At 44.2% G+C, this 72,089-nt stretch overlaps 3 long non-coding RNA genes across 4 annotated transcripts; 1 reads left to right on the top strand and 2 right to left on the bottom strand.

Annotated features, from left to right (window-relative positions):
* Window positions 1–25,771: 25,771 nt before the first annotated feature.
* LOC144587981 (uncharacterized) lies at window positions 25,772–39,292 on the bottom strand. The gene is made up of 2 exons (XR_013543251.1): window positions 37,384–39,292; window positions 25,772–37,007 (listed from the first exon to the last, which is right to left on the bottom strand). It is a non-coding gene; the product is annotated as an uncharacterized LOC144587981 (long non-coding RNA).
* Window positions 39,293–42,251: 2,959 nt separating this feature from the next.
* On the bottom strand, window positions 42,252–56,276 carry LOC144587980 (uncharacterized). The gene is made up of 2 exons (XR_013543250.1): window positions 56,141–56,276; window positions 42,252–47,662 (listed from the first exon to the last, which is right to left on the bottom strand). It is a non-coding gene; the product is annotated as an uncharacterized LOC144587980 (long non-coding RNA).
* On the top strand, window positions 51,173–54,167 carry LOC110088347 (uncharacterized). 2 transcript variants are annotated; one of them, XR_002302078.3, is made up of 3 exons: window positions 51,173–51,925; window positions 53,136–53,285; window positions 53,975–54,167. It is a non-coding gene; the product is annotated as an uncharacterized LOC110088347 (long non-coding RNA). The 2 variants fall into 2 exon arrangements; XR_012085814.2 differs by having other exon boundaries at window positions 51,181–51,925; window positions 53,133–53,285.
* Window positions 56,277–72,089: the final 15,813 nt, after the last annotated feature.

Raw genomic sequence — 72,089 nt, 5'->3', positions numbered from 1 at the left:
ACACGATTTTGACCCAACTCCGGGAGGCAGTGGAAGACAGGAGGGCCTGCGTGCGCTGGTCCATGGGGTCACAAAGAGTCGGACATGACTTAACAACTAAGCAACAACAACAAAATGATGCGAAACTGATGATTCTAGTATCCTTCTGAATACAGGAAACAGTGAGACACACAGATGTCCTGTATCATAGTATTTATTGAAACCTCCTGCAATACCGCAGAGCACCCAGTTTTAAAGAAACATAAATTGAAACAGGCTCACAATTGTCCAGACCTCTGAAGAGGTGATGGAAGCCAAGTGCTTCTACTGGCTCCTACCCCAATCATGGGAACATTTCCTTCCATTTATCCTGCAAGATCTCCTAGCACTGAAACCATATGAAACAATCCAGGCACAGGGATTTGCAAACTAAGTTCTCAAAAAACAGGCTTAAATGTCCGGTGCATATATGGACTTGCAATTGCTGAACTGGGGCTGCCAAATCTTTTTTTTTTTTCCAGAGAGGCCCCTTATCTTTAATACCTATAGGGCACTCAAGCACAAGACGGTACTCACCATGTTCAGAACTTCCATCCCTATGGAGTGGGTGTCATGCAAATGGGTAAACCTTTTGGTTCAGTTTAATTTTATTTAATTGCTGACCTTTCTGCCTTTTTGCATAGCTGGAACTTGGGATGGAAAGAACCTGGCCTTTTAAGAAATCTTAAAATGGGAGGAAATGAAACCAATCTATTTCTCTAGCCCTAATTCTCATAAAACATTGGCTGAAATCCAGCGGTATAACTTTCCCCCCGTAAGGCTGATGAAATTATCTGCCCCGGTGTTTTCAGAAATTAAAAAAGTGCCCTGTTCCTCCCTCTCTGAAGATGCTGAGAGAGTGGATCCTTTTCATTGTGGGGAAGTCACTGAGCACCATGGGATAGAGGGGGGGGGGGAGAGTATCTTTAATTTGCAAAAAATCACTGCTGATGATTTTACTCGTACCATTAGTTGTAAGTTTTGGTAATTAAATTCTTCCTGCCATCCTGTGGTCCTTTATAGGTTTCCCCACAAGGATAGGGATCTAAAGGGAGCATCGGGACCTTGTGTGTAGTGTGGGTGGGGGCAGTTGGAGATGTTTAATTAAAAAAAAACACACAAAACACACTGTGGTTGATGACATCGGTGCTGGATTTCAGCCAATGTCTTCCTTTTTCACTTAAGGCAGTCTTAGTTGATCCTCAGGAATTCTTTGGGGTTCGGGTCTAGGATTTTATCAGCAGCTGTGACCTCATTTGCAAAGCACTCCACATGACCAAAAGTCATCATCCCCCCCCCCAATTCCTGACATCACTGCCAGGACTGACAGCTGCTCCAGACATCTAGAAGGAGCCTTCTTCTATTGCCTCTCTCTGACCAGTAGTACTGATATTATCCAGCTCCTTGTGCAATTTGTTTAGAAGTCACGGGGACCTTTCTTTCCATGAAATGGGCGTCAGACTGCACAACCAACCAGTAAGTGGAGAGTATATGTCTGTGAAGAGGAAGCACACAGAGACTGTTTTGGGGGATGGCTGAGGTTTTTTTTTTTTAAAACCTCACGAATGGCAACAACTTTGGTCTCATTATCGACAAGGATGAATGAACCTGTCTATTCCAGTTTCTCTCTTGTTTCTCTTTCTTAAATTCATTCTGGGCTCTTTCTTCCCAAGCTGAAGAGCAGTCCCAACTTTTGCATGAATTCCTGCACACATTTTTCCTAACGTAGACATTAGCATACAGATTCACCGTATGATTTTAAAACCATTTAGTATCATTTTCTTAGGTGTCTTTATGTACTAAGAAACAAGTTTTTGCATGCACTGTATGTCAATACACACTTCTAAACATTTTTTGCATGACTACCTCTTTAATGGCTAGATGGCTCAGTGGTTTAGGTATATGGCTGTGGAGCCAGAGGTTGGGAGTTTGATTCCCCTTTGTGCATTGTTAACAGGGGCTGAACTGTATGATCCATATCTATCTATCTATCTATCTATCTATCTATCTATCTATCTATCTATCTATCTATCTATCTATCTATCTATCTATCTATCTATCTATCTATCTATCTATCTATCTATCTATCTATCTATCTATCTATCTATCTATCTATCTGCCTGCCTGCCTGCCTGCCTGCCTGCCTGTCTGCCTGCCTGCCTGCCTGCCTGCCTGCCTGCCTGCCTGGTTTGATTCAGAACTTGCAAGCTTGGTACAGTACATCTTCCTGGAGTGCAACGTGAATCAAGTTCTCCCACATGCCTGCTTATCAAATGGAAGACTCATTTCAGGATGTGGGAAAGACGGGATCTGCTTTGCTTCTGAAATGTCTTGGAGAGGAATTCAGACAAATTGCTGCACTTTGTTGGGATGTCTGCTATTACACTCTGTTGCTGAATTCTGCGGAACAGTCCAGTGCATGCTTAACTACTTTACTGGTTACCATGCCAGAGAAGTACAGCCTCTCCTTCCCCCCGCCCGAAACAAAACTAGAATAAACATGAGAGTGGGATCTCATTAATAGGCTGTGTGGAGCAGGAGGCTCTGGGAACCCAATGCAAATGGGGCCTTGTTGAGTTTTCTCCAAGATTATCACAACTTTTTTTTTGGGGGGGGTGATGATATAGCCACCTGCCCTCAACCTAGGATGGAAGGAGAGACCGCCATGTTGAGGCTACTGAATGAGCTTGCTTTTGCTTCCAATATCCAGAGAATTGGGATTCTGTTTTTCGGGGAACCATGGATACCCATGAAGATTGAGTTTTGGGAGAGTGAGAACAGACAAAAGAAAACATTTCTTGGCCCAGCGTGTTGTTAGTCTGTGGAACTTCTTGCCACAGGATGTGTTGACGGCATCTAGCCTAGCTGCCTTTAAAAGGGGATTGGACAGATTTCTGGAGGAAAAGTCCATCGCTGGTGACAAGCCAGGATGGGAATGTATATAATCTCCAGGCTTAGAAGGAAGGTACCTCAAAATGCCAGATGCAAGGGAAGGGGCATCAATGAGGAGGCAGGGATCTTGTGGTCCTGTGTGCTCCCAGAGGCATCTGGTGGGGGACGCTGTGAGATACAGGAAGGTGGACTAGATGGGTCCTTGGCTTGATCCAGTAGGGCTCTTCTTATGTTCTTATGATCCTACCTATTCACTGGAAGGACAGATCCTGAAGCTGAGGCTCCAATACTTTGGCCATCTCATGAGAAGAGAAGACTCCCTGGAAAAGACCCTGATGTTGGGAAAGTGTGAAGGAAGGAGGAGAAGGGGACGACAGAGGACAAAGTCATCGAAGCTGACTTTGACCCAACTCTGGGAGGCAGTGGAAGACAGGAGGGCCTGGTGTGCTCTGGTCCATGGGGTCATGAAGAGTCGGACATGACTAAACAACTAAACAACAACAAGAATTACATGTGTTCAGTTTTAGACCAAGATATTCTGAACGAGGCAGCAGAACCAGGATGGGAAGCCCACAGAAGATAGGCCATGTTTCTAGCTCCAGTTTGCCTCACAGAAATCCACAGCTTGGAAATACCTCTACTCCATTCCCTGTTAACATGTTCCTTGTTGGGGTAATGAGGTTATAATGATGTTATTTTTATGAAGTCATGTAACAAACTGTAACGCGGCATTTTTAGTAATGTAATATTTAAAAATATGTACTTAATATCTACTTCTAAAATGTTTCACCAGGTTATTGGGGGGGAGAGAGATTTTTGCCATATTTGTAAGAGAAAAATAGCCGTATTTTTATATATAATAACATGACAGACTAATAATCCTTCATGAACACATTACTGTTAGAATAACCGTTCCAAAAGTAACAACTGAGGCCACAGTATTGCTTTGAAAAGTGAGGTTCAAAGCTTGGCAGAAATCAAACGGCAGTGATCAACTGTCTGAATGCCTGTACTTGAATTTTTGCAAATCACCAATGCGCTATACGTCAGATACAGGCAGAAGTTAAGCTGAGAGATCTACTTTGTTTTTCGCTAGAACCCAGAGATCCACCAACCGAATCCTGGTATCACTAGAGTGGCTCGGGAAAGTAATACCGTACCTATTTTCGAACTGAGATCCATGTGCTCAGCCCAGATGCTTCTTTAATGTGCTAGAACTAAAACTCATCGACAAATCTTTTGATATCTACATTTTATTTCCTATTCTGCTGCAATTTTTCTTGCCAGACTTTGGAGGAAGACAACATATTTTTGATCAAGGTATACCACAAGGACCGCCTTAGAGGTGGGAATTCTTTAAGTGCTGAAATATGTCTCAGAGTCACGGCGTAAGCTTTTCATAACTTCAATAACAAGCAAATTAGCTTGCTTTGTTTTGTGGTTGGTGGCTGGAAAGTAATCACAGGGCTTGGTTTACAGATATGATTGCTCTGGCATGAGGATGTGCCACAATCCTTGCTAGCTGTAACTTGTAGTTTGACCCTCTGTTATCGACATTTTTTTTTAAATTGGGGAGAGTCAGAATCCTTGCTGATGGACCTGGAGAGCTACCAGTGGGTCACTTATTACCTTCTGCTCACCTCTCGCACCAAGGAGCTTCCCATGCACCACCCATCATCACACTGGCCTGATGCTACAGCCATGGCAGTGAGTCATTGTGGTGTTTCAGAAGCCTCAGCTGACTTCTAAAACATGTGGTTTGTCCCTGTGGGACATTCCAATGTCTGGGAGCCATACTGGCTGAGGCTGGATGCCGGAGGAGATTGTGGGTCTGTGCGAGTGATTCCAGAAGCTTAGAGAACTAGAGACAAGCTTCTAACCAGGGCAGAGGGACCCATCAGCAGAGAGAAACCCAGCTGAACCATTCCAACGGTTCCACTTTTCTCTCTAAATCAAGTTTGGGGTTTTCTTAAAATGCTCTCTGGAAATCTTTGGGGCCATGGGACAAAAGAACAGAGTATCATATTGCAGCAGATTTTTCAGTTCAGAGGTACTAAAACCATCTCTTCACAGTTAAGTTCCCCCATCCTAGAGCAAGGAGGACTTGAGGGTCGTTTTTTTGAAGGATGTGTTTCCTTCATATGGGAGAACGCACCAGAGCCATGGGGCAAAATATACATCACATGTCAGGCCCTAAAGATAATCTCTTGGCTGACTCCTCTTTCTTTTAAAGAGTTCCCTAGGAGAACCTAAGAAGAGGCCTGCCGGATCAGGCCAAGGGCCCCTCTCGTCCAGCTCCCTGGATCTCACCATGGCCCCACCAGATGCCTCTGGAAGCCCACGAGACCACTGGATACCTGTCTCCTGATCCCCTCCCTGCATCTGGCATTTTGAGGACATCTGTTGCACCAGAGGAGGGGTAAAAGATGTTTCACCTTTCCTCATATTCTCCCACACTTATGGCCCTGCCAGAAGTCAGGAATTCACCAGCAGAAATCTTAAGCGGTGCAGAATAAAAAGAGTCTTGTTGGTCGTGGAGCGGTTACACAAGGGCTTGGAGAATTTCAGGGAAGCATTTGCTGGCAGATGAAGGGTTAAGTGCACCCCAGGTGACTGAAAGTGCACACACTGGACAATTCTTTGAAAGGAAGAAAGAAAGGCACATTCAACCTTACATCAACAGGACCCACGTCAGTTATTAGCTTTTCTGCCCTTTTAACTGTTTCATGCATTTTATAACATATTTTAAAATGCATTGTCCTTTTATTTTGTGACGATTTTGAAGTCCTAGCTTTGTGGTTGATTTTGTCTCATGATGTTGATTGTTGTTTTTACATGCTGTGAACTGCTCAGAATGCACTTCGGCCAGACAGGAGGCATGCAAAATAAATAAATAAATAAATAAATAAATAAATAAATAAATAAATAAATAAATAAATAAATAAATAGCACATATATTGGGTCAACTGTCATGTGTAATTTGGCTCATTCTTAAATAACAATTGTATAATTTATTGCAAACTAAAAACCAGGATTTTCTTTTAAGTAACTTTTGTGTTCTGTGCAATCAAGTTCAGAACTGACTTATAGGGCTTTCAAGGCAAATGAGATATTTAGGGAATGGCTTTACCAATTCCACTTTGCCAGTGAGTTTCCATGGCTGAGAGGGGATTCGAACCCCGCTCTCCAGCGTCCTACTCTGTCACTCTATCCACACCACCACATTGAGAATCAAGAAACATTTATGTAGGCTGATTTTCATTTTTAAAGAGGGGGGGGACTAACAAATACTCCTGAATAAAGGGAGGATGTCTGGGGCATGTCATTCCCCGCTTCCGCCCCCCACAACCTATGTTTTTGCTTATGGGTCAGTTTATGAGTAACGTGGTGAGAAAGGTCAGCTTATGCATAAACATGTTTGAACTTGCTTATGGGCTCAAATGTAAGTTGCAGAAAAAATGTGAAATGCCATGGAAATCCTCTCCCTACTCATGACCTCCGAAGGTACACACACACATTTTTTTATGCATGCCTACATATTGCTTTGGGATTCCCAGTATGGTATAATGGATAGAGTGATGGACTAGGACTCTGGAGAACAGGGTTCGAATCCCCACTTGGCCTTGGAAACTTGTAAAATCACTCCTTAAATATCTCACTTACCTTGAAAACCCTAATAGGGTTACTATGAGTTGTTCCAACTTCACAGCACAAATCACACACATACTGTATATTGCCTTGTGTTATTTATCTTCTCTCTCTTCAAGAGCGTCTGTAACACCTCTCAGTTTAATGTCATCAGAACCTTTAATTAATGTGCTGTTTGCTGTCTCCTCTGGATAATTAATTGGAGGCGTGAGATAAAAACTGGACCCAGCACAGCCCCGCAGCGTTCCTGGCTGGTGTTTTTCTCCCCCCCTCCTTACATTAGTCTTGCCGGTGGTTTATAGCCCTTCCACTGGTTTCCAATCTGTATGACAAGGCTCTCGGCCAAACCAATTTGGATTCATTTTTCAAGCGGAGATATCAGAAGACAGACACGCACCCATAACAACTTTACAAGAAAATCAGGGTGATTATGAGGCATTTTACCACGCTCTATTAATCTATTAATCCTGCCTCCTTTCTCCCTCCAAGTGATCTGTTTGTCTGGCATTAACTCCATCCCTATAAATCAAAAAATGCTGTGTGGGGACTATAGGCAACAAACAGCTCTTTACAAGAGGCATGAAGAGCTGAAGGACAGAAGAAGACCTCCATGGAACCAGACCAAGCGACCATCAAATCCAGTATACTTTTGACTGGTGAATGATAGGCTCCTGCATCTCCTTCCGAATGGGATGCATTGATTGAAGGGTTGTCCTTAAGCACACAATTAATGTGGAAGATATCTAACGGACATAAGGGACCTGAGTTGCAGGACTTGTTGTCAAGTCGGACTTAACTCCCACTGGCGACTTGATTCAAACTCCACTCAGTTTTGGTTTTATCCCCAATGACTCAGACTCAACGTGCAACTCAGAACCCACCTACCTCTCCCTTTATTCTGGGCGGGGAGGGGGAGAGGGAAGCTTGGTTTTAATAGGAACTTGGATTTAGGACTTGGTAGTCAAAGCTATGGTTTTCCCTGTAGTGATGTACGGAAGTAAGAGCTGGACCATAAAGAAGGCTGACTGCCAAAGAATGGATGCTTTTGAATTGTGGTGCTGGAGGAGGCTCTTGAGAGTCCCTCTGGACTGCAAGGGGAACAAATCTATCCATTCTGAAGGAAATCAACCGTGAGTGCTCACTGGAAGGACAGATCCTGAAGCTGATGCTCCAATACTTTGGCCATCTCATGAGAAGAGAAGACTCCCTGGAAAAGACCCTGATGTTGGGAAAGTGTGAGGGGAAGAGGAGAAGGGGACGACAGAGGACGAGATGGTTGGATAGTGTCACCGAAGTGACCAACATGAATGTGACCCAACTCCAGGAGACAGTGGAAGACAGGAGGGCCTGGTGCGTTCTGGTCCATGGGGTCACGAAGAGTCAGACATGACTAAACAACAACAACTAAAGACTTGGACTTGGGACTCAAACCCAAAGACGACAACATCCCTGCATAATTCCCCCCCACTCCTTAACTAAGAGTCCCCCCCCCCTTGGATTCACATGTGGGAGTTTTCACTAGGGGTTCTGAGAGCAATAGGATCAGGAGACAGGACTCCATTATGACTCCAGAATCCAAACAGGGTCACACAAGGTGACGTGGTAAAAGCCGAGATGTCCAACTGAGATATAGCCATCCTCTTCAGAAATTATGTCACATCAGCAAAAGAGAATTAGTACTTCTAGTGGTAATGGGAGCAGAGAAAGCATTAGAGGGCATCTGCAAGGAAGCAGCAGTCTTAAAAGGTGACAATGATGGACAATCTTTCATAGAGAACAGAAGTGACACCTAAACCAACTCTTGATAGCACCAGGCAGAAGAAGGCAATGGTAAGCAATTTCAAAATATGTATGTCTTCAAAGCTGTAATGAAGAGACAATCCAAGACAAAACAAGAGATAGTGCTAGAAGAAGAGACTCACGGGTCAGAAGCCATGCAATTCGCAAAGAATGTTTCTTTGCTAAGAGAATAAGTAGCACGAATGAAGCAATGGGCTTAAACCGAAAGGACATCTAGTTGCAAATGTGCACAGAAGAAAAGAAAAATATGAAACTGCACAACATATATAATTTGAACACTGAATGTGAGTAATATGAATGAAACCGAAGCATATCAGATGAGAAAGAAAACAATAAAATAAAATAAAAATTAAAAGGAGGTAAAAACATTGTGAGGGACAGCCGAGGAAGAGTCTGAGGAAGTGGACTTGATCCACAAAAGCTCACATTAAAATATCACAGTTAGTCTTTAAGGTGCCACCAGGTTATTGTCTCCTTTTTAAAAAGTATATTGTTTTGTTTTGTTTCTTGTTGGAATGTTCTGAGATACTTAATTGTGTTAAGAGTTACTATGCCGGCTGGGGACAATGGGATGTGTAGTCCATCCTGTCCAGAATATGTCAGTTTGGGCAAGACTTTCTGAAAACATGCAGACGCTTGAACTGTGCCTTGACCTCAGTAAGACTTTGAGTGGAAAACCTTTGGGATGTAAGGTTTTGGATACCTCTTTAGCTTGAAAAGGCGTTCCAAAGCAAAGTCAAAATAAATATGCTCAGATAGAAAGATTTCCCTCTGTCTTTCTGTCTGTTTCTCTCATACGCACACAATTCAGGAGCACATGGGCATTAAAGATGCATATGTTAATGGTGAACATTTTCTGTGCATAGGAAGATAAACGCTCATTACTTCATGCATGCAGATGCTGCGGGAGGCGGCAGCTGATTCAGCTGAGCAATTAACTGTCTCCTTCCCTACGTTGCATCTAAGGCTGTCGGTGAACCCTGATGCACTGCGTAGGTAAATTAGTTTTGTAATTAACTCCCTCATCATCAAAACCGTACCTAAAGAAGAAGCCACCAGGCTCCTGGCTTGTGAAGTGAATAGCTAACACTGAAATACAATGAAAACCAGATATGCCCAGAGGACAGGCATTATTAACTAAGATGCAGAAACCACTGGGGAGAATCGGAATAGAGGCAGGAATGGAGTTGAACACTCCAGGGGGTGGGGTGGGGAGTGAGAGGAGGGTTCTGCCTTGCTTGTGCTGAAACGATAGCTGATCAAGCTTTCTCTTTCACATCTCAAATTAACTCAGAATTACTGCCGCGTCATCTACTTTCACTGGTTTTGGAAGCTAAGCAGGGTCACGTCTGGTCAGTACTTGGGTGGGAGACCCCAAGGAAATAACTAGAGACCTCCAGGTAGGGTTGAAAACTTATGTTTTTAATATCGTTCTTATTATGCTTCATTGTTTGATGCTTTTTAAAATATTGTTATAATTAGAGGGGAGCACGAATTTCAGTTCGGGGGTTCGTGCTGGTTTCGTACACGTGACACCACAGGTGCCGCACATTATTTTCCCCCACCTCCCCAGTCCATGACGCACTCCCCAGTCAGAATGTGATTTTTTTCCTCCTCCTCTTCGGCTGTTCAGCCGGTCCCCGGCAGGAGCACAGGTTTGCCTGTCCTGCCTCCTTGTCTGAGTGGCCAATCAGCCAAGGAGGCGGGGCAGGGAAGCCTGAGCTCCTGCCAGAGACTGGTTGAACAGCCGAAAAGGAGGAGGAGAGGAGCCTGCGCTGGCTGGTGAGTGGGGGAAACACCCGGAGAGGAGGGACAAGGGAACACGCATCACCTGCGGTGCCGTGCGTACGAACTGACACGAACCTCCGAACCGAGGTTCCTCCCCATCTCTAGTCATAATTTATCATTTGGCTTTTAACTTTGTTTCTTTTAAATGTTGTAAGCTGCCTTGGATCCTTTGGGACAAAGGTGGCATATAAATATTTTGAACCAACTGCTGAGCTGCCCATGCTTGTTTTGCAGATCTGACTCAGGACAAGTCAGCTTTTGACGTTCCTATGTTCACTGCAAATCCCAGAGAGATAGAACCCTCCTTTGCATGCAGATAATAATAAATCTGAGGTCTGATTCTTTTTGGTGCCAAGTGGGGCTATGTAAGAATCGTGCAAGAAACCGTGGTGAACTGCTTTCCTTCAGAGCTGGAAGTCCTGGGTTAGATGAACCACTGGTCTGTGTCAGTGTAAGGCAGGTTCCTCCTGGCAAATAGAAGGGGAAGATATGGAGGCAGTGACAGATTTTACTTTTTTGGCCTCCATGATCACTGCAGATGGTGACAGCAGCCACGAAATTAAAAGACACCTGCTTCTTGGGAGGAAAGTGATGACAAACCTAGACAGCATCTTAAAAAGCAGAGACCTCACCTTGCCAACAAAGGTCCGCATAGTCAAAGCTATGGTTTTTCCAATAGCGATGTATGGAAGTGAGAGCTGGACCATAAAGAAGGCTGACTGCTGAAGAATGGATGCTTTTGAATTGTGGTGCTGGAGAAGACTCTTGAGAGTTCCCTGGACTGCAAGGAGAACAAACCTCTCCGTTCTGAAAGAAATCAACCCTGAGTGTTCATTGGAAGGACAGATCCTGAAGCTGAGGCTCCAATCCTTTGGCCATCTCATGAGAAGAGAAGACTCCCCGGAAAAGACCCTGATGTTGGAAAAGTGTGATGGCAAGAGGAGAAGGGGACAACAGAGGATGAGATGGCTGGACAGTGTCTGCGAAGCAACCAACATGACTTTGACCCAACTCTGGGAGGCAGTGGAAGACAGGCGGGCCTGGCGTGCTCTGGTCTATGGGGTCACAAAGAGTCGGACACGACTTAACGACTAAACAACAACAACAACAGGGCAGGTCCCTACACTCTCAATGACCTGAGATCTTCTAGGATGACTGCCACAACTCCTTGTGTTGTGCCTGTTTGCATAGGTGGGGTTATCTTCTTCTGTTACACAATAACTAGGAGAGGTATGGTGGGATAAATGTGAGCAAGCAGCCAAATGTCAGCCAGTGAGCTTCATGGATAAATATGGATGTGAAAACTCGGGTCTCCCCAGTCCTTACGAAGTCCAAGACTTTTGTCCATATATTCTACAACTGCTTATTTTGTTTGGCAGCAGACTGTGAAGTACATCACACCCATCCGAGTCTCAGTGTCTTTTAATACATCAAAACAAACATTTTGCTTCACATATTGTCACAAATGGGAAGCGGAGGTGTGTGTGGGTGTGTGGGTGCTCCCAAATGTCCAAAGTAAGAATGGGCAAATTATGGCCATCTAGATGTTGTTGGACCAGTAAAAAACGAGTCGATTGGGAATTGGAGGTGCTCCTTACAGTAATCCTGTAGCCAGGCCCATCCCATTCAATCTAAAGATGCAAACAGCCTTATTGATCCATATCAAGAAATGACATCCAGCCATTTCTGATTCCATTGGGATCATGTCTTTTCCAAAGCTAATGGCTCTTAATGGCTCATTCCAGAGCCAACCGTGCTCAAACACAGGGATTGGCTTGGAATACCGGATTTTCCTTGGGGGCAAGCCATTTCCTGGGAATATCCATTTCTCTCCCAGTTACTGCGAGGATCGCAGGTAAAATTAGATGGAACAGGGGAGCCATGGACTGGGTTGAGAATTGATGCCTTAGTTCCTGCATTTCAGAACGTCCTGGGGTTTCCACTTGCCTGCCATGATGCCATTGTGTCGGATTGCATTTTCCAACAATGCAGTTGTTCACCATTAGGAATGCTGGCTAGGGTGGCAGCCGACGAAACCTGCCGTTATGCCATCCAGCCACGTTTTGCCCACCACAGATCAAAGGCTTTCTTTAAAAGGAGGATGATCCGCCACCATCCAGATCATTCCGCCTGCCCTATTAAATCTGTGGATTAGCACTCTGTATGTCTTTATTAGTCTCTTTTCGCCCTGGGCCTAAGGCTAGTGCTTATTCCCTTCTTCGTTTCATTTGTGTCTGAACTCACATTTTCTAGTTTGACTCATTTCCCCCGCCCGCCAGGTCTTTTCCGCCAAAGAAGCCCAGCGTATTCATCTTCCTCCCTCAGGCACCTTTCATACCCGTTTATAATTTACTACATTTATAAGTTTATTAAATGAGCTTCCAACCATGGTGAGTCTAATCAGCACACCACAGGGCCAGAAGCCTGCGCTGTAGCATCCCGTTTCACACGGCCGGCACAGCCAACGGATCATTTTTAACTTTAGTTAAGGATGCCTGTATAGAAATGAGAAAGAAGGAAGGGAAAAAAAGATAGTTGGTGAAAAGGGTGAGATTCTGGGAGCTATAAATCAAAGCAAGAATTTGTCCCTGTTCTAGGAGCCGGTTCATCTAAAGGGAGAGCCCGCTGCCGCCTGAAACCAATTATCAGAGGAAGGGAGGGAGTGAAAAACTGTAGCCCTTTTCCTCTTTTGTCATTCTAGAACTTGGGTCACCCTTTGAAAAGGGGTTAAGAATGACAAAGGATGGCCAAAGGAGCAGATTTAAGTCCAGAGGGAAAGAACAGATGAATGGGAATGAGGAGAGGGTCAGAGTCCATGGACATCATTTTGTCCAAAGCATTCCCAAACCTTGAACCAGGTACCATCTCTTCTGTTCTTACAAATCTCCTCCTCCTCCTCCATCTTCATCATCATCATCATCATCATCATCGTCATCATCATCATCATCATCATCATCAGTAGCATTGCTACTACTACTACTACCACCACTATGATGATGATGATGATGATGATGATGATGACTATTATTATTATTATTATTATTATTATTATTATTATTATTATTATTACTACTACTACTACTACTACTACTACTACTACTATTTATTTTATTTATTTTTTATTTATTTTATTTATATCCCGCCTATCTAGTCGATAGACCCTACTACAGTGGTGCCTCGTTTAACGAGTGCCCCAGTTAACGATGAATTCGCATAGCGATGGCAAAAAAGCAATCTCTTTTGCCATCGCTTTGCGATGTTGCCTATGGGGAAAAATCGCTTTGCGATGTTTTCCCCATGGGCCCCATTTTCCCCCAGCTGAGTGGCGGGAGCCTCCAAAGGACCGCTCCCGCTGCTCAGCTGGGGGAAAATGCCGGTGGTAGCCTCGGAAGGACCCTTCCGAAGGGTCGTTCCAAGGCCACCGCCGGGATTCCCCTTCGGAGGGGGCATTTTCCCCTAGCTGAGCGGGAGCCCCGCTGCTCAGCTGGGGGAAAATGCCGGCGGTAGCCTCGGAAGGACCCTTCCGAAGGGTCGTTCCAAGGCCACCGCTGGGATTCCCCTTCGGAGGGGGCATTTTCCCCTAGCTGAGCGGGAGCCCCGCTGCTCAGCTGGGGGAAAATGCCGGCGGTAGCCTCGGAAGGACCCTTCCGAAGGGTCCTTCCGAGGCCACCGCCGGGATTCCCCTTCGGATGCCTAAAAGGCATCCGGACCCCCACCGCCGCTGCCGCTTGTATCCGCCCCGCGGCCAGCTACCCCCGCCATGGTCGGACTCTCAGGAGTCCGACCATGGATGGGGTAGCCGGCCGCAATGCGGATCCAAGCCACGGCGGCAGGGGTCCGGATGCCTATCAGGCATCCGGGGCTAGGATCTGCCCCCCGGCCGGTTCCCCTTCCATGGTCGGACTCTCAGGAGTCCGGCCATGAATGGGGTAAATGGCCGGGAGGCAGATCAAAGCCCCTACCGCCGCCGCCGCTTGGATTCGCCCCCCGGCCAGTTCCCCTTGCATGGTCAGATCAGACCAAGCAAGGGGAACCGGCCGGGGGCCGGATCAAAGCCCCTACCGCCGCCGCCACTTGGATTCGCCCCCCGGCCAGTTCCCCTTGCATGGTCAGATCAGACCAAGCAAGGGGAACCGGCCGGGGGCCGGATCCAAGTGGCGGCAGCGGCGGTAGGAGCTTAGATCCGGCCCCCAGCTTGTTCCCCTTGCATGGTCGGATCAGACCATGCAAGGGGAACCGGCCGGGGGCTGGATCCAAGCGGCGGCGGGGGCAGGGGGGTTCCGAATGGCTTCCAGTGCTTCGCCTGGAAGCCATTCGGACACCCCCTACCCTGTCCCCGCTGCCGCTGAGAGCCTTCCGAGCTCTCAAAGGGCTTTCTCCAATGTGTGGTGGGGAAGCCCTTTGAGAGCTCGGAAGGCAAATGTCGGTGGTCGGCGGTGGCTTTGGGATCCATCCAAAGCCACCGCCGACTGCCGATATTTTCCCCCAGCTGAGCGGCGGGGCTTTGAAGCTCCCGCCACTCAGCTGGGGGAAAATGCCTGCGGTGGCCTCGGAAGGACCCTTCTAAAGGGTCCTTCCGAGGCCACCACTGGGATTCCCCTTCCCCGCGGCCGGCTTCCCCGGCCATGGTCGGACTCTCAGGAGTCCGACCATGCATGGGGTAGCCTGCCGCGGGTCGGATCCAAGCCGCGGGGAGAGGGTGGGGGGATCCGGATGGATCCCACCACCCTCCCCCCGCGGCCTGAGGAGGGTGGGAGGCATGGCCGGACTCCTCGGCAGGCACCACGGCTCCGATCCGATCTGAGCCGCGGTGCCTGCCAAGGAGTCCGGCTATGCCTCCCACCCCCCCCACCTCCTGCGGCTTGAGAAGGGTGGGAGGCATGGCCGGACTCCTCGGCAGGCACCGCGGCTCCGATCCGATCCGAGCTGCGGTGCCTGCCAAGGAGTCTGGCCATGCCTCCCACCCCCACCCCACCTCCTGCGGCTTGAGAAGGGTGGGAGGCATGGCCGGACTCCTCGGCAGGCACCGCGGCTCCGATCCGATCCGAGCCGCGGTGCCTGCCAAGGAGTCTGGCCATGCCTCCCACCCCCACCCCACCTCCTGCGGCTTGAGAAGGGTGGGAGGCATGGCCGGACTCCTCGGCAGGCACCGCGGCTCCGATCCGATCCGAGCCGCGGTGCCTGCCGAGGAGTCCGGCTATGCCTCCCACCCACCACCCACCTCCTGCAGCTTGAGAAGGGTGGGAGGCATGGCCGACTGTGCTTGCAGCAGCGGAAGAGGTGCCCGGTGGAGGAGAAGGCAGGAGCTGATCTGTCATTTCTCCTCCACCGGGCACCTCTTCCGCTGCTGCAAGCAACTTCGGGGCAGTCCTTTGGGGGAAGCCGGGCTGTGGAGAAGAAAGGCAGAAGCCCATCCGATCTCCTCCCCTCCACACCGGGCAGCTTCTCCCGCTGCTCCCGATGGTTGGGAGGGGAGATCGGATGGGCTTCTCCCTTTCTTCTCCACAGCCCGGCTCCTCCCAAAGGGCTGCCCCGAAGTTGCTTGCAGCAGCGGAGGAGGTGCCCGCTGGAGGAGAAATGACAGATTGGCTCCTACCTTCTCCTCCATCGGGCACCTCTTCCGCTGCTGCAAGCACAGTCAGGGCAGCCCTTTGGGAGAAGCCAGGTGGTGAGGGAGAAGGCAGGAGCCGATGCCGTCTTCCCCCCCTCCCCCGAGGCTTCTCTCAAAGGGCTGCGCCCGATAGTGGGGGAGAAAACCGGATAATCCGTTCCTATTGGAACGGATTATCCGGTTTTCAATGCATCTCTATGGGAAAACACGTTTCACTTAACGATGTTTTCCCATAGCGATGTTTTTTTTGGAACCAATTAACCTCGCTATGCGAGGCACCACTGTACTACTACTACTACTACTACTACTACTACTACTACTACTACTACTACTACTACTACTACTACTACTACAGACATACCAGATTCACTTGGTTTAGAATCTTAATTCCTTTCCATGCTTCCTCTTCTTCCTTTTCCTCTTTTCCTTTTTCCTCCCACTCTTTTTTCTTTCTCACTGGTTTTTCCTCTCCTTTCAATCCCCAGTCCTTATTCAACGGGCACTTCTTTCCTTAATCCCTCCCCTTTTCTACCAAGCAGGAATTCTTTCTTTCTCTCTCCCTTCTTGGTAGTTTAGGGTCTTCGGGAGGGAAGCAGCCCCTGGAGTCGTAGGGAGCCTTCTAAAGATACAAATCTTCCAGGTTCGCCTATCACTTTGTTTTTAGGGACAGTTGAGGTGGCTGCCATCTAGTGACTAAGGTTGGTATTGCAGGTCAGACCTCCCACTCTGTGAGCCTCTTTGTATTAACATCCCATTAGTTAGTTAACACCAACTTTCAGGTAGCTGGGGTTCACAGCCTTCGAGCTAAGCTGGACACAGAGAGAAGACCTCTGAAATGGTGCACATGTGCACCTTTTAAAAATTTGTATAGATCTGTGGTTCCCAACCTTAAGTAACTCAGGTGTTCTTGGACTGCAATGCCCAGGAGCTTTCACCCCCCGGATGTGCTCACCAGGGTTTCTGGGAGTTGTGGTTCAAAAACCACCTGGGTTTATTTATTTTATTTATTTATTAGATTTTTATCCTGCCCATCTAGACCAAGGGTCTATTTGGGTTAGGAACCAATGGTATAGATTATATTGAAAAAGAAGAAGGCTACCAGACCTATAGAGTTTCTCTGAAAACGTTCTCACCCTTCAGCTCAGTAAATATTTGTGAAGAGTAGCAAACCAGAAATAATATTTATTCCTACCTAAAAGAAGCACAGAAGGATTGTTTTGAAGCAAGCTGTTTCACTTGCATGAAATCTAAGGTTTGGCGTGGCTGGTTTTCCAGCCCTCAAAAAGACAGCCAGTAAAGGAGGGTTGCTTTAAATGGTTGCGTTTGGAAGGACAGATCTTTAGATGGATAATTAATTGGAGTTTCATACAGAGAAACATTCTTTGCCCAAGTCACCCGCGTCTCATCGGGGCTGGTCCACTGGCATTTTCACAGATTGTTGAGGAAGACAGATGGTGCCTGAATGGGTACAATCCCTGTCGCTTGTCTCTTTCTAGTGAGACACAATTTATAACACGCCAAGCCAGTGCTTGACTGCTTCTTTGCTAAAGAAGGAGGCAGCTGATGCAAAGAATGCTAAGAGCCGATCATGCGGTAAGAGCTGTCCTTGGACTTCCATCGCTTCAGACTGCTGGTTGGGGACTTGTATGGTTGACAGGCATCTCATGCTGAAAAGAGAATTCCTGTATTAAAAAAACAGATGTCAGGAAGAAGGATTCTCCTACAGCCTTTCTCTTGACTGGCTAGATTTCTTTGTGTAGGTATTAATGGGGAGAGGGTCAGGTATGACAAGAGCATCATCTTATGACATATCCTACCAACTCTCTAAGAGGTATCGTGTAGTACAATTCTATTAGGAATGGAAGACTCTGTCAATTTCTGATCTGTGTCCCTTTTCCGTATTTTCTTTCCCATAGTGCTGTTCTATATCCATATTGAGGCAGGATTTCAAAACAAGGACTTCATCTCAGAATGCTTCAGATACTGGCTGAAGTCCTCCTGCAAATTTGCACAAACGGCATAACTTCTAGATGCAAACTGCCACAAGTTCATAAATCTCTGAAGACATTCTCTCTTGCTCGCTGAGTTGCCTTAGTTGAGGGAATATTTTGATTTGGTATCAGTCGATTGGTCTGTTTCCAGCATCCTGTTTCCATACCAAGTTGAGAATTTAGAAGCAGTAATAGTGTGGGAAATTCACATTATTTATTGAGACTCTGTGTTTATAAAACAGTCCTTATTGTGAGGCCCCAAATATACATCCCTGTCTCCATACTTCATTTAAATACATGAGGAGAGGGGATGAAAGTTCAACTACCATCAGTGGAGAGCTGCAGCTTCTATGTTCGTAGGGCACTGAATGTGCCCTGGATTTAATCCGAACTTTAGTCCAAAGACTGGGCTGTCCCTTCTCTGATGTCCTTTCACTGGCAGGTAAAATGTTTGTTTCTTTGTTTTAATTCAGGCAGGCTTTGGGGGCAATTGAATGGTTGCCTCAGAAAAAAAAGATTCCCTTCTAGCTCTGCAGTTCTAAGATGATGATGATGATAATGATAATGATGAGTATTGCCATCTGATTTATGTACGTTCTTAAAGATGGGTTTTCAAATTGCACTTTAATGGCCGGACTTCCTTTCTGTTGGGACTCCACCCTCGTGTTTATGTCACATACGTTTCAGTTCTCATCTTAGTCTGGGATGGTTGGATCAGGGCATTTCTGAGGAACATTTGCCGTGTGCCCTGGATTTAATCCGAACTTTAATCCAAAAACGGGGCTGTTCCCCTCCCTGATGTCCTTTCACTGGCGGGTACATTGTTTGTTTGTAAGCACCCTTTACACTGTTTTGCTTGTCTCCCCACACAACAGGAGTGGGCAGTGACAAGACTCTGCATTTTCCACCCTGAGAACCCCATGGAGGACACCTACTCCTTTTTTACAAACCTAAAATGGAAAAGAAAGGATCTGGGAAAGGTTCCTTATAGGAGACTCTCATCCCTCCGGAGCAGTGTTTCCCAACCATTGGGTCCCCAGATGTTCTTGGACTAAACCTCTCAGAAGCCTTCATCACTAGCTCTGCTGGCCAGGATTTCTGAATAAGCTAAAGTGTACAGCCTGAAGAAGATGAATTATCATCAAAAGCTAGCTGTTTTTTTAAGGGTTTTTTTCCCATTGGTCCAATAAAGGTATCACCTGTTCCTGCATTTGTATTGTGTTGGGGACCACACACTGTGTGTGTGTGTGTGTGTGTGTGTGTGTGTGTGTGTGTGAGAGAGAGAGAGAGAGAGAGAGAGAGAGAGAGAGAGGGCAAGGGCAAAAAAGAGGAACCTGGGAACTAAAGCTAGTCAGCCTGACATCCACCCCAGGCAAAATTCTGGAACACATCATAAAGAAATCGTTGTGCACGCACCTAGAAACCAATGCAATAATAGCTAGAAGCCAACACAGATTTGTCAAGAACAAATCCTGCCAAACTAATTTGATCTCGGTTTTTTGATCAGGTCACCTCCCCGATAGACAGAGGGAATGCTGTAGACGTAGTATATCTTGACTTCAGCAAAGCTTTTGACAAAGTGCCCCATGATATCCTGATTAGCAAACTAACTAGGTGTGGGTTGGATAGATCAAGTGTCAGGTGGATGCACGATTGGCTACAGAATTGTACTCAGAGGGTGAGGATTAATGGGGTCCTTCTCAGACTGGGAGGAGGTAACAGGTGGGGTACCCCAAGGCTCAGGTGGGGTACTCCTGGGCCTGGTGTTCTTCAATATTTTTATTAATAACCTGGATGAAGGAGTACAGGGAATGCTTGTCAGATTTGCAGATGATACCAAATTGGGTGGAATAGCTAATACCCTAGGACTGAAACAATATTCAAAATGACCTTGATAGGATGGAGCACTGGGCTGAAAGCAACAGAATGAAATAAGTGCAAGTCCTGCACCTCAGAAAAAGAAACCAATTGCACAGTTACATGATGGGGGATACCTGGCTCAGCAAAACTATGATCGAGAAGGATCTTGGAATTTTCGTAGATCGCAAGCTTAACATGAGCCAACAGTGTGATGGGGCTACAAAAAAGGCAAATGCTATTTTAGGCTGCATTAACAGAAGCATAGATTCCAGATCCTGCAAGGTGCTATTCAGGACTGGTTAGGCCTCACCTTGAGTCTTGTGTCAAGTTCTGGGCACCACATTTCAGGAAGGATGCTAACAAATTGGAACAAGTTCAGAAGAGGGTGACAAGGATGATCAGGGGGCTGGAAACCAAGCCTTATGAGGAAAGGCTGAAAGAATTGGGCATGTTTAGCCTTAAGAAAAGAAGACTGAGGGGCTTTGAAAGGCTGTCATACAGAGGAGGGGCAAGATCTTTTCTCGATCGCACCAGAGTATAGGACACGCAACAATGGGCTCAAGATAAAGGAAGCCAGATTTCGGTTGAATATCAGGAAAAACTTTCTAACTGTTAGAGCAGTACGACACTGGAACCAGTTACCTCAGGAGTTGGTGAGTGCTCCAGCACTGGAGGCATTCAAGAAAAACTTAGATAATCACCTGGCAGATATGCTCTGATTGTATTCCTTCCTTGAGCAGGGGGTTGGACTTGAGGGCCTTGTAGGGCCCTTCCAACTTTACTTTTCTATGATTCTAAGTGGTGCCCCAAGAAGTCTTTGCTCTTGACAATCACTGTGGATTAGGAAAGACCAAGTATTTGCACTGACATGCCATTTCTTTTCTTTTTTTCATCTCTTCTAAAAAACAAAATACGCCATTTTGTTACAGAATATCCATCAAGGGAACGCTACAGAAAAGCCCTTCTCTGGTGTAATTTGGCTGTCCTCTCAGACTCTCCTCGCAATGAACGGACGGCAGCCAAGATTTGCGCACTGCCCCCACCCCCACCCCCTTGCCATGTCTACCTGATCCCAGCTTAATGCTGAGGTGACACTGGCGGCATGTTCTTTTTCTGGCACGGCGGTGCGCTTTTCCACTTCCCCAAGACCACATTTACAACAGCACTCCTTTTCCATCTCCATAACAAGGGCCCCACACGGCTTTGCTTATTGTCTATTAACTCGAGAGGTGCGCACATCAGCCTGTGAAATCAGAAACATTTACCATGAAAGAAGCTAGCTGGGGGAAAAGGCGGGAGGGAGGGAGCAAAAGAGGCTGAAATCCCATTTTCTCCCTGCTGCTTGACAGAAAATGGTCTCTCCGTGCCAACTATGGCTCTTTCCTGGAGCAGTGGCTGAATTCATTAAGGAAACCAAGCGTTATAGGCAGCATTTCAGAAAAGCGAAGTCTTCGAGAAGCAGAAAGGGTCAAGGCCTCCCAAGCTTGTGGACTCAGGAGGTTCTTGTCTCTCCTCCTTCCTCCATTCCTCCATCTCCCCGTTACTTAGATCCGTTTTCTGTGTTCAAAGCCCACCGGCCGCCGGCGGTCATCCCCTCTGCTCCTTTCACAGAAGCCCTTTGGAGAAGCCAGCAGCTGGGATGGCGGAGGACCCTTGGAAAGACCACACACGAGCCTTGCGCTCTCTCTTCCCTCCCTCCCTTCTCACTCCCAAACATGCCACTTTCGTTCTGGGGATTTGAGTTTCCATTAGTGTTCCTTTGGTGGCCCCCGTCTTCTTTACACTGGCATTATCATGGCTGCTTAGCCGGACTGCCTTTCATTCATTCCAAGGCTCCCCTTGATATTAGCAAGCATCTGTTATCGCCCAAAGGACACACACGTGTGCAATAGACTGTGTAGGCCTGCATGTTTGTCATGTTCTCCCAACCTAACCCATCCACAAGGCAGGAAGTCTTGGGGGGGGTTCCATTGCCCCATGTCTTCTCCCATTAAATCATGATACACAATGGACCAGGTTCTTTCCAGGCCTCCATTTCACTCTAGTTCTCAACAAGCATGTTTTGATGTTCTAACATCATCCTCATGTTAGAACTGCAGAGCTGGAAAGGACCCTCTGGATCACTCAGTCCAGCTGCTGTCAAGGAGGCACAGGGGGGAACTGAACTTCCAACCTCTGGCTCCACAGCCACATACACAAACCATTGAGTTATTTTGTCTTAGTCACAGCTATGAAAGAATCGCCTTTTTGGACGACACATCCCAAAGTCCACGGTGAGCATGGCCATGGTCTGTAGCACATCCCCCCCCAAAAAAGGAACATTTCTCAGCTCTTGATTCTTTGACAAATCAGGATCCCCCTATAAGTCTCCGTTAATTGGACTTACAGTCTTTAATGCTTATTTTGCTTTTCAGCAGTTTTTGGTGCTCACTGCAAATACTTTGAATACCGTTCTGGGCTCAAATGTCCCCCTCTTATTTCCCATCTCAGCAATTCTCCTCATTTCCCATTGTTACTGTTTCGTCCTACTGGTTGAGGTGACCCACATCATATGATCTTGCCCTTCTCCCTACTCCTGCCCGGAGAAAACCTCAAACAACTTTTGGCTTAGGGCTTGGGGAATTTTGCACAGTGCTTGGAAAAGTTACTCTTGAGAGGAGTAGTCTAAAAAAATATCCCGGCCACCATGATCGACGACCCAACTAATTTACAAATTCTGAGAGCTGTCTCCCAAAAGTGCAGAGTTTTCTTCCTAGGCTCTGCTTTCTTGCATCAATAAAGACAAAGGGGAGTTAGCATGTTAAGTTCATTAATTTCGTTTTAACTTAAAATTCAGTTTGTTGTATTGTTCTGTACCACTTACCCCACTGGAAGATACTTCCAACAAAAGGATGGACGTAGGATTTTTACCATTTTTTAAAATCATGTTGAGGTAAAGCATGGAGATCTGTATCCCGCAGGCACCCCCCATCACTAAAACCCGCAGCCACCACACCTCCAAGTAATCCCCTTACACAATAAAGGCAGATCCACCCTCTTTAATGAAGTTGCAGGCATCTTAGGAAAAGCTCACCCCACTGTAACACCACACTTTATGTGACAGTTTCGTTGATGCCCATGAGAAAGTATTGTGTGGGCTGCTAACTTGGGTAAAGTGAGAGTAAAGGTCAGTGACGGCAAAGAAGAAAAAAGAGATTCCCACCAGATATTCCTCCTAAGAAAGGTATGCCATTCTTCCTGGTTTTCTTATTGGCAATGAACATCGCAACAGCTTATAAGCATCCTCAGCCTTCACGATTTTGGTAGACACGTGAACACATGAATCCATCTCCTGAAAGTCTTTAATCCTTCTTTACTTCTCTTAAAGCAGCCTCTTGGTGCAGTAGATAAACTGCAGTATGGCAGTGAAGACTCTACTCTCGTCCTGGGTTCAATCCCAGGCAGCTGGCTCAAGGTCCACCACTCAGTCTTCCATCCTTCTGCGGTTGGTAAATTGAATACCCAGCCTGATGGAGGGGAGGCGCAATGTGGTACATTGGTGGTCCCCAACCTTTCCCCAACCGTGGGCTATTTGGTGGTGTGTGGCACATTCACGCGCGGGGAGAGACACGCTTGCGGGAGTGTGGTGCATTTCTGCGCATGCGCATGGGGCGCTCATGGGGTCAGGAGATCCGTGTCCGTGGCCCAGTCCTGCCTAGGCCATGGACCACTGCCAGGTCACGGACCAGGGGTTGGGGAGCCCTGTGTTACGGAATTAAATTGTAGACTGCCTATAGCAGCGATGGTGAACCCATGGCATGTGTGCCACAGCTGGCACACAGAGCCTTCTCTGTGGGCACGTGAGCCATGCCGATGCTGCTGCCCATGCCAGCCTTGTGCAGGGTACAGCGCTACTCACTGCTGGGACTCAGCTTGAGCTCACCCTTGTCTCCTGCCCAAAGGGAGCCCACCAGGAGGAGGAGGAGGGGGAGAAGGAGGAGGAGCTCTGGCCAGCCACCCCTCAGCGCAAAATCACTACTGCCCATTGACTAAGACTCCAGCACCATAGGAGAGCAAGTGAGGAGGAGGGAAAAGGCATCCCGTGGCCGCCCTCCAGAGGATATGCCAGCCCGGACGGTGCCCGCTGATTTGGGCACTCGGGCTCAAAAAAGTTTGCCATCACTGGCCTAGTGAATTGTTGCGTTTAAATCTCTTTTGTGTATAATATATTGTGAGCCGCCCTGAGTAGACTTCTATCTAGAAGGGCGGGATAAAAATCCAATAATAAATAAATAAATAAAAATAGAGAGAGTTATATGCACTATGGGGCAATATACAAGCACCACACCTTGTTTTTTGTTTGTTTGTTTGTTTATTTTTTGCTTTCTTTTCAGACTCCAAGTTGGATTCTGAATGGATTAACCAGCAAAGGAGGACTGAAGTGCATTTGAGGAGGGGAGATGACTTTGTTCAAAAAGCGCAATGAAAATTAAACATTTCTATCCTTATTTTCCTCCAATACTTTTTTATTTATTTAAAATATGAGAGAGGAAATGCATTTCAAAGCAAGTGTTTTCAGAAAATCTATTTAGGTTTGTGCATTTTAATACATATACAGTGGTGCCGTGCATTACGACTACCCCGCAGAATGACGAAATCGCATGACAATTACTTTTTTTGCTATCACAAACGATGTTTCCTATGGGTTTTTTTCGCTGGACATCGATTAGGTGCTTGCTTCGCAAACTGTTTGCTCGCAAAATGACAATTTTTCTGGCTCTGCAAAATGGTTGCCCTGTGTTTTCTGGACCCATGCTTTGCAGGGCAGCCATTTTAAGAGCTGATCAGCACTTGGAAGATGGCTTCCCCTATGGGTGATCTTCGCTGGACAATGAGGTAATTTCCCCATTGGAACACATTAAACAAGTTTCAATGCATTCCAATGGGGAATTCTTTTTCGCATAACTACAATTTCGCTTAACAGTGATTTTCCTGGAACAGATTATCGTCGTCATGTGGGGCACCACTGTATTTAAATTTGCATAGCTGGCAGGGGGATTCTGGGGTTTGTAGTCTAAAAAATAGCAATTCTGTTCTCTTATGGCATCTGAGCCCATCAGTATAGGGAGGAAGACAGTCACAAGTTCACTGCATTTCTTTCACTGCTATCTGATTTTTCTCCCCTTATGTCCTTGTTTCAGCTGCTGTTGAGAGTCTTTGTTCTAATCTTACTTTCCGATTTGTACACTTTTTGTGCATCTGTCCTAAATAAGTGCATTTATTTTTAGGGGTATAAATCCCTGCTTTTCTGCTCCTCAGAGGAAAGGATGAGGAATTGGATGGGGGGGGGGATCCTTTCTTCCAGGCAAAAGCAAAAACCGCAAAGAGCAAATGTCCTTAAAATGGAAGGATTAAACCAAATAAAAGAGATAACCAAATAAAACTGGGGTGAAAAGTTTCAATGTAATGCTTTAGTCACATGAGTGGAATGAAATGATACACTTATATCAGGAGGGGTAAGACGCTTAATTTGATTTGGAGCAGCTACCATTTAGTTTTCATTCACGAACAGGATTAGTTAGCTTTTCTCATGTAGGAGCTTATATGACTAAACTAAGGAGATATCATACTTGGGACAATCAACAAGAAATTCACTGGAAAAGACAATAATGCTAGGAAAAGTGAATGGCAGTAGGAAAAGAGAAAGACAGAACATGAGATGGATTGATTAAATAAAGGCAGCCTCGAGCTGAAGGTTGCAAGACTTAAGGAGTCGTTACAATGGGATGTTTTGGCACTCATTAATTCGTAGGGCCATGATGGCATGGGGGGGCCCTTGACAGCAGGAAATGACAGCGATGAATAGCACTCCTTGTTTTGAACACTGAACGGTGGTTTCAAATGCTCAGTCCACAAGGCCCCCTTGACTTTTTCTGCATTGACAATGTGGTGGAATTGCCAGCACAGAAATCTTTCTCGGGACTTCTTTGCCAGAATGCTTTTCTCTCGTAAGCAAGGCCATCATGGCCTTGACCATTTGACCACAGCTGCAAATCAAATTAAGTGTCTTATCCCTCCTAATGTGAATGTGGCAGTACATTCTACCCTTCTGCGTGAAGCTGCTGCATTACACTGAAATACTGTTATTCACCCTCATTTTTTAAAAAACTTGTTTTATATATTAGAGTTTATGGACACTTGCTGGTTGTGGATTTTGTTGTTGTTGGGCCTGTTGGCTTTACACATGGAAGACTGGAGATGCCCATGTTTGATGGCCAACACATGAACTTGGTTGGAACGTTCTCCTTGCCTCACGATGTTTTTAAGTGCTAGTTGGATTTTGTTCTTGTTTTTTTATACACCAATTGCAAAATTTTGAATGAATTGCAAAATTGTGCACAAATTGCAAAAAACTGAACACAAGATGGATTGAATAAATAAAGATAGCCTCCAGATTTAATTTGCAAGAGTATCAGTAAGTTTATGCAGTTTGCCTACGTAACTGAAAATGACAATATTTGCCATCTCCTGTGGACTTTTAAGAATCAGAAGAATTAGAATCTTTATTTTTAAAAATGATCAGCCAGTCCTTCTCTGCTCTCTGCCTTGTGTGGGCTTGCTGGCTGGGGAATCTAGGAGATGTAGTACAAAAACACAAACCTACACTTTGCAAATCTGCAAAGTCTTTGTAAAATCTTTGTAAAATCTTTGCTAAACCTTTGCAAACCTAGGAGATGTAGTCCAAAAACACAAATCTGCACTGTGCAAAATCTTTGCATAAAAAACACAAATCTATTATGTAGTTTGCCTCAGAGCACTTATGCATAAATTGTAGACATCTTACTTTCACTTTGGACTTGAGGGATCTCTCTGGGCTGGGAAGTCTCTCATTGATGTATCTGGTACTGTCAAGACAGCCTAAATAAAGGAGAATGAGGGACTGATGGGTGTTCATCACATCTCTAATGTATGTACTCGTTCTCCTTTACTTTCACAAACCAAAAAAGTAAAGTGTGTTGCTTATATTGCACTCCTTTAGGCTTAATGAATTTTCTGGGTGGTTTACAATTTAATTATGTGGGGTACACGTTGCCTTTCCCAGTGACCTGGGCACTCAATTTACTGACCTTGGAAGGATGGAAGGTTGAGTCAACTTCAAGCCGGCTACCTGAATATCCTGGGATCAAACTCAGGTCTTAAGCAGAGACTTCATTGCAGTGCTGCAGTTTAACCACAGCACCAGACATTTTCCCCACTGACTAAAGCATATTTCTGTATCTTTTCTTTCTAATTCTACACAATTTAGCGCCACATTTTAAAGCGCTCCCAAGTGCTTCCTTAAACATCGCAAATGTTGCAGATTGTCAAGGTGACGAAGAAGTCTTCTTGCAATCCGTCCTGGGACTTGTGAAGCTGCTGCTTTTGTTAAAGCCATTAAATCCCACAAAATACATTCCTAGCTAGGTTAGGGAATTAACTCTATACTCCAAAAAAGGAAAACTGGCCGGCATGGTCCTGAAGAACAATCAAGGGACAACTGCTCCTTGAGATAGTTTCTACACTGCTTATTCACAGAGTGAACTCAGTTTATCAGCGCTATTTCTGTTTATTAGTCTGGGTGCCTGGCATGGCCTTAACTCCTCAGTTAAATCCTTGGTACCCAAGAGGAGATTGTTCTTTGCCTGAATGCTGGAGAGTTGCCAGCGGCCATGGCAGGCAATACAAGTGATCCAATACAACAGACAACCCGTGATATATGTTCAACAATCCATGTGCTAGGATGCAGTCATTTTAAGAAGGGAGGGGGGTTAAACCTTGAATTGCATAAGCTGATAATGAAAAGGATCGCCTTAAAATTCATCTGTAAGATCTAAGATTTTGCAGAGTTTTCTTTTTCTTTTCTTTTTTAAAAGCCAAAGTCAAATGTTTTACCATATACTTTGTTTTATAGACATTTCATCATGTCTTTGGTATGTTCTCATTATGGAGACTTTTCACAAGTGCACAAAGCATAACCGAGAAAATACACCACAGCTGCAAACTAACTTTTGGTGTACAATAGTCTCAATGTCGGATTCAGAAAGATTTCCTGACCCATTCAAGCGGAGCACGGTGATGTGGGGAAGCCGGGCCCTGCATGTCAGTGTAATGTTCACTGCGTGTAAACCACCTTACCTCGCACCTAGGGGCACCTTTCAGCGAGGCTGGCGTAGGCGCAGCGGGAGTATCATGTCCCCATGTTGCTAACCCACATTTAGATTAATCCACTGCCGCACGAGGGATGGAAAATAAATTTGTTGGTTCGCATTTCTCTGTGGAAATATCCATTTTGCACTACTTGTGATTGTCCGTGGGGCGAAGTGTGTTTCTTCAGAAATCTAGACGTTTCCGAGGTTTGTGATGCATTCAACAAATAGAAATGCACATAAAACCACTTTTTGAAAAAGCTTGTATGTAGATATCAGGAAAAATATATTTGAAGAAGACTTGCACATTAATATCATCATCGTCTTCTAAGAACTGCAGAGTTAAAAGGGACCCTATCGATAATCAAGTCCAGCCTTTCTCAAGGAGACACAGCATCCTCTGGATCTGCTGCCAGATACCTATACCACTGAGGTATCTAACAGCATTAACATACAAAATACAAAAATGTGTATATTTAGGTATCCATAAAAATCTGCATACCATTTCATACAGGGAAAACACCCTTCTGGCAACCTGATATGGAGCTTGGGCAGCTACGGTCTGAGAAACAATACCAAAATGAGAGATGTGATTTTGCGCTTCCATGTACAGTACAGCTCCTTCATGCCAGCTCATTGATGCTATACTCGGAGTGAATGTCTTTATGCAGAGAGGATCTAGATATTTCTATGATTTGTTGTTGTTGTTGTTTAGTTGTTAAGTCGTGTCCGACTCTTCGTGACCCCCATGGACCAGAGCACGCCAGGCCGTCCTGTCTTCCACTGCCTCCCGGAGTTTGGTCCAATTCATGTTGGTCACTTCCGTGACCCTGTCCATCCATCTCGTCCTCTGTCGTCCCCTTCTCCTTTTGCCTTCACATTTTCCCAACATCAAGGTCTTTTCCAAGGAGTCTTCTCTTCTCATCAAATAGCCAAAGTATTGGAGCCTCAGCTTCAGGATCTGTCCTTCCAGTGAGCACTCAGGATTGATTTCCTTCAGAATGGATAGGTTTGTTCTCCTTGCAGTCCAGGGGACTCTCAAGAGTCTCCTCCAGCACCACAGTTCAAAAGCATCAATTCTTTGGTGGTCAGCCTTCTTTATGGTCCAGCTCTCCCTTCCATCCATCACTACTGGAAAAACCATAGCTTTGACCATGCTATGCTTTAGGAAGACAAAAATCCATTTGCTCCTGCAAAGAATGACTCAGACAGAGGATAATATTGTGGCAGGTGTTATGACAAGGTTTCCAAAATGATCAGCAAGAGGAACTGGAATGTGCCTTCAAAAATTAAGGACTGCTCTCTGTGGATAAACTACATTTCTCAGGAGCTACTTCCAGGTGGAAGGAACTAGCAAATATCCTCAAATGTAAGCATGCGTGACTGCAGACCAAGGTCAAGGTAATCCACGCTGTGGTATTTCTGATTAGTGTGCACAGATACGAAAGCAGGCTAATGAAAGAAGCTGACAGGGGGGAAAATAGACTAATTTGAAATGTAGTGTTGGACACTGCCAGAAAAACAAAGACGGCACTAGATCAAATCAAGCCTGAACTCTCACTAGAAGCTAAAACAACTAAACAGAGGCTATTGAACTTTGGATATATCACAGAATAATAATATTCAGTAAGAATAAAGCTAAGAAAAATGGAAAGCAGGAGATAAAGAGGAAAAGCAGAGACCTACTACCAACAGTTTCCTTTTCCTACTTTTTCAATCCTCAAATTCTTTTCTCCAAATTGATTAAGAAAAAAAATGGCAAATTTTAAAAACCTCTGCTCAGAAATGAACTACAAGAAATTCCATCTGCATTGGTCCAATTCAAGGAGGTATAGTCCTTCCCAGATTAGCCGGGAGAGGGTCATATGGCACCTGCCTGCCCTATAGCAGTTCACTATTCTCTTCAGCCACACCTAGACCTTGGAACTCCTTGCCAATGGGGGTCTTGTCTCACTCGCTCTCAGGCTGTCTCCCGTCACTGCACAAATGTCTTCCTCCGTAGGCGTTTAGCCTGCCGAGATGTTTGTTTCGTTCTCCCTGATGCGTCAGTTGGAATGTTTTATCTGTTGCTCCCTCCTCCTTTTTAAATTGTTGATGATTCTTGGATTGGATTACGGTTCCAGTGTGCCAATTTCACTGCAAGCTGCCACGAGCCTTTCCATTCATGGAGCATTCCTGTTTCTTGTTTTAAACGACGCGCTAGTAAACAAGCCATTGTTCCAGAGGTGTCACACGCTTCCTGTTATTGGTGTCTTTTGAGTGATACAAAACTCAGGGGAGATTTAATTAAATTGTGGAGGGAGCCCTGCCAAAACTTGAGGGGAAGGGATGGCTTAGGCATCCGGCTGCAGAACCGGAGGTTCGAAGTTTGATTCCCCGCTGTGCCTCCCTGACAGGGTCTTGACTTGATGATCCATAGGGTTCCTTCCGGCTCTGCAGTTCTGAGATTATTATTATTATATAAAATTAGAAATCGGGAATTGAGTGAGCGGTGGGTGGGATTGAGAAATCAGGCAACAAAGTTGAGGAGGAAGGCCGGTTACCTCTGCTGCAGCTCCCTCACAGACAAGGGCTAAGCCTCCGGACAACCACCGGCGGTTCTGTTTTGCATCACAACTTTGAAAAGTCCTCGGAGAGCCGTGTGATTTATGTGAGGTCTTTTCGTTTGAGGGAAATAAACCATCCGCCAGACCTGAGTGAAACCAACACCACTCCATTTTCTCGTGGAATCAGGATTTTACCCCCCATCTGAGGAGGTTTTGCTTTGTTCCAAGAAAAACAAGGAAGGCTTTTTGCTCACAGATGCTTCCTCGTCCATTTCTGGAGCAGGGCTGCTGGGAAGGGTTCTTGCCGTTTTTCCCCTTTCAAATTGTGTGACAAATTTCGCACTCTTTCACTGGCCCAAAGCTAGCGAGAGACCAAATTGCAGTCTTTTCTGGTAGATTCATAGCGAGAGCAGCTGCGAGCAAAGCCAACAGTAATACATTCATTTGAGGAAAAGATATCCCCACCCTGTTTCCTTTAATGAGGTTTTTTGGTCGTTCTTTAGGATATTTTTTTTAATTTGAAGAAATGCAAGAATCCCCAATGACATCCACGTTCTTCTCTCTGTAACTTGATAAAGGGGAAAGAAGTTTAGTGAAAACTTACATGAATTATAAAATTATGAAATAAGAGCCTGTTTGGGCCAATGGACAGAATGCTTAGTTAGGATCTGGAAGGCTTCAAGAATTACTGCCATCAGGAAGATGATATAGATCTATTAAACAAGGACAAACAGATTTAAAAACAGTTTTTAATCCAAGGGCGACGACTTTGCAAAATTCAGTCAAGATTTAATCTGATTTATTGTAGGGTTGCATGTGAATGTATTTTGATGCTGTTGTATTATGTTGGAAATTGCAAGGAGTTTACATGGAGTCTTAGCTGAATGAGTGATACACTGTCTGGATAGCAATCTGGTGATTTTGTTGCACATGCAATGACAATAAAGTGTTATTCTATTTTATTCTATTCTAAGTTCTTCCTCTCTGGTGGGTTCAAGTGTGTGTTGGAATTTTAGCAATTTCACATGCTACCTTTAGTAAGTTGGGTGAGTGGGACCTCTCTGGGCTGGGCTGACTGTCAATCAGTCCAGTAATAACCAATTGTTCCTTCCAGGCCTCTGATTTCAGAGAGCCCCACCTCTCTGCTCTGTGTCTGTTTCCCTCTCTTAGTCTACAGTCAGTTAGACTGGTTCTCTGCTGGCAGTTAGTCTGTAGTTGGTCAGTTTTGTTGAAAGCAGTCAGTGTGAGTCTGTTGAGGCCTGTTGTTCAAAGCAGTCATGTTTGCTTGCTGTTATTTGTTCAATGTAAGTAAATTAATCACTTTTATTCTTTCTATTATTATCAGATTGAGTTATTGAGCCTGTAAGTGCCAGTTAATGAAAAAACTATTCTAGGGAAATTGAAGCTAATTCTCCTCTGTGAATCCCTGCACTTTTGCTGCACCGCTAGAGCAAACTGCAACAGTGTGTTTGCCAAGTCACTTTCTCAGACTCAGTTCTACTATGTATGAAATGGGCGTAATGAAAATGCTATATCCCTTCGCGCGTATTGTAAAGGGACAATTAAAGCTTCACCAGAAAGCTGTCCTCTTGACCAGTTGCCAGGACATGATGATTTGGCGCAAGAGAAGAAAAAAGTAAAATAACATTGTAGTTGTGAGCTCTTCATGGTTTTTAATGCCATCTTCAATCCTTTTAAGGAGAAAGGTGGGATAAAATATTTTAAATAAATTTAAACAGATAATGGTTCTGTGTATGAGGCTGGCAAGCACCTGCATGTATACTAAAGACCTGGCAGATGGGAGCTGTATTTTTACGAAAGTATATATACGAAGGATTTGAAAATCTTTCTATAGGTCCCCAGATCCCACCAGCAGTGAGTCTGTGTTTTCTTTCTACGCTGAAATCTTTTTACATATTTTGCCTAATCTGCATAAATTTTCTCCACTGGCTGAGCCATATTTGTGCATTTTTCAATTAAGTGTGCATTAACCATTTGCACATCAAAATAATGTGCATTTTTCTGTGCATATCCTATGCATCAGAAACATTCTGATGAGTAGAGAAATGAAAGTGTTGGATAGTGTCCAGCAGGATTGACAGAAGGAAGAGTCTCCCAGAGTGAAGGACATATGTAGTGAAATGCCAACAGGTGATGTAATTTCTGCCTGTCCATCACAGAAGCTCAAGAGGGAGGAGCCAAAGATAGAGCAGGAGGGGCGGACTTAGAGAGACAGTAGGGGAATGTGAAATGGCAGTTAGGGTTTAGGAGAGAGCAGGAGAGGGTTGATGAATTGAGCTGAGACTGTTAGGAGAGGGAGTTGAGAAGGTTAAACAATATTGAACAAGCACTGTAAGAGAGATATTGATTGAAAGTATATAGAAGTTTTGGAATAAAAGTGATTGCATACATGATCCAATCCTTGTTAACACCTGATACAGTTCATACGTGATTTACCTTTATGATTTACTTGACAATAGAAGAATGTTTGTTAATCAAACCTCTGATTCCTAAGTTCAATAACCCTTAATGTTGGCAGCACACGTGTATAACATAATTGGTATTAGGTGAATACCTGGTGGCAGCGTGAAGGAAATAGGGCGTGATCCCTTGTGAGGGACAAATAAACAGGGGCTACAAGGTAGATCGCCACACCATGTAATAATGGGCTCAAGCTACAGGAAGATGCATTCGGTCTACCTGGGGATCCACATGGAAACTGAGCTACACATATTGTCCATGCACAACTTATACTAAACATTGTGAAGAATTTTCTGATTTTCTCAGAAGGTGGTAAAAACATAAGAAGAGCTGTACTGGATCAGGCCAAGGACCCATCTAGTCCAGCTTCCTGTATCTCACCGTGGCCCCACCAGATGCTTCTAGAAGCACATGAGACAATGAGATCCCTGTCTCCTGACCCCCCTCCCCTGCATCTGGCAATTTGAGTGAGCTATCCATCATTAGAAGTTATGGCAGAGATTGATGGAAGCTGTAGCTGTAAAACCTGGTATCAGCAAAGAGCTGGATTGATAATGTTTAAGATCTTTTTCAATCTTACGATTCTGAGTTTAGGACAAATGACCAGCTAGCCTTTGTGTGGTCACTTCCACCTTATAGAGGGAGGTTTAGGTTGAAATCCTAGGTACAAATTTCTCAAAGCAGGCCTGTCTTTCTTTTGATAAGAAAAAGAAGCACTGAATTTTTGTGAAAGCCTTGTTGCCCTAAGAGCCTTCGGGGTGGAGAAAACATATTTTCTGTTTGAAGGAATGGATATCTGCAAATACCCAGATGGAGGTCATGCTCTGTTGGCAGACTTTTAGCAAACAAAACAAAGCAGGTAGAGGTGTGAGGGTCGAAACAGGGACATATTTTGCATATAAAAATGCTGTATCTATCTCAGAAGATACATAGTTCCGGGTGCTGAAAATACAAATTGGAAGAAGTTCAGAAGAGGGCAACCAGGATGATCAGGGGGCTGGAAACCAAGCCTTATGAGGAAAGACTGAATGAACTGGGCATTCGGAAAAGAAGACTGAGGAGTGAGATGATTGTTGTTTATTTGTTAAGTCGTGCCTGATTCTTCGGGACCCCATGGATCAGAGCATGCCAGGCCCTCCTGTCTTCCACTGCCTCCCGGAGTTTGTTCAAATCCACGTTGGTAGCTTTGGTGACACTGTCTAAGTATCTCATCCTCTGTTGTCCCCTTTTCAAATATCTGAAAGGTTGTCCTACAGAGGAGGGGCAAGATCTGTTCTCCATCATCCCAGAGTGCAGGACACACAAAAATGGACTCAAGTTAAAGGAAGTCAGATTTCGGTTGAATATCAGGAAAAACATCTTAACTGTTAGAGCAGTACGACAGTGAAACCAGTGACCTCGGGAGTTGGTGAGTGCTCCAGCACTGGAAGCATTCAAGAAAAACTTGGATAATCACCTGGCAGATACGCTCTGATTGTATTCCTGCGCTGAGCAGGAGGTTGGACTTGATGGCTGTATAGGCCCCTTCCAACTTCACTATTCTATGATTCTAGGATAAAAGAATGAAAGAAAAGTTCTGCTAGATAGACCACACGGCTATTTAGTCCAGCATTTTGTTCCCCCAGGAGCTGCCCAGCAGATCTTGGATCTAACTAGTTGCCAATTAACAGTTACCTGTAACTAGTTATTTCTTCAGGTTAAAAAGTAATGTAAGAAGTAATTACAAAGTTGTTATCTTGTTTTCTCCAAGGCTGAATGTGTTTGTGCTCTTTCTATATACAGCCTAGAGCCTGTGTAAGGTACACAACAATTTCCACAGTTCAACAACCCAGTGTGTGAAAAAGTGCTTCTTTTTCTCTGTCCTGAATCTCTCAAATTATTTAGAGGTAGGGTGGAATTTAATCTGGTTTGCATTTTAATAGAAATGGCTTTAATTCGAACTTTCCAAACTAATAGGCAAACTGGAAAGCAATTATCCCTTGTTTTTCACACTTCTCTCAGTGCTGCTGTGCAGGCCTCTTATTTTTTTTTTTTTTAAAGGGTATAAAAACATGTAAATTAGAGAAAATTGTATACAAATGAGCATATGTCAAAAGGAATTGCTTGCAAAAAATGCATACATTAGGAAAACTGCATACAAAAATATGTTTATTCAGAGAAATGCATATGAATGTTTATGCAGACTGCTTACTGCCACTGACAGAAACAAACTGATGTGGAAACAGAATGGGACAAACTTTTGCTCCAAAAAATTTGGAAGTTATGTAAGCAAAACAGACAGATGAATTCATCAATTTCAAACTGCATGAAAAGTTTGCGATGCTTGGTGTCCTCCTGAAGGGTGGTCAGGGAACAGGGACTGTGTTGTTATATTGTGCAGTAAGAACTCCATCGTAAGAGAACCAGGACAACTTTGTCTCTGAGATCCAGCTTTAACAACCAACCACACAATGCCGTGGAAAGAGAAACCATTGTATCAGGAAGGAAGCTGTAGAGTTAAAAGTCATGCACTTAATGAAAGACCTTTGATTGGTGGAAGGAAGCAGGAGGAAGCATGAAATGAGAACCGTCAAAGTTTTTGAGGTGAAGCCCTAGACTCAAGACTTTGGCAGAAGGAAGGAAACCAAACCAGGTGAAAGGCCAGACAACGGTGAAGTGAAACAGAATCAGGGATATCCTGACTCCAGAAGAAATCGAATCCATGAAATGGACAGGCTGGCTTAGATGGTGAGACCCTTAGAAGAGTTGGGTGCCAGAGTGACCAACTGAGAAACACAGACGGAAAGAAAGATTGAAAGCAAGAGATACGGGATTATTCTAATTTTTTTTCCCTGCGTGCATTTCCTCATTGCTTGGGGCCTCCCTTCATTTTTAATTTTCTTGGTCTGGAGAGAAGCATAGAGAAGAAAGACTTTGCCAGAAAAGACTCTTTTTTGAAGAAAAGAGTACTGGAAATGGAAATGATTAGCTGGCCAGTCACATTTGGTGCCCCATGATTAGATCATCACATCATAGAAGAAGAACATTCACTTTTCAAATACACCTTCAGCTGGTGGGCCATGACCCACAACCATGTCACAATATGAGCTAATGTAGGTGGGTTACGCCAGCATCATAATCTTTTTGAACAGGGGAAAATATGAAGAAAGGAAGTGATATGATTGGCAGGACGAAAGAAAGAAAGAAAGAAAGAAAGAAAGAAAGAAAGAAAGAAAGAAAGAAAGAAAGAAAGAAAGAAAGAAAGAAAGAAAGAAAGAAAGAAAAAGAAATTAGTTATTTTACTTTATTTATTTCATTTTTATACCACCCATGTGGCTGAAGGTAGGCTGAAGGTAAACTACTCTGGGTAGTTTACAAGAAGAAACACACAATAAGCATGATTTTAAAATACAAAAATGCAAAGAAAACAAAAAAAAATCTGCTAAAATAAAATTACACAATAAAATTAAAATACATATTACATAAACAGCATTCAAAGTGGTGGAATCGGGTTATGTTAAGGCTAAAAAGATTCAGCAGATTCCACCAGTGTAATATTTTGAAACACCTGCCTAAATACGTAGCAGGGTTTTAAAAGATTTCTTGAAGATCTCCAGCAAAGGGGCCAGGCAAATTAATAAATGAAAAGAAAGGGGTATAGAAACAAAGGAAAGGCCAGGGAAAGAAAGAAACATCAGTAAAATGGGCCAAATATTCTCTGATATAATATTTGCTCTTAAATTTCACGTTGCCGAAAAATCCCCACCTTCATTAATATTCATTTCACTCAATTTTTTTGTTATTATGGCAGAAAGTTTCAGTTCCAGAATGTTCTGTTCCTCTTATTCCTCTTCTTCTTCTTCCCATTGTCTCTTCTCTGAGCCCTCACCGTTCGTGGCAGGGCAATGTTCTCTCTTTTTATTCAACCAGCTGTAAGATCTGCTTGATTTGGTTCAAAAGCATCCACGGCCATCCTTTTCTGTTAGCACCTGTAACATGATCTCTGAGATCATACGGACCTTCCAGCCAGTTGAGTTAACCAACAGGAAGGCCAAATGGAAAATGGATGGTGAGGGTATGCAAGCAAAATGATGCAAGGAAAACATGGAAGAAATCAAATGCATTCACAAGGATTTGCAACAGCTCTTGATGGAAGACAGTGCCAAACTCTTGGGAAAACCGGCACTGATGAAGGCAAATGGGTATTCCCAGTTCTTTTAAAAATATTCTGTGGAAAGAAAGAAAAGAGAGAGAGAGAGAGAGAGAGAGAGAGAGAGAGAGAGAGAGAGAGAAGGCCCAGTTTCAAGTTAGGGTTAAACATTTGTCATCGGTCTGGGAAGTTTAAAGGTTTGGAAAGCTCTGATGAATTGAGGAACAGAAGATACTGCAAGAGCAGTGTTGCTTGTCTTAAGCAACAAAAGTAAACCCATGTGATGAAAACTAGGCTTGATACCTCCTCAGCACCAAGACGGTTCATGTTCCACGCTCGGCAAAAATCCTGCAAATTCGCGCCAACCATGCAGACATTCGTGATATGCTTAAACACGCCCAGTTTCTATAGGTTTCAATTTCAGCAAGCATGCATATTCATGATGGAGACTTACCTTTCCTTCTGAGAGCCGCTGTTGTCTAGTTTCCCAGCTAGCAGCCAGACTCCAACAAGCTGTCAAAGCAAATAAAATGAGATAACACTTCGGCAAATCTTGAGAGGTGAGTTTGGCTGTCTTCCTTTAAAAGGAAAATTTCAGATTGGCTCCGCGATGTGACGGGATGAATTTGCTTCAAATCTGATGCGTCCAGCAAGTATTTGGGTAGGGTTTTAATCCTACAGCATTTTGTGAATTAATCCTAGATGGGTTTTCCTTGACTTGCCAGTGTTATGACCTCTTTTTCCCTCTGTTCGCTTCCACAGTGCTCAGAGACATTGATCCCAATAGAAAAGAAATGAAGGGAGAGGTTTACCTGCCCCCTTCCACTCCACATGAGGGAAATGATATAATCGGGAGTGTTTGGATTTAAAAATTAAAATAATTTGGGTTTGCTCAGCAAGGTTCACACAACGTCAGCTTCCATCAGGCCGATGAGAAACAGAGGCGCTTTGGGAGTGAGGGCTTTGACAGCTCTTCCAAAGAACGCCCTCTTTGCTGGCTGAGATTGTCTTTATTTTCATTTTTCTCTTCCCTGTTTATTGTTTAATTAGAAGGAGGGTCCCCCCCCATGTATGCTAAACAAATCTGTTTGCATTTTTCCAAAAGGTGATGAACAATGAGCCTGCACTACTTCCCATTGGAGGCTGGATTTCGGCTGGTTGTTTTGAAATTCCTGATGCAGATACATCTGCTCCAGTCCTTGGTTAAACAGGACATTTTTCCTGGCCACTGAAGTTCAATTTATTAAAAAAAGAAACAAGTGCTGCTTATATATGGCCCCATAACACTTAGAACACTGTCTGGGTCATTAACAATTTGATTATGCAAGCTACACATTGTGCCCCCTCCCCAGCAATCTGGGTACTCAATTTGCTGACCTCAGAAGGATGGAAGGCTGAGCCAGACTTGAGTCAGTTACCTGAATCCATTGGGATCGGACACAGGTTGTGAACAGAGTCTTAACTGCAGTAATGCAATTTAACCATGGCGCCCTGAGGCTCTTAATTGCCATAATAATAATTGTCATAGGGGGTAGTAAGTCACCATTTTGCATGTGCCATGATTCCAAAGGTGAAAATGAAAGCTTAGGATATTAGGATATTAGCTACAAAACTTAGCCTGCCTACCTGCCTGCCTGCCTGCCTTCCCACAGCTTTTAGATCCTGATGGGATTGCAAACCGACCTCTCCCCAAAAAGCAGATACCCTTAGGCTGATCTGTAAGGTTACCAGATGTCAGACTGCCCATGTCTAAAGGAGTTGTTCTATTTCTCTAGGTGGGGATTTAAATCATAGTTTGAAAAGAGTGCTATAGAAAAAAAGAAGCTTTCTTTTACTGTGTGTGATGACTTCCATGTTTGGAGATCCATCTTCTCTTGCTCCCCAACTGGCACTAGGACTCACCAGGCCAGCACAATGGGGTTTGTGTCTTCTTCTTCTTCTTCTTAGGATCCTTCAGTCTCGAAAGACCATGATAGTGTGCTCTGTATGAGTGTCCTCTCCAGAGCACGAAGCGTGGGTAGAATAATATGGAGGATAGGCTGTTACCCAACCAGCAAATCCCTCCTCTCCTCGTCGCTGAAATAGTCCAATGGAAAGGCAAGAGCTAATACAACTGGTTCCAGCGACGTCACAGGAGTTGACAGAATGACACAAACTGCCTCTGGGACTCTGGCTCCGGGTTTTGCCTCGAGGTTAACTCCTGAAGCCTTTTCCATCAGTGGATATAGCCACAAGGCAATGGAAGTTTGAAATCGGAGTTTTCCTTCTCCTAGATGGGCTGCCTTCCAAGGCTAAAGAACCCCACCTACCCAGTCCAGGTGGATCCCGTTTAGAACTCTCCACTATGACCTGTCCGTCTTGGGTGTCCCTGCACAGCATAGCCCGTAGCCCTTCTCTGAATTACTCAAGCCCCTTCACCACGACACGACAAGCCGCCTAGAGTGGTCTATTGACTAGATAGGCGGGATATAAATAAAATAAAATTAAAAAAAAGGCAGCAATCCGTGTGTCTTGCATGTGCAATAGATATTGCAAGGTAGTATCAGAAGTCAATAGTGTTTGATTCAGTCTCTTGTGACCACACCGCACACAAATTGCACACAAAGGACTTCACCCTGCGAAATCACACATATGCACCAGGTCTCAGGTTTTGGATCTCGGGGAATAGAAGGCTACAGACTTGACAAGTGACAACCTGACTGGTCTGCTCCTGTGCCATTCGCAACTACTGTATCTGAGTTGCAAAAAACTGCAGAAGAACATTCATGTCGAAAGCATGGAAATATGCTGGGCCTTTCGAACAATTGTTCCAATTGGAACAGCAAGGGTTGATCTTATAAATGGTGGCAATCTTTTCTCTGAACGATGGATGAAATTTTCTTTGAAACTTGAAAGCATGTAAGAAGTGCATGATAGCATTGTAGAACTCAGTCGAGTTGCAGAATAAGGATTCCTAGCAGCAGCAGCAGAAAAGCTTCAATGTCACTGTTTTCCCCTATAATTATTCAAATTAAGAGGTTACTTGCACATTTGCTTAATGTTGAATAATTTATGCTGTTTGCAGATTTCAACCTTTGTTGCCCTAGAAATTCGGACTATCCTAGCGAAAACATTTGATGCATTTTCAGTGCAGAATCCAACCGTTTCCCCCTTCTTTCAATTATTTTGTTCATTCGTTCATTGACACTGGAGCCAGAGCGGTGAGCAAAGTGTGTGGCCAAACCAACCATGCATCATGACTATAATACAAGATATTCGTGCTTTCCTTAGAGTCTTAATAGCTTTGGATAAGCATATATGGGCTAAAATCTAGTCATAAGTCACAACTAGAGATGGGCATGACCCAACAGTTCATGCCAGTTCATATTTTATCTAAACAGGTGTCCCAGCACTTCCTAGACCTGCCTCCTCCAGTGGTTGGCCACTCAGAGACAATAATAATCCAACTTCCTCTGGGTGCTGTCTCTGAGTGGATGCCCGCCAGAGGAGGCGGGGCTAGGAAGTACCAAACACCAGTCTGTACGAAGCACGAACCAGCACAATCTTCTAAACCAGTGATTTGTGCCAATCTTTAGTCACAACTAAAGAAGGCCCTGTGGCGGAGTGTCCATGGCCCACCTGTCCATCATGTGGCGCTCTAAAGCTGGAGCCTATGAGAGGACAGGAGGGTGGAGTCAAGGGGACAGTTAAAGGCAGTTGGGACACAGAGAGGGATTGAGAGGGGAAAGTTTTGAGAGTTTTTATGAGAGAGAAAGGGAAAGTTGATGTGGTATAGTTGGTTTATGGATTAAAGAAGAATTAAAGATAGAAGTATAATAAAATAGACAGTCATCTGACAGTATTCCAGTGATTAACAGTTAGTAATATGAAAAGTGATGCTCATAAAGAAACATTGGTTTAATACCCAAGCAATGAGTGCAACGTAATAAAACGTCTATGAATAATACTTATGCAATAAACAATCAATTATATTTGAATACATGTTTCTGTGCAACATCTATGGTAAATAGTGGATCAAGATCCATTGGTGGCAGTTGGTGAAAGAAGTAATAAGCAAGTCGTGTCCAAAGGTGGACCTGGGGTTGAGGGAAACAAAACAGGGACACTGGGGGTGCGCGACAGGCCCCTCTTTTTTTTCTTTTGCACAAAGATACAAGATCCTTCATAATACATTGCTTTTCATCCACACTGTGTATATATGTACCAACATCTTGAACCAGACTTGGAAGTCAATAGATAATAAGCGGAGCTTCTTGAGAGTAACTGTCATGTGACCCCCATCGGGTTGTACCCGTTTAAATTCTGGCAGGTATGTTTTGCATTAATGGAAGCTTCCAAGTCATTTTCAAAAGCAGCTCCACGTAGAACATGTTGCAGTTATCCCTTTGAGAAGTTACTCGGGAATGGATCACAGAGGCCAAACTAACTGTCCAGAATCAGGCACAGCTGGCGAACCACCCAAAATTGAGGAAAGGTTCTCCAGACCACTAAGCCACAAAGTCACAGAGCTGTATCGAGTATCCAAAGTTATCTACAGTACTTGTTCCATCAGCGTGCATGAAGGCTATGCACGCAACTCCTTAACCTCTTTGTTGTTGTTGTTTAGTCGTTAAGTCGTGTCCGACTCTTCGTGACCCCATGGACCAGAGCCCGCCAGGCCCTCCTTTCTTCCACTGCCTCCCGGAGTTGGGTCAAATTCATGTTGGTCACTGCAATGACAACTGTCCAACCATCTCCTCCTCTGTTGTCCCCTTCTCCTCTTCCCCTCACACTTTCCCAAAATCAGAGTCTTTTCCAGGGAGTCTTCTCTTCTCGTGAGATGGCCAAAATATTGGAGCCTCAGCTTCAGGATCTGTCCTTCCAGTGAGCACTCAGGGTTGATTTCCTTCAGAATGGATAGGTTTGTTCTCTTTGCAGTCCAGGGGGCTCTCCAGGGGAGACTCCTTAACCTCTTAACAGAAGTCAACCAAGATTGTTTTGATACAAAATCTGTGTCTAAATGTAGATTGAAAAGGATGTGGATAATCCACTTCCCCTACGAGCATCTAGGGTATCACCCTCACCTCTGATACCTTCTAGAAGTAATTCTACATTTAATGAAAGTAATATGAATGAAATAAAAGTTAAAGTAAGCCGGATGAAATAGAAAATTAAAAACAGAGCTGTAGGAGGTACATTAAATATAGGATACATATAGGGTTCAGTCTGCCAGGTGAAGGCTCAGCACCTGTTAAACTGGGAATCGTGCCACAATAACTGTGTTTAAATTGTGATTAGAAGCTCAATTTTTTCTTTTTTAAAAAAGAAACATTTTCTCTTTGCTTTTTGATTTCTTTGAAAGATATTCTTGAAAAAAAATCCTTTTAGCTTTTACAAATGTATTGGGAATTGGGTTAAGAAAAGGCAGTTTACCCCTCACAACGTTTGCGATTCCGGCGCCATCACTTCTGATTAAGGTTCTCTCTTCACAAAATGGGCTGAAATAGCTTAGTAAGAATTATGCTGGGCAATTCTTAGCATATTTACTCAGAGATAAGTTCCACTGCATTCGGGCAGAGGACATCATGTTATCTTTTTTTCCTGGCCTTGTCAAGGACTGAAAAATGTTTCGCTTGTAAGCCTGAACAACTGTAAATTTCAAACATCCAGATTTCCAACTCTCAAGTTGTTAAATATAATCCAAAAAAGGAACTGGGACGTTCTTCAATTAACAGAAGAGGAAACGGTTTCTTGCATTGCAACTGTGCTTTGACAGATCCCTTTAGCTTTCTGATAATCAGATTCAGGGGATTGCATGTCGAGATGGCAAAGTCTGGAGGGCTGATAACTCTAAAAGCTAGTGAGCTTTGCGGCTCAGTGGTTAAACGGCAGAACTGCAATCAAGCCTCTGCTCATCACCTGTGTTCGATCCCAAAAGATTCAGATAGCCTGCTCAAGATTAACTCAGCTTTTCGTCCTTCCAGGATTGGCAAAATGATTGGTTGTGTCAGACACAAAATATTAATTTCTGTACAAGAGGGGGGAAACTTTGTGAATGGGGATAGAGGGTTGCTTCACCCTAACAGTCAGTCCATGGTGTTGCTTTGGTCATGAGCTATCTACAATATGTTGTTGCTGCTGTTATACACTGTCAAGTTGCCCCTGACATACGGTGCCCCATGAATGAACGTTTTCTAAAAGGCCTTGCTGAGCTCCTACAAATTCAAACCTGTGATTCATGGAGTCAGCCCATCTCAAATTCGGCCTCCTCTCCTCCTGCAGCCTTCAACTTTTCCTTGCTTTCTCACAATGCACCAAAAGTAGGGCAAACTTGACAATTTCGTCACATGTTTGCCTCCATAGAAAGTTCAGGCTTGATTTGATGTAGGACCCACTTGTTCTCTTCCAGGACCATCTGTGTTCCCAGCATTTCTCACCATTAGATAGGCAGGCTGGGACTTTTTGGCTGTTGTAGGCTAATAAACATCTGGAGAGCCTCTATGCTTGTTGAAGCTCTTGGATATACTTCCTGAAAAAGTATTGAACAGATGTTTGTAGTGGGCTTTCTTCTCTCTTTGATGATCAGTGGACCAAAAGCAACCTTTCTTCTTGCAAAAAGGAAGGAAGGAAGGAAGGAAGGAAGGAAGGAAGGAAGGAAGGAAGGAAGGAAGGAAGGAAAGAAAGAAAGGAAAGAAAGAAAGAAAGAAAGAAAGAAAGAAAGAAAGAAAGAAAGAAAAAGGTTCTCTTTCCAGCCCCCAGTAGATAGACAATTCCAGAAGTGTGATGTATTTCAGAGCAGGCAGGATGCTACAGTGAAGATTCCAGGGACTGAAAACGGGTTTTGTCATGCTAACTGTAATTAGCTTAAATACTGCCTTATAATGGCTGTAAGCCACCTTGGGTCTTTTTTTAAGGAGAAAGGAAAGTAAAAAAAAAATTTAAATAAATGAATAAATGGTATGAACGAATTGAGATATGCCTCCTACATTTAACAGTACTTGAGCCAGAGGGTTAGAAATAAGGGGAGGGGGAATGAAGCCCCAATCAGAAAAGGAATGTTTTGCATTTGAGCCAGCTGGGCAATGGGAAAACTATTCTTCCTCTTTAAACGTCGTTCTTCTGTCATTTATCAGCCTCAGCATTTATTTTATTATAACCCGGTCCACCCCTCGGGGCTTGGCATGGATAACAATGTGTCAACTATTCTATCGTTTCCTTCCCTGTGACCACCATAAGTGTTTGAATGAAAACAGCTCTGTCTCTTAATGAAGTCAACAGTTATGACAGGCTTCCAGCCAACAAAGAGATTCAGAAACGGAGCAGCTGAAGTGATACAGAGAGCTACATAGGGAGAAAGGACAGGACCTGAGTCAATGGATCACCCTCAATCTCCTTGGTTACCTCAGATATTATTGACAAGTAAGCCCATCCTGTAAAGCAGTAGTTCCCCATCTTGGGTAACCCAGGTGTTCTTGGACTGCAACACCAAGAAACCCCCTGTCAGCACAGCTGGTGGTGAAGGCTTCTGGGAGTTGCAATCCAAGAACATGTGGGTTACCCAAAGTTGAGAACCACTGCTATAAAGAAAGCTAGTTCCTCATGAAGAGCCTCATGGCACAGTGGTTAAACTGCAGTACTGCAGCCGAGTGCTCACTGGAAGGAAAGATCCTGGAGCTGAGGCTCCAGTACTCTGGCCATCTCATGAGAAGAGAAGACTCCTTGGAAAAGACTTTGATGTTGGGAAAGTGTGACGGCAAGAGGAGAAGGGGACGACCGAGGATGAGATGGTTGGACAGTGTCATCGAAGCAACCAACATGAATTTGACACAACTCCGGGAGGCGGTGGAAGATAGGAGGGCCTGGCGTGCTCTGGTCCATGGGGTCACGAGGAGTCGGACACGACTAAACGACTGAACACACACACACACACACACACTGCAGCCAAAACTCTGCTCATGACCCCGGAGTTCAATCCCAGGTAGCCGGCTTGAGGTTCACTCAGCCTTCCATCCTTCCAAGGTGGGTCATTTGAGTATGGGAGGGGCAATGTGGGTAGCCTCCAAAATTATCCTGTAAAGCACTATAATAAGCACTACAGAGCGGTATACAAGCAGGACACTTTGGCTTTTTTTAGCTTTCTGGGTGCCCCTCTGTTTCAAAGACTTCCAACTGCTGAAAGTTCTCATGGCAATTGTCCTTTGCCCAGTTCTCAGTGGCGTTTGTGGTCTGGTCCTCACGGAGCGCCTGATCAAAAATGAAGCAGATGCACCATTTATCCCCTTCTTTAATCGTTAATATGCCCTTTGCATAAAATTGGGCCCGACAGCAGTCCCCCGATAAGTCGCCGGGGGCATCACCTCCCCCACGCCCCTATCTCATTATGAATATTTTGCCGTTTCTCCTCCGTCGCCTATTCAGCTGGGGTGACGATGTCACAGCCAAGCCAATTAACTTTCCAAAGGAAGGCTTTGAAAGATGCTGATATAAATTCTTTTTCTGAAATCAAGCAATCTTTAATCTGCCCATTTCCTTCCTCCGGAGAGAGTGTGATACAGACTACACAAAACAGCAATTACATTGGATTTGTGTGGATTCCTCAGAACGTCGTGTAGTTTTTCCCCCTTCTTTTTCTTTCTTTCTTTTTTTAGGGGGTGGTGGTGGTATTCAATTCTATAGTCTGTAGAGGCCCTTGACGTGCAAGATTTCCTTGTAAGATTTCCTTTTCTAAATCTCAGGTCATTGTGCTTTTTGTCCCCCCCTTTCCAAGCATCCTGAATCTAATTTACAGGCTATTAATGTTCAAAATCACTCTTCTTTTATGATGTTTCTCCCCGCCTTGCTCTGCACCGAAGGGTGGTCAAACGGCAAAGAAATGCATCACCAGAATGATCTTTGAACTTTGAGCTGTTAAGCTTAAGCAGAATGGAGTGAAATAATCACATTTCTTTTTGGAGAGCTTTGACAATTTTGGCGTTTGTGCCCCTCTTTACCCCCTCCCTAAGGGAATGTCTCTTTGCTATTGTTTTGTCTCTTTCGTCTTGGTTCGTTTCCTTGCAAATTGGAATATGACATCATGTGACGTGATAGCATCAATCCGAGCTGAATCTGTATCTCAAAACACGTTCCGTTTAGTCATCCAGTTTGGGCACTTAGCTGTTTTCTCTGGTGATTTTTCTTAATTAAATACCCATGAGAATCTCACTCATAGAGCTTGCAAAAAAAAAAAAAAAACACTAATCAAATCCGAGAAGGCTTTACATTTTTAACAAATTATGAAGAACTGCAATTTAAGATTTTGCTCTCATTCTGTGAAGTCATACCGGCCAGGTGAACTTTGGTTCTGGTCATTTTCTTAAACAAACGCCACACAACAATTTCCTTAGTTGGAACTTGCACTATTAAAACATATCTAAATTGTCTGAACTAAAATGGAATCGGCAATGCTTCTGTCTAGAACACAGAGGAATTATACCAGAAAGATTTGGATGTCCTGGACAACCCAGATACAGTGGTGTCTCGCAAGACAAGCACCCCGTTTAATGACGAAATCGCATCACAGTGATCGCTTTACGATGTTTTAAATGGGTTTTTTTCGCTTTGCGATGATCGGTTCCCTGCTTTGGGAACCGATTCTCGCAAAACGACAATTTTCGGCCAGCTGATCGGCGGTTTCAAAATGTCTGCCAGGTAAAAAAAATGGCTCCCCGCTGTTTTCTGGGATGGATTCCTCGCTGCACGGGCAGCGAAAATGGCCGCCCTATGGAGGATCTTCGCTGGACGATACGTTTCAAGCCCATAGGAACACTTTAATTGGGTTTTAATGCGTTCCTGTAGGCTTTTTAAATTTCGCATTATGACATTTTCGTTCTACAGCGATTTCGCTGGAACGAATTAACGTCGTAATGCGAGGCACCACTGTAGTGTGGTTGCTGACCTAGAGCCAGACATCCTGGAGAGTGAAGTCAAGTGGGCCTTAGAAACCTTGGCTAACAGTAAGGCCAGTGGAGGTGATGGCATTCCAGTCAAACTATTTAAAATCTTAAAAGATGATGCTGTTAAGGTGCTACATTCAATATGCCAGCAAGTTTGGAAAACTCAGCAGTGGCCAGAGGACTGGAAAAGATCAGTCTACATCCCAATCCCAAAGAAGGCAGTGCCAAAGAATGCTCCAGAGACAGGTGACCCAGGCAAATGTCTGGAATCTGAACTTAGTGTTACTTCTGTTTTGAGCTGTCTATACAGTTGCAAACTCAACAGTTATTTTAAAAAATTAGAAGAAAAGACAAAACAAAATAAATTTTCTTTCCCTGTCGATCTGGCAACATTGACTTGCGCCACCAGTGTTGTACTGACCTTTTAGTTCTGTTTGGGCAATTTTGGGTATTATTTTTGACAATTATGTTCTGTCCTATCAAGTAGGGAAATTTGGAGAGGAACAGAGGGGAAAAATCCTTAAATCCTTTTTTTCTCCTGGCAGCAAGATTTCCTTGCATTTCACCTTTCTTGGGGATTATGCTGAATTTCCCAGAGGTCATGAGTTTGTTTGTTGGTTTGTTTTTGGGTTTGGCAGGCTTGGTTTTGTTTTTTGATTGGGGGTGGTTTTGTGTAGGATCACTACGTTCCTGCATAGAATGGCTTCTTTCCTATGCGGAATTCACCCAAAAAAGGCAGGGGGGGGGAAATGGAAACTCGTGCAAGATGGTTACAACTCCTGTGTAGAGCCATGTCTTTCCTGTTCACAATTCTGTAGTTCCCTGTAACAGAACAAGAAGAAAACGTTGGTAATTAAAAGAACAAAATTAACAGGAAGTTAGAAAAACCTGTTCTTGGAGAAGAAGTCTGCCAGGGAATCTAAGCATGGCAGGACTCAGAAAATCCCAAGAACATTTCTTAGTTCGTGTTTCATCTCTACTGAGTAGCACTATCCTGGTTTGTCACAGGCTACCTCAAGGACGTGGTGGTGCTGCAGGTTAAACCGCAGAAGCCTCTGTGCTGCAAGGTCAGAAGACCAGCCGTCATAAGATCGAATCCAGGCAATGGAAGGAGCTCCCGTCGCTTGTCCCAGCTCCTGCCAACCTAGCACTTTGAAAGCATGTAAAAATGCAAGTCGATAAATAGGGACCACCACGGTGGGAAGGTAACAGCGTTCCATGTCTAGTCGCGCTGGCTACGTGACCATGGAAACTGTCTTCGGACAAACGCTGGATCTACAGCTTGGAAACAGTGATGAGAACTGCGCCATGACTGGACTAAATGTCAAGGGGAACCTTTACCTTTACCTACCTCAAGGACTATATTTTCCATTATAAGCATGCCTGGACTTGGAGATCTTTTAAAGACCCTTCTTTTGGTTCTGCCATCTTTTAAGCCATGTCTGGAGGGAATGCAAGAGAGAGATTTCTCAGTGGCCATTCCCAGGCTCTTGAACTTCAGAGTAATCTAATGATGGCATGGCTATATGACATGGAGTCCTGGAAATATAGGAATAAAGGGAATCCAAAGCAGGTGGTCCATGTTAGGCCAATAGGAGGTTAGCAATTGGCCAAAGAGGCCATATAAAAGGGATGCCAGGTCTCTCTGCATCTCTAGATAAGTGCCAGGGCTAGGTTGACTGCATTTGAGTTTAGACTGGGAGTTTGCTTTCTTTTTCCAAGAATTCTTGAGATTATTTGCTAGAGCCAGGAGCTCAAGAGCAGGAGACTCTTCTGTTGACCAGCCAAGAGCAGAAAGTTCCTAACGTTTATGCCAGATATAACCCATAAAGTGGTTACACACCTTCTTTCACAGAGCACAGTCCTGTATTGGAAGAGTTTCCAGAGGACAGTCCTGTTTTTGAAAGTGTCCTCTGCTTGAAATGCTAAGACTGAAAGCCTCTATCCTCTTGAGCACCTTCTGTATTGAAAGTCCTGCAGGATTGAACCACTGGTGTAATCATTGCCGGGCAAGTGGTGAGTCACCACTTTTATACAACAGCAACAGTTGCCCGACAGGCATTATTACACTGGCAGAATTTACCGCTCATCAGAGGCTCAAGAAGAACAATCAAGGGAGATCAGGGATCTTGAAATTGCCCATTCACAATTACCAGCTGGGCTGCCACTTCAACAGATCTATAAGACACCTGGTCACAGTCGTTGCCAAGTGGGTGAGACGTGTTGTAATTCTGTTCAAGTTATAAAAATCATTTCGTGTAAATTAAAATGTCAGTAGCGTGTCATTAAGTCATTTCTCATGACAACCTCTTCCAGTGCTTTCTAGTAGAAAATACCTAAAAGTGGTGAACCATTCCCCTCTTTTGGGGGTGACCTGAGTCTGTGCAGATTGCCCAAGGCTACACAGGCTGGCTTTTCTCCTGAGAAGCACAATGAAGAATCAAAATCTCGTTTCTGGTTCACTGAGCTATCCAATCAGCATGTGTGAATTAGCATATGTAATTTATACAAATTGCTGTCCTTTTTTGTTTTTGGTGATATGTAAGTGGCCACCCTAATAATCAATCGGTAGGCTTCATGCTGTCATCCAGTTATAGTGGGCAGTGATGTATTCTTTGGTTCTTCTCTGTGGCTAAAGAAGTCTCTGAAGTCTTCGTACACAGCCTGTTAAGTTCCTGATTCATGCTGAAGCATCCTTGACAGTATATTAGCATAAATACATCATAACTAGTATATCCATCCAATATGTCAGGAGTTCAATCAATATATCATCCGTTCACCGTATCAGATATGGAAGGAGACAATCCAAACAAACATTCTAGTTAAATTTTATTTCATTTTGGGCCCTTGCTCTTTCTGAAAGTCACACAGAACAGTATCCTATTTGGCACATAAGCACAAATCACGTAAGTAGACCCACCCCCTCCTTGTTTTGTGGCTGGTTGCACAAATGTTGCACAACCAGGTGCACAATCAGTGCAAGACTCTGCCGGCAGCAGACTGCTGGGGCATGTGCAAAACTTATATAACCCCCCTTCTGCAATCACATAATGCAACAGAATACTTCCCTGTCATCTATTTTGTATGCATACATGTTTTTGCAAGCTGAAATGGTAGGTCCATTTTAAGAAAATGTTCTAAATTTATGCTGAGTGCCCACAAGTTGCATCAGGGTGACTAATCATCCCGTAGGAAATTTGCTGCTGGAAAAGGAGTGGAGATATGAACATGGGAGAACAAAGCATATTGGCTTGTGGGCTGTGCATGAGGCAGACTGAGCATCAGATCATGAGCATGGTGCTGTCATTCAGTAGAAATTGGTACAGTGGATGATGCTGAACCACTGAGCTATCCAGCAGTCACTTCATCGCTTGGTTTAGCTTTGTGCCTTACAGGTATAGTAGTACCTCGCTTAGCAATCGCTCCATTGAGCGATGAAATCGCTTAGCAATGGGGTTTTGGCTATCGCCAGAACGATCACTTAGCGATGGTCCCTATGGGGAAAAATCGCTTTGCGATGATCGCTTCCGCGCAATCAGCGCAAAGCCCCCATTTTCGGCCAGCTGATCGGTGGTTCCAAAATGGCCGCCGGAAAAACAAAATGGCCACCTGCTGTTTTGCCTCGCTTTAGAGGCACCGAAAATGGCCGCCCCTATGGAGGATCTTCACATAAGGTCAGTTTTGAAGCCTATAGGAATGCATTAAACATGTTTTAATGGATTTCTATGAGCTTTTTTATTCCGTTTAGCGATGAAATCGCTTAGCAATGTTTTTCCTGGAACGGATTAACGTCGCTAAGCGAGGCACCACTGTATATGAGAAGAGAGAATCCAGTACAGAAGGGCATGCCATTGCCAGCAGAGGAACATCCCCCCTCTAGAAGCGTGCATTACCTGTATGCTGATTGGTTAGTTGGTTCGTCTTGTGAGATGAGCTCAGACCTTAGAAGGGTGATTAGAAGGTCTGTCAGAACACTAACAGGATTTCAGCCTCTAACGACCTCTACTTTGATCCTGAGCATGTTGGCGTTTTTACAGTTTCCCATGCTTCTTTAGTTTGTTTGACTGAGAGGGACCTTTCTGGGCTCTGGTGGTTGTCAATCTATCCAGCATTAACCAACCATTTTCTTCCTGAGCAGAATTCAAAGACAGCCCCGCCTCTCTGCTAAGTTCTTTTCCCCTCTCTTTTGTCTATTGAAGCTTGCCAGGTTGTCAGTTGGTTCTTCATTTTGCTGTTATCTGTTCCAAACTGTAAGTAATGAAACATTTCGTTCTTTCTGTTACTAAGGTATCTGAGGTGTTGAGACAGTAAGTGCCAGTTAATGAGAAAGGAGCGGACTGTCTGAGGATCTTGAAGCTATTCTCTTCTCTGCATCTCTGTACTTCCGCTATGTATCAAAGGGTGAATTTTAAACAGAAATACAGAAGTCTGCAACACAGTAATGGCTCGCTAAACTGTGGCAGATAATTGAGTCCTATCAACATCAGAAGTAAATTGTGTAAAGCTGTGTATATAGGCCACCGGTTTGGAGGGTTTTAAAAGCAGATTAGGTAAACGCAGTGAGTCCTGTTGAACAGCAGAGTCTGGCCGTGGGAATCCTGCATTCTTTAAAGCGGCTAAGAAGTGCACTATATAAACAAGCAAACGAACAAAAGGGTCAGGCAAGTTACTTATTTATCGAATCCAGGTTTCATTTTAACTTGGGTTCCATCATTTTAACACGGCACCCCACTTTATGAGCGTTGCCTTCCTCTTCAAAGTCTCACGCCTGGCCGTGAGTGCACAACTGTGTCACTGTTCTCAGAGTTACTGGGTCTGAGCAGTGGCAGGATGATTGACATATAGCACAGCTACATAGGCCAAAATCACGGTTCATGTGCGTTGATGCCCACAAAAGTCATGCTTACAACATGCATAACTTAGTGCAAGACGGGGCCTGGGGAAGGAGAGAGGGAAGGAGAGAAGGAACCAGCTTCCATTCTCTAAACTAATCCCTTTAATAATTCCAGCTGCGTCCTGCCTGGCCTGGACACCGATTTGTGTATGTTTGCTTTGTCAAGCCGTCCTTTACGGTGCTTTTTATCGGTAAGTGTATTTACAAGGCCTTCATTACTTCCTAATTGTTTGCTGCCCCTTCCCCTTAGTTATCTTCCTCAAGAGCAATGGGGGGGGGGGAGAAAGAAAGAAAGAAATTCGGTAACAGCCCCTCTAGCGCTATTCATCTGCTTCAGTTTGTTAATATATGATGGTTCCTGCAGCCTTTTCTTTCCCCCTTGGTAGCCATAAAAGGGCGTTGTACTCCCTATAACCTTTTTATTCATCCTAACTCATCCTGCTCTTTAATTGTCTTATCTTTCTCCCTACAGCTCCTAGTAAAGCCTGCGTAGATCTGTTCTTTTCTCTCCTTTATCCTCCTTCCCTCCATACGCTGCAGGCCTCTATTTTTTCCCCCCACCCTCCAATCATGGGTCTCTGAAACAATCACATCAAAAGACATTTTCCTTCTGCGGCAGCAAAGGCCCCGAGGGTGCTGGTTTACCAGAAACGATACTCATGCTAATGCCAATAAAAATATGTATTTATTCTCTGACTGCGTTATGCAAATGAATTCCATCCAATGGCTTATTCACAAGGTTCACTAATCTATTCATTAGAGTCACAGCTTGCGATTTGTCACAGATACCCCGTGGTCTGGTTTCTGCCCTCTGATTGGGCGCCCGAGCAATTTTATTTAAAGCAGGATAATAATGAATGATGTATGAATTTTTCAAAATAAATCCTTTATCTTGTTGGCATAAATCAGACCTTCAGGATTTGTAAATGTTTCTTGACATATAGAGCCCCCTCATGATCATGCACTGGTGGTCACTGACACATGGCTACCTACACAAAATGGTTGGATGGTTGTACAATTTAACTGTTAATTAGAAGGTGTATTTTTCTTATATTTCTGACTAGCAGGCAGCAAAGCCATTCTGTATCCTTCCCTTCCCCCTAATAATTAATTCCCCTTTTCATTTGTCATAGAAGGCATTTATCCCTTACGGCTTGCTTTTTATTCAGTAATGATAAAATCACCAAAGTTTTGCAACCAAAGAATTAGCTGGTTATGGTTGAACCAATACATGAAATTCAATTCAGTTTGGCCTTCCAGCACCCCTTTCCACCAACGACTAGAGACACCCCAATACTAAACAGAAGACCCAAAAATCTTCCATTGATTAGAATGTCTTACCCTGATTATTTTTCACCCAAGTTATGTGTTGATTATTTTTCTTTTGTTCTCCTAAAGCAGGTGTGAAGAACTAAACTCCCTTTGGCTCAAGGTCTCAGTTCAATTTCAGAGAAATTTTTGGGAGCGGCATTCCCAGAGTTGAAGGAGCCAAAGATTAAAACCATGTTTTCACTTAAAGCTGTTTCTGCCAGGAAGTATGGTTTTGGACAGGTATTCCAGCTTTTTTAAATTCAAGAAAAGTCATACAAAAATAGAGAAATCACCAAAGGGTGGTGTCATCATGGACGAGATGTAACCAATTCAGAGCACGGTTACACTATGAAAATAAATTGGGAAATAATTGAGGATTTTGAAGTTGTTTTAAAATCATATGGCAGTCACATACTTTGTGGATTGTTGTGTACATCTTCTTGGGAAAACTTAATCCATTTTAAAATGTGTTGTATATTGATCGAGGAGGCTACATGGGCTTTTAGAACTGTATTTTGAGGCTTTCTCCTGTGCCTGGCCTCCCTCACACTACCATTAAGCAGTGCTGATGTGGTGTTACTTTTTTTAAAAAAAAATATTTATTGCGATCTGACATAGCGCTAATTAAGTATGACGGGGAAATAATGAAAACTGATTGGATTGCACATTTTCCCTGAAGCCCGTCACACAGGTACGGAGACAGACAGACAAGCAGACACACATGCGTGTGTGCACGCGCACGCACACACACACATGGGTGGAGAAGGGGAGGGAGCAAGGAAAGTGGCAGCTAGGGCTATCCAGAGGGAAGGCACACGAATGTGTGGCAATGAGAAACAAATCAAAGGAAGTGATAAGATCAACAGCTTCTAGGCTTGTGAAGATTAGAACACTCCCACAACCTTTACCTCTGTTTGCTCTCTTTTCAGATGGAATTGCAAGATTTCCCTGCAGCCTGAAACCCATGATCCTGGCATCCAATACTTGGCAAACCCCATACACACAACTTACACCAACAGAGGCATTCACATGTGCCAAAAGAATTCAAAATAAATCAATTTCACAAGTGATTTAAAATAAAGGACTCATGGCTGAGTACAATACCTTGCTTTCCAACCAAAACACATGTGTATGGGTTTTTTTTGAGGGGGGGTGTTTGGAAATCCATGCTTCCCTGTGTGTCGTGTAGTCAGAATTTTTTAAAATCAATTTCAAACACGCTAAACCTGATGCAAAAATGGATACTTCCCCCCCACATGTAACTGACAGCTACATTCAGTCCCATGACATGGTCATCGCCCTATCCTATGTTTTGTTCAGCTGAACAAATGCAGTGGGTAACTCATGCAGCAGTTGGGAATTTATTTATTTTATTCATTTATTTTATTTATATCCCACCTATCTGGTCGGTTAAGACCACTCTTAACCGACGGGCTTGATGTCCAAACTCCTCAGGGTCACTGGATCTTCTGAACAGTGTCTACATGAGGATCAGCTACAGCCACATCCTCTTCTCTTTCTCTCCTAAGATCAAGGGGCAAAGACGGCACACAGTCTATGAATATGCAATATGTGTATGCTTGTGAGCTCTGCATCTCTCCACTGTGGAGCATTTTGCTCCACTTTGCTCCAAGGGAACAGGGAACAGAGTGATGGATCTTCTTGCCCCATATAATCTGGTAAAGGACAAGCTCTTTCTTTTAAGGTAAAGGATCCCCTTCAATCTGTCCAGTCCTGTCCAACTCTAGGGGGCAGTGCTCATCTCCGTTTCCAAGTCATAGAGCCAGTGTTTGTCCGAAGACAGTGTTCCGTGGTCACATGGCCAGCACGACTAGACAGGGAACACTGTGACTTTCCCACTGTGGTGGTAACTATTTATCTACTCGCATTTTTACATGCTTTCAAACGGCTAGGTTGGCAGGAGCTGGGACGAGCGACGGGAGCTCCCTCCGTCGTGTGGATTCGATCTTATGACTGCAGGTCTTTTGACTTTGCAGCACAGAGGCTTCTGCGGTTTAACCCGCCGCACCACCACGTCCCTCTTCTATTAAGGCAGGCTTTTAGCAAGCACCCCATTCCATAAGGAAGCGGTTTTAATGGAAGAGTAGTACCCCTTATGTCTCACATCCAGTGCAAACAAGATGACTATTCCCTCCCTAGAACAGGGACCTGCTCATGGCAATTGTCCAGCGTTTTGAGGGAAATCCTTTTTTTTTTCACCCCTGCCACCTGATCCCCCACCCCCATCCCCATCCCCTTTTAAACTGGACTTGCCAGAAATTGAATATTGGACATTCTGCATTTTAAACGCACACCTCACCACTGAGTCTTCGGGGCGAAGGCCAGTTCACACAATTCATTGTACTGTCGATTTCCTTCTTTAAATTGGCGTTGGATACTTTATGCAAGTCGGGTGGACTCTTGTGCCCAAACGGCATTTCCCCAAAGCGTGATCAAAAAAGTGGTTTCTTCCTTGTGTAGAGCGGTGAAAGTCTTTATGAAACCAGAGGCCCTTTTGCTCCATAGCATTCTGTTTGCTTGTCCGAATATAGCCAAGAAACGGCCCATTTTAGAATTCACCCCTCCCTCAACTCTTTTTTTTAAATTTCCCAGCATCCTTTCAGGGGAAGTTGATGAGCAGTGACTCACTGAAATCAGGTCTTTCCCTTTTTTTAACCATTTTAGGTAGTCCAGCAATCCCCTTGGCTGGCACAGTTTTTGGTTCTGGAAGACTTTTCGGTTATTATTAATGCTTCTCCTTTGCTTACCCAACTGCTTACAAGGTCCAACACATTTCCAGGCCTGTCTTTCCACTATTGTTTAGAAAGATTCATTAGGACTTTGGCTGGAAATTATAGCGACAGATAGAGCTGGGTAATTTATGGCTTTTCTTGAAGGTTGCACCGATTATTCAATAAGTGTCCTTTGGCTCCCTCCCTCCCTTCCCTCCTGTTTCCCACCGCCCGCCTGCCCGCCCGCCCACCAGCCACTTGTTGGAAATAAACATGGCATTTAGTTGTAGAAAAGCTAGCTATTGAAGACGTCAGATGTCCAATATAAACCCTGAAGTGGGCCCTTCAGGGGTCTTTACTCACTCTTTGCTATATGTGGTCGTCACTGCAAGCCATTCCCTCTTTGGAAAAAAGACCCTTGCCTTGTTAACTCTTCCAGCGGATGAGACCACAGAGGCCCAACATCTGCAGTGTGGGTAAGGTTCAAAGTCAACCATTCATTTTCTGGACCAGTAATGGGGAGGGACCTGCTTCCCTCCCACTTTCCAAACGAGGAAAAACCGTGGAGCGTTACATACCATCACGTCATCTCCACTTCTGGCTGGTGCATTAATGTCACCAGCCATTACCAAAGATAATGTTTACCTTTACCCTAGTTGGTAGCAACTCAGATGAAGGACCGCTGGGTCAAAGTCCCCTTTCCATCACATAACTCACTGGCTAATCTTTGCCACTCCAGCCATTTCTCAGCTAGCCTCTCCTACCTTAAAGGGTTGGGCTGCAGATAAATACACTAATGTATTCATTTCTGTCCTATCCATGGGGTCCATGGGGTCATGAAGAGTCGGACACAACTTAACGACTAAACAACAACAACAGTCCTATCCTACCGTGTCAGATAGGGTACACTAGCTGAGAAATGATTGGAGCACCATATTTATACATATGTATAAATCTACATCTGTTAGGTTGAGCTCCCCCCAGAAAAGGGTGGATGTAAATGGGACAAATCAACTAAAGATCTAACTTGTCGGCAGAATCTGCTGTTTTGCACAGTATTGCTGGAAGGCGAGCATTTTAATCAGCAGTTAGGTACCACAGATGGAGCTCCTCTGAGATGAGCAAAGAGGGGAAGTGCAACTTCTGTTGGACCCCAAGCGCCCAGAATCCCACAACTAACAGGGCTTCCTATTTGAGTGCTCTCCTTAATGTAGGATTTTTGCACCATGAATAGAACATCCCAAGAATTTTCCCCTAAGTGTAGTCATTTTCTATGGGGAGGAAGCATTTTATTAAAGCGGGTATTGAAACATGCAATCGTCCAACTGCGCATTGAATTAGCACAGGCCAAAAAGTGCTATGTGTGGTTCCTAATCATCAAGATGTGTGGACAAACATCCTGGCTTAGAGCAGGTGCTTTTTCTCTTGCATCTATGGCTGTGCTCACAGGACACAAGAGACACATGTGCCCTGTGGAAAACCTAGATGTCCGTATCACTCTGCAAACACCATCCGTGGTCTTGAATCAACTGCACTGGGTTCCAATGTGCTTTCTAGCTGAAGTCAAGAAGATGGTTTTGATTTTCAATGATCCAGCTTTTCGGGGTCTTATGAAAGCATTTTGAAAACAATTTAATAATTTATTTATATTTGTTTATTTAAAAATAAACAAGATGTAAATGGCGTGTTGGCTAAAATATCTGCAAGACTAACCCATCCTGTACATGCCTGCTCAGAGGCCCTCTTACATATCCACCACCCCAACAAGCAAGTTTGGTAAGCACTGGGCTTTCTCTGTAGAAGCAACTCAGTTATGAAGTTCCCTTTTGGTTGCCCCCGTTCTTGCTGAGGTTCCAACTGGCGACTAAAACTCTTGCAATTCAAAAAGGCTTTTAGTCTCTGCCATTTTTTCTGAATTCAGCATTTAGAGACTATTTTTAAGCCTGCTTCTGGAGAACGTTTTTAAACTTTTTAAAAACAATGTTTTAAAACAGTTTTTAACCATTTTGATCTGCCTATTTTACACCTCTTTGGGAGCCCTAATGGACAGAAAATACTTTAATAAAAATAAAAATAAATAAAATTTGGACTTGAGCTAGACCTACAAGATTGTCCAGTATTGCTTATCTGAAGGTTTGTATAGTTTTATATTGGTAAAGGTAAAAGTCCCCCATGACATTTAGCCCAGTCATGTCTGACTCTAGGGGGCGGTGTTCATCCCCGTCTCCAAGCCGTAGAGCCAGCGTTTGTCCGAAGACAGTTTCTGTGGTCACATGGCCAGCGCGACTAGACACGGAATGCCGTTACCTTCCCACCGTGGTGGTACCTATTTATCTACTCGCATTTTAACATGTTTTCGAACTGCTAGGTTGGCAGGAGCTGGGACAAGCGACAGGAGCTCACTCCGTTGCGTGGATTCGATCTTACGACTGCTGGTCTTCCGACTTTGCAGCACAGATGCTTCGGATCATCATAAAATAGAACACAATGCATGTGTATTCAGAAGTCCTGGGTTCAGTGGTATTTACACCTTTGTAAATGTATACAGGATTGCAGAACACTTGCTCTGAACAGCTGAATGATGCTCCTATCACGACTCATTCCTATACTTTCAATGGGCTCCAGTGTAAATTAATATGGTAAAATAATAATTTCCTTTTTACAGTGGTGCCTCGCATAGCGAGGTTAATCCGTTCCGGATTAACCTTCGCTATGCTGAAGCATCGCTGAATGGGGCAGCAATTTCCATTGGAACGCATTAAACATCGCTTAATGCGTTCCAAATGGGCCAAATACTCACCGTTCAGCGATGCTTCAGGATGGCCGGCAACCATTTTCGCGCCCTCGCCTCACTTAACGAGGGCGCGAAAACGCTGCGCGCGGCCATTTTGGGCCATTTCCCGGCTTCCGGCGGCCATTTTGGCCACCGAACAGCTGATCGGCAGGGTTCGTTTTGCGAAGATCGGTAAGCGAAACGCTTACCGGTCTTCGCAAAGCAAATTTTTCCCCATTAAAAAAACGTTGAGCGATCGCATTAGCAATCCGAAAAAACGGATCGCTATGCGATTTCATCGTTATATGGTGCGCTCGTTAAGCGAGGCACCACTGTATTTGTTAAATATATGCTTGCCTCTCACATGCCTTAGCCTATTTAGTATTGATTCCCTATTAACATCATCCAGTTTTTTTTAAAAAAATCATGTGCTTTTTTTTAAAAAAATCTTATCCTATGTCATCTTTTTTCTTTTTCTTTTTCTTCTTCTTTTTTAATTTTTTAAATTTTTTTGCAATTATATTGAAGTCCAGACTGCCTCCACTTTGACCATAGATATTTCATGGAGGGGTCAGCTGCTCAGTGCAAACAGAATTTTTCCCCTGTCCAGTCCTGACATGCCCAGGAAATAGACTACGGATGTTGCTAATCAGTATATTAATCAGAGATGTCAGTGTGTTTCCTGAGCTATCTGCCTAATGATTCCCAAAGACAACTATAGAGGAAGAGTCGATTTGACAAGCTACAGTTTACTCCACCTCTCCCACTTTTTGCCTTTGTGCACATTCCATGCCTAAATCTTGGCTTGATTCTAAGGGATGTTAGAAGGTCCCTTATACTGAGATAGAACATTAATCCACCTAAGTCAGTGTTGTGTACAGTGGTGCCTCACAAGACGATGTTAATTCGGTACGCGAAAATCGCTGTCTTACGAAAGCATCATCTTGCGAAACGAAAAAGCACATTGAAATGCATTGAAACGGGTTCAATGCGTTCCAATGGGCTGAAAACTCACCGTCCAGCGAAGATCCTCCTTAGGGGCGGCCATTTTCGCTGCCTGTAAAGTGGGGAATCCGTCCTGAAAACACAGTGGGGAGCCATTTTGCACAGCAGGCGGCCATTTTAGAACTGCTGATCAGCTGTTTCTAAATCATCATCTAGCGAAAAATTGGTTCCCGAAGCAGGGAACCGATCATTGTTAAGCAAATTTTCCCCATAGGAACATCGTTTTGCAATCGCAAAAACTTAATTGTCTAGCGGTTTTGTCGTTTAATGAGGCAGTTGTTAAGCGAGGCACCACTGTATACTGACTGATAGTAGTTCTGTGGGGTATCAGAGAAGGGTTTAGTCTGATCCCTCCCTGAAGACACCAGAGAGAAAATCTGGACCTTGGCAAGCAAAGGAGATGCACCATCTATTGAGCTTTGGCCCTTCCCCTGTAGTAGATTCAGTCATATGTGCTAACCACCCCTTGACACCTTCTTCATCCAGTCCCTAGCTCAATCAGAATCCCTCCAGATGCTTCAACCTATTTTATCAGTCTGTCCAATATGGCCAATGATAAAACAGTGGAGCAGCTTTGCTCCAAAATACAGGGATGGCCAAAGTCCCGTTTCCCCACCTCCACCCCACTCCGCCTTAGTCTGAAGGACCTCACCCAATGATGCATATCAGACCAGAGGATTTGGTGGCTCTGATGTCTGTGGGGCTGCGAATCCATGCCGGGTTTTCTTCCAGATTTTCCAGCAGGTATCTAAGGTGCACAATCCGATCTCAAAAAGAGGATTCAAGACCAAGCACAAATTCTTTCCTACAGTGGATTCAGTGACCCAATAACATCAGAGCCATCAGCTTCCATAATGGGTCAGACCCATTATGCCACTTGATCCAAGACAAAGTGTCCTTTAATACCTGCTTCCCTGTAGGAACAGAAAGCAGGCTGTGGAGCAATTCTCTTCTGAACTTCTCAGTAGATACTGGGGCATGCCATAAGAGTGTTCATCGCTGTGTCTATTAAGCCAATGCCCTCGGACCTTCAGTCCTTTTATTTTAAAATGTTAAAACTTGTTTCAGTCCAAGCGGATTTTGGAATAGGTTGCCAAAAAAGTCTCCTATAACTGTCCCAATTAGTGCCACCAGTTTTTTGTTTGTGTTTGTTTGCAGTAAAAAAAAACACAATCCATATCTATTCATTGTCAAAGCACATTAGACATCCCTAAAAATGGACACGGTAAAAGGTTTAAAATTACACGCACTGTGACAGGATCCACTAGGTGCCTTCCAGCTCTGCATTTCTAAGACAACGGCAATGATAAAAGTGGAAGGAATAGTTCTTTTTATTGTATAATACTGAAACTTGGAGTCATCTAGTGAAATGAGTCTGAAAAACATGGGCTAAATGAAAGGGAAAAATTGTATTGATCCAGTGGTTGAAATCCCCTTGTGGGAGGCACGAGGTCATCAGCAATGAATAAATATCATTGGGTGAAGGTTTCCTTTAGTCCTTTTGAGGTCATGTGATTTTGTTGCATTGTGTGCACCTTGAAATTACCAAAGGAAGCCCTTAATCAGCAGAGATTTTCCACTGCTGTTAACATCGTTCTCATTATGCAGGCAGAGCTACGCAACAGGATCTCAGCCGCTCTATCATCAACATACCTGCTCTGGTTTCTCCAGGTGGCGTTAAAACTCTTTTATGTGACACATCTGCTTACATGTTCGGACTCGAAGATCTGATGCCTCCCTGCCCACTTTCAAGACCTAGAGACGGTCGCAGGGTAAATCTAAGAAGAGAAAAACCAGCCCCAACTTACTGACGGCTGCAGATGAACTTAGAGCATCCCCGGCCAGCTTTGGGAAACAAGACACCATCTCCCTCTCACGGCGCACTGTGTTTGCTTTGTTGCCAAGGCTAAAGGATGACAGCACTCGGGAAACCCGGCCAGATCATGTCTGCAAATACACCTCTGTAGGACCGGAGGCTTGCACCCCGTGGTCACACTCTGTGCGACCTAGTGCAAGGAGCACAGAGTGCGCCAATGAGCAATGAGTAGACGGAGAAGAGGCTGACGACGTGCCTTTCTCTTCCATGATCTCCTCCCATTTTGCCTTGCTCAGACCTGTTTACATCTTTTTCCTGCTAGGTATACTTTTGCACAGAACTTTCCCTCCTTCCTTTCCTTTTTTCCCCCCTCTCTCTCTTTTCCTCCCCCTTCTTCTGCTCTTTGTGAGCTGCTCTGAAAGGCCTGAGTGTGTTTACCCTGGATGGGCTTGTGGTATTTCGCTTGGCTTCCCGGTTGTTTCCCCCACCCACCCCAGGTTTGTAAGAGAGAATTCCCCAAAGCCATTTCCAAGGGGCTGTTTTGTCCGGATTTCAAGGCCCCGGGCCTGGTATCTTTCACCCGTCAAGTTTGCTTAACCAAGAGCGTTGCCAAACCAACACACACACCCCAGTGCTTCCCGGCAGGCCATGCTCTGAGGCGACAAGTTGCTAAGGTTGCCTCGACTGAGTTTTACAACTGGACTTCCCTGGGGTGGGTTGAGGGGGGTGGGGAGAGAGAAAAAGTCAGACCCATAAAGTGAAATGCTTTGGTTGGTTTGCCGGAGGGGGAAGGCAAGAAAAGAAGAGAGAGAGAGAAAGAGGTAAAAAAAAAAACCAAGTCACTTCAGATGTTGCTTTAGGTGGAATTTCAGTGGCAAGTCCTTGATAAAAATGAAGTGTTAGAGCAGTTCCCCAATTCCCAGAAAAGTTTATCGTTGTTTTAATAATCTTTATAAAACTTCTTTGAGGTGAGTGGGTTTAAAAAAAAGGTTTCTGTTTTCTCTCCGGAGCTGATGGAGTACCATCTCTCTCTCTTTCTCTCTTTTGGTGCACGGCAGAATTTTATTCCAGGCCACACAAACCAGCGATCATCCATTCTTATTACATACAGGTTTTTCCTGTGATCACCGTTACCCGTGTAATTGGGTTTCGGGTGAAAAGTTTAATGAAGCCTTTCGACTTATCCTTTTCAATGTTCTGTTTGATACCTGTTCAAAGCTTCTCTTCCCCCCCTCAGGTTCAAAATACATTTTAAGGCCAGCCCCTCATTAGAAGTGGGCCTTCTCTTAAAAAGGCCAATTTATTCATTTTTCAAACATATTCCTCCAGCTTCTATGTGCTGCAAACGGGTTACTTTTCTATGGTGACAGGTCAGTGGGAGATGAGCGCAGGCTTCATTTGCAAACTGATCTTTTTGCTCAGGAGGGAAAATGTTTTCTCACTTTCTAATTGTGAAACTAGCTTTCAGATTGTGAAGCTATGTAGCACCTCGTCTAGTTTAGCCTTTAGTTTTGACTCCATTCTCTCTCTCTCTCTCTCTCTCTCTTTTTTTTTTTAAAGCAGTGGCTTTTCTCTGAATGACATGCAACCCTTAGGCACAGACAGATGAAAGGAGGGGTCTTCGAATGAAAACATTAAAATTGAAAGCAAGCGGGGTGGGATTTCCTTTGGGAAGTCTGCTCCCTGCTCATAATAACGTAAGGACCCACCATGTCCTCACGGTCTCCCTATTCACCATTATTGTAAAGGGGCTCTGGAGGCTTAGCAGTGTACATCTCTAGTTAAGCGAGTTTGTTTTTAAAGTTAAACATTTTAAATCACTTGTTGCATTTAAATTATTTTTATAATTTGATGGTTTTTCATGTATAATTTATTTTGTTTTTAATTTTACTTGTTCTCAAATTGTGAGCCACCTTGAGTCTTCTTTATCAGGAGAAAGATGGCATCTAAATAAATAAATAAACGAGCAAGACTATTTCTTAGAAGGTGGGAGTCGTGGATCAGTCAGGATTTTCCCCTTGTGTGGAGTAAGCTTAAAAATGCATGTCATTGTGCATATACTCATTCATTCATTCATTCATTCATTCATTCATTCATTCAACTTATATACCACCCAGTACTGACATATGCACTCTCTGGTAATTGTAGTCAGCACAAATAATCAACAGAGTAGAATAACACCAATTACAGGCATCAATGGCAAAACAAAACACAAATAAGGGGACCTAATGACTCTCTGAAATCTAACTCAAGTAAGCAAATTTAAACCACAGTTGAACATCAAGTAATAAGGTAAAGGTTCCCCTTGACATTTAGTCCAGTTGTGTCTGACTCTAGGCGGTGGTGCTCATCTCCGTTTCCCACACACAGAGCCAGCGTTTCTCCGAAGACAATCTTCTGTGGTCACATGGCCAGCGCGACTAGAAAAAGAATGCTGTTTACCTTCCCACCGTGGTGGTACCTATTTATCTACTCGCATTTTGCGTGCTTTCAAACTGCTAGATTGGCAGGAGCTGGGACAAGCGACGTGGGCTCACTCTGTCCCGTGGATTCGATCTCACAACTGCAGGTCTTCTGACCTTGCAAGCACAGAGACTTATGCGCCACCACATCCCCACATCAACTAATACTGTACACATTAATAAAAGGCAGCTTTGAACAATTCTGTTCAAAGGGTCAGTTCAGAGTACTGCTAAACTTACATGCAATGGGGGACCATCATTGATAGGGTTTTATGGGTAGCAACTGTCTCATGTGTGTGTTCACTGAGTCAATAAGTTCATCCAAATATCCCAATAAGCAGCGGGGTAGCATCATATGTCACATAGCCACTCAGTCTTGGCTGGATGAGAGAGAGAGAGAGAGAGAGCAGAAAGCATTGTCTTCACTCGTAATATGCCTGCTATGAACACCATGTATCAGAAGTACCAATGTGTGTCTTGAATCCAGACAGAACAGTTGTCAGATTGATTGTTATGAAGATCTCCCCATTACAATCCTCTTATCTTGCTTTGTTCTGCTTTCCATGGATTCAAACACTTTTTCTTCCTTCAAAACCTCTCAGGATTTTTCCTACCACTTTGTACTGGGGGAAGAGTTGAGCTCTGTGGCCTTTCCTAGCATTAGCACCGTGGTGCTTTATTTTAGATTCGGCGTCTTTCAGTCTCGAGACACTATGGTAAACGTGCTCTGTATGGAGCACGTTGATACTTTATAACATTAGCACTAATGCACCAGCCCAACGCATTTACACATTGCTCCTGCTCAAAATGCAGGCAGCAGGCAGACGGATTAACCACAATAATCCTGACCGTAAATGAACACTTCAAGCCCCCAAGAAGATGCTGCTTCTTGCTTTTCTCTCTTCTTGTACCAACCTGGCTTCTTGCAGGGTGGGAATATCTGAGTAGAGGCAACTGGACACATGGAGTGATCATGGAGCATGAGGCCAGTTCAGGGGTTCCTTTCCCAGATTAAATAGAAAGTACTGCATCATTACACACTGTAACCGGGCCCCGGGGGTGGGTGGGGAAGAAGGCAGTATAGGGAATTCACTGACTGAAGTTAGTGCTGACTTTTTTCCAGCATAGGGATCCCTTTCTTTTTCGCTTTCTGCAAAGATGCAAATGCCACTAAATCCAGTGAACTTTCAACACCAAGCAATGTAAAAGGAGGTGGAACGAGGTGGCGCCCATACCCCCCATCCGCAGTACTTTGTCCATATTTTAAGTGGATGAATAGTGTAACAACATTTTGCTGCACTCTTTCCCCCATGGAAAAGTGATGCAATGAAGGATGCATTTAACACGATGTTATTTCTTTCATAAATGCGCTCTCCTGTTTCAATGACCCTTCGTTGAATAGCACTGCCTAGTACTCAAACCATAAGTGCGTAATCTATTTGAACATGGCTATTTTGTGTCCTTCAGAACAAGGAAAGCTGAGACACAAGCGGAGTAAGTTCACACACATTATCTCAGTAATCTTTGCCACAATCTTTTAAGGTAAATCAGTCTTATTATGTTCATATTGCAGAAAATGGAGTCTGAGCCAGAAAGGGGATTTTCTGGGGATATCCGAGTTCTTAGCTGCATCAGTTAGCCAAGAGGCTGCCTTAGACCTTCCTGCTTTGTTCTTCTCTCCCCCACCCCCCGCTGAGTATGGCTTGGCTTCTCTGCATGAGTCATCTCCAATTGCTGCTCCGTATGCACTTTCCACTAGGCTACTGCTCCTAGCTCTTTGTAGTCTGGGTTGTGTGGGCTGATCAGGAAGGGGCAGATGAAAAAACGCCCTTGCCTTTGTTTCCTCACGAGGCTGGATTAATTGATCTTCAGTTTCTTCCGACGCTATAATCTATCCATGATGCTCCAAAGCACAAATTCTAAAGATATCACTAGATGATGGTGGTGATGATCCATTCGGACAGTAGATACACTGCCATAAAGCACGTTTGCTTGACTCATGCAGACGCAAGATCTTTGGTCTGGATTCTTACATTCTACTGAAAGAGAGGGAACACATCACCATTTGGGCAAAAAAAAGACCGCAGGGCTTGGTATAAGAATGCGCTAATATATTTGTATAGACATAACTTTGGACATTTTGAATTGTGGTGCTGGAGGAGACTCTTGAGAATCCCCTGGACTGCAAGGAGAGCAAATCTATCCATTCTGAAGGAAATCAACCCTGAGTGCTCACTGGAAGGACAGATCCTGAAGCTGAGGCTCGAATACTTTGGCCATCTCATGAGAAGAGAAGACTCCCTGGAACAGACCCTGATGTTGGGAAAGTGTGAAGGCAAGAGTTGAAGGGGACGACAGACAGAGGACGAGATGGTTGGACAGGGTCATCGAAGCGACCAACATAAATTTGACCCGACTTTGTGAGGCAGTGGAAGACAGGAGGGCCTGGCATGCTCTGGTCCATGGGGTCACGAAGAGTTGGACACAACTTAACGACTAAACAACAACAATTTTGGAAAGAATTGCTAGTATTCAAGTAAATTTTTATTTTTTTTTATTTTAGTCATATCCTCTCCATTATAATAGAGCTCAAATTAAAATGTGCTGAAACAATATGTACCAAATAGTTAGTGGGTAAAACATGCTAATAAGTGCACACTTAAGGAAAAGTCTGTTGAAAAGATACATGAATTACAATGGAGGAAAAAGATTTGAAATGGCAGATGAAATTTGGGGAAATGCAGCAAAATGGAGATATTTTCACATTCCTGAATATCTACATATTGGCCTCTTCATTGTAGAATTTGCATTTGGAGAGGTTCCTCCCCCATAATTGGCCAACAAATCTTAAAGAACGTATATAGAAGATACTGAACAAAATTCCATCATTTGTTTCACTTTTTGGTGAAAACTAGGATAAAGAGGTAGGAAAAGATTACGTCTCAGATTATTTAATTCCGGGCTGTAGGTGACAGTTATATGTTTGATTGTTTCCTCTAAATATGGGGTGCCCAGGAATCTTTTCTTCCTAACAGAAATAATATGTCAAAGAGAAGGTTGAATGTTTTTGCTTAATAAGTCATTCTCCATAGAATTTTGTGGAAAAAGCATCCAAAGGATGCGGTCTAGGAAAAGCTAGCCTGGATAGTTTTTGTTGAAGGGCAAAATTGCCTTCCTACCCAAGTTTAAACTGAAAGATGAAAGAAAGCATGATGTGACAATCCCTGGGCAAAAGATAAAGAACAGGAGACAGTAACTCTCTTTTCTGATTTAATGACTTATCTATTGATCAAATTAGATGCTACAAGATAAAAAAAACATAAGTGTTTCCACCTTGGAGGTACTCCCAGCATTGTGGGTACAATTAACAGGCAGGGATGCTGGTAAGTCTTCAGGTCTGAGTTCCAAATCTGAGTCTTCAGGTCTAAATCCCAAGTCTGAGTCCAAGTTATTGCCTCCCTTGGGCAAATGACTCGAGGCTTGGACCCAAAGACTCGGACTGTTGAAGTCTCAGGGAACTTGGATGTTTATCTGAGTCTTCAGATGGGGAGCCAAATCTCAGAGTGTTCAGAATGTTTGATTTCTGCAGGTGAAGCAGATTTAAAGCCAAAGGACTCAACGCTACCTATACTCATCTGGTCCTTCTTTTGGAAGAAAGATAGGATGTTGAATCAACCAACCAACCAACCAACCAACCAACCAACCAACCAACCAACCAACCAACCAACCAACCAACCAACCAACCAACCAACCAACCAACCAATACACTGCTGTAACATTAGCATACCAAAACAAACAGAAACCAGGAGAGATAATGCAGAGAGAGTGAGTGAGTATCACAACTTGTGGGCTTCTTGTTGTACTATCTCTTCCCTGAAAAGCAATTTTCCATGAGCTGGCAGTGGGTCTTCCATCGGAGTTTAGGACCCAGAAAAATTCCCCCTGTGCCACATGTGCTGTGGGTAAGACAGTATGTGATGTCAGTCCCAGCAAGAACGATGGCTACCATCAAGGTAAAGATTCCCCTTGACATTTAGTCCAGTTGTGTTCAACTCTAGGGTACGGTGCTCATCCCCATTTCCAAACCATAGAGCCAGCGTTTATCCAAAGGCAGTTTCCGTGGTCACATGGCCAGCGCGACTAGACATGGAATGCCATTACCCTTCCACCGCGGTGGTACCTATTTATCTACTCGCATTTTTACATGCTTTTGAACTGCTAGGTTGGCAAGGAGATGGCTATCATAGTTGCTACTGAATGTATTTTTCCATCTGTCTGGCCACCAAAAAAGTCGGGGTTCTGTCGCCAGTTCTGGATTGGTTAGCAATGCTTTCTTGGGCTTCCAGGCCCTTTTACATAGAATCTCCTTGGTGTCATTTCCATATTCATTAGGCACAGAAAAGTCCACTCACCCTTGCCCAGCCCTTGCCGGCTCTCTGTGACATCACAGATATCTGGTTCTTAGTCTCAGATTTGGTTCAGGGAATGGGAATATGCTGACCTGTTAAACTTACTCATATGTCAGCAAAGAGGATGCAAATTAAGTGGACGTTTAACTCCTGATGACTGATCACAAAGCAAAGCAAGCTAATTTGCAAGCTACAATCAGTAAAGCGTGTGGGACTGCAATCCAATAGTTTTTAACACTTGAAAATTGGTGAAGAGTGTGATCAGACAGGCATGTGTTCCATCATACCAGAAAGGGTTGGCTGTACAAGGAGCTATCTCTCTTGAAGCAGGTCATCTGCCATGGAAAAGGCCCAGCCCAGTTCAAATAAAGAAGCAGTCCTACAGATGAACCAAAAAGGTCAAACTTCAGTATGGATTGGGACAGGGTTGGAGCGCGACTCCCTGTATGTTGTACAATTGACAGGAAATAGATTGCACCAGACTGCTTCACGGATGCTCCAAAATGTGATCTATTTCCTCTTGTGATCAGACATAAACTCTTGGTAGTACCTAAAAGTTATAGGTTCCACATGACAATTAAGTCCAGTCATGTCTGACTCTAGGGGCCGGTGCCCATCACTGTTTGTAAGCTGAAGAGCCGGTGTTTGTTCATAGACACTTTCTGTGGTCATGTGGCCGCCATGACTAGACACAGAACACTGTTACCTTTCCACTGAAGTGGTACCTATTTATCTACACACATTTGCATGCTTTCGAATTTCGCCGTTCAGAAGAGATATTTTGGAGGCTTAATTTGGGACATGTCGCTGCATTTATCAGCTCAGGCAAGCTGCAGAGGTAACCCCTATGAAATATTGGTTCCATGCTTAGGAGTGAAATCTAAGACAGAGTGGGGCTGTGAGTAAGAGATTTATTGCAAGTTGATTCCATCCAGATCAGTGAAGTTATTTTTGGACACAAAACTAGACTTGTCCCAAGTGAACGCCACTCCAAACCCTTTGCTCTTCTTGGGCTAGCTAGCAAGCTGTCTTCTTTACTGGGACCTGTTTTAAGCTATTGTATGTATGCAGTTACACATATGCACATGTTGGCATGAAAATGCCTTTGCAACCCACTTCAGCAAAGTGAAAACAAGTGTTTAGCTGTAGAGGAAACCCTTTCCCCTGCAGCTCAGCAATTAGGGAGAAAAAGGAATCCCCACCTCTGCGGTTAAATCGCAGAAGTCTCTGTGCTGCAAAGTCGGAAGACCAGCAGTCGTAAGATCGAATCCACGTGACGGAGTGAGCTCCCGTCGCTTGTCCCAGCTCCTGCCAACCTAGCAGTTTGAAAGCATGCAAATGCAAGTAGATAAATAGGTACCACCTCGGTGGGAAGGTAACGGCGTTCTGTGTATAGTCGTGCTGGCCACGTGACCACGGAAACTGTCTTCGGACAAAACGCTCGCTCTATGGCTTGGAAACGGAAATTAGCACCGCGCCCTAGAGTCGGACACGACTGGACTAAATGTCAGGTGGAACCTTTACCTTCAGTACAATGCAGTTTGGGTTCCCTGCTCAGCAAAAAAAAAAAAAAAAAAAAAAAGAAAGAAAGAAAAGAAATTCTGTGCAGAGGAATCATTGCTGGGCTATCTAAGGGCGCTGCCAAAGCATGTCCCATAATCAGACACATTAGATAGTCAAAGGGTAAATCTGCACTCACCTGTCGTGAGTCTTCTTATGGGATGGAGGCAGTGGGCAGATATTTGTTCAGTTCACATCAGATCTGCTTTCACTGGCAACCACCAGAAGATTACACTATGCTAACTGTGTTTAATATGAGATGGGGAGCGCAAAGGATCTTGTCTCGGCTGTCACTCGTATGTGGCCTAGGCAATGGGCTTCATCTAAAAAGGGAGGATCCAAGCCTGGAACCCTTAATCCCAAACTGTTTGGTGCCTATTTTATTTCACACTATATGATTGAATGCCACAGCAGTGCCATGAATCACTGTCAGAGCTCTGTGTGTTTTACGCCCCTCTGAAAAGCAGGGTTGTATTTTTCGCTGCTTTTGTAAAGTCTTGCAGAATTTATGCCCACCACTCTGCATGAAAACATTTGCACTCTTTATTCATTCCTCTTAGATTTATGCCTGCCTTGGCCGACGCGGCAGAGAACTGTGCCTCTGATGAAGTGATTTCGGGGACAAACTAAGGTTTATTGTTATCAGACATGATGGCGTGATGATTTCTGGCTAGAGGAACAAAAAGCAGAGGAAAGAACCCCGGTTTCCCATTCAGTCCCTCCACTCCCCTTAAGCTCCAATATCAATGAATCTTTAAACAGGAAGAACCATTTCACAGAATCGAGGGTGCCGGTGAAGACATTTAACTCCAAGAACTTGTGACAGCCTGTGAAATGAAGAAGTGAAATGTTTTTCCTCCCGTGAAGATGGAGAGAATGCTAAACCATCCAGAAAAAAAGGGGGGAAATTGGCCTCTTGGAGCAAATATTTCAGAAAAGTCTCTGGGGATGGGTGTATGGAGGTGGGGATAAAGGCCAAGCTGAACAAGAAAAGCCATCAAAGAGCGGAACCAGGTAAAGGGATGTGTTCCCCATCTTAGGTAGGGGGAGAAGGGGATGCTTGTGTGACAGACAGCTCATACTCCTGTCCGTCAGTTTAGAGCTCTGGTGTGGGAGCCTATGACAGGACAGGAGGGGCGGAACCAACGGAACTAGGAGAGAGAAATAAAGACAGTTAAGTACAGTTAGGGCAGTTAGAGAGAAGAAGGGAGAGATATAGAGGGATTGAAAAGCGTTAAGATAGACAAGTAGGTTAAGATTAGGACCAGGACTTGGAAAGTTGGTGTTTGGTAACTGAAGAAATAAAAGTAATAAGAATTAAATAAACAGTTTGAATGTGTAACACTGTTGATTAAAGTGAATCCAACACATGTTTAATGAATAAATACAAGAACATCCATGATTTTCCTAATATGTTTCACCTTCAAATCCTTAAATAACTATTGTTATAATTGATTCAATATTCTTATTGGAGACAGTGAGGAGAATATCCTCTGGTGGCAGCGTAAAAAAGAAGAATAGAAAACGTAGTACCCAAAGGCGAATCTGGGTGTTAGGGAAACCAAACAGGGGAGCCGGGGTGTGTGCTACAGCTTGTTTATTACTTCTTTGACAGGCAAGGACCTTTTTACCTCAGCATCACCACCTGGTGAACACCCTTTCTTAAACTGCCTATCTGCCTTGAAAATACCCTGTTTCCCTGAAAATAAGTCCTAGTAGGATTTTTTTTTCAGGATGCATATAATATAAGCCCTACCCTAAAACCGCAGAAGCCTGTGCTGCAGGGTCAGAAGACCAAGCAGTGATGAGATCGAATCCACGCGACGGAGTGAGCGCCTGTCACTTGTCCCAGCTCCCGCCAACCTAGCGGTTCGAAAGCATGCAAATGCAAGTAGATAAATAGGGACCACCTTGGTGGGAAGGTAACAGCGTTCCGTGTCTAAGTCGCACTGGCCATGTGACCACGGAAGATTGTCTTCGGACAAACACTGGCTCTATGGCTTGGAAACGGGGATGAGCACTGCCCCCTAGAGTCGAACACGACTGGACAAAAATTGTCAAGGGGAACCTTTACCTTTACCCTAAAAATAAGCCCTAGTTGAGTGAAACCCCCGCCCTCCACCCTTGTGCAGCAACCAGAAGATGACATGACTATAAAATGAAACTTCCCCTGAAAATAAGCCCTAATGTATTTTTGGGAGCAGAAATTAACATAAGACCCTGTCTTATTTTCGGGGGAACACGGTAGTATTGGTAGCTATCTGTATAAAGCAGGGCTGCTAAACTG

Source organism: Pogona vitticeps, chromosome 3, assembly GCF_051106095.1.
Source record: "Pogona vitticeps strain Pit_001003342236 chromosome 3, PviZW2.1, whole genome shotgun sequence".
Lineage (NCBI taxonomy): Eukaryota > Metazoa > Chordata > Lepidosauria > Squamata > Agamidae > Pogona > Pogona vitticeps.
Note: the sequence above shows the minus strand (reverse complement) of the source record. Positions and strands in the feature narration are given on the sequence as shown.